Source organism: Malus domestica, chromosome 11, assembly GCF_042453785.1.
Source record: "Malus domestica chromosome 11, GDT2T_hap1".
Taxonomy (NCBI): Eukaryota; Viridiplantae; Streptophyta; class Magnoliopsida; order Rosales; family Rosaceae; genus Malus; species Malus domestica.
The window spans coordinates 27,239,144-27,311,232 of NC_091671.1; the positions used below are offsets into that span (position 1 = coordinate 27,239,144).

Sequence of the window (72,089 nt, forward strand, 5' to 3'; positions counted from 1 at the left end):
TTTGCTTTGACTGGGGTAAGGAAGAAGAAGCTTCAGGCGGTGATATCTTTTCTGCCCGAATCTCCTATAGTAAGCGGCCAGGCACAGAGAGTTATTAAGGACAAGTACTTAGAAAGAAAGAAAAAAAGAATACTTAAATAGCAGCATATCGTACCTCCAGCTCTTTATGAGATAATTCTTGAAATGCATTAGTCTGTTGATACATCTTAGCCCCTAACGGATCCCCCCTTGAAACAATAGTAGGTTTCTTGGATGCATAACATCCTAAGAGGCAAGAAGAATTGAATTGGTAAACCCTCAAACGCAAGATACAGGTGGAAGAATGAGGTAAGAATCACCTATTGAAGGCTTTCTGTTTCCGCCTGCCCGCCACAGGAACCGCGATGGTGGAAGGGTTTGAGGCAGAAGCAGCTTTTAAAGACTTAGAAGTTTGAGCTCTTGTACTTTTCCTGGTTGAGGTTGCCTGCTTGGGTTTAGGCTTTTTTCAGGCTCAGAATAAGAGGTTTCCACCAAAACTGTTTGTGTCCGCTTAGGTGCTCGGATATTGACTTCAGGCTCTCATTTAGCCTCTTAATCTCCCAATAACTTGGAAATATCCCCACCTTCTCCAGCCTCTCGCCTTTTAGCCTCAGCTGCAGCCTCCTGAATGATTAGTGCATCGGTGGATTCTTCCTCTGACCCAATGTCCGCCGCTTCAGTAGTCCCTTGGGCTGCAAGTGTTAAAAAGAAGGAAAGAATAAGCAGGCTCATAAAATTTTCATAGAATGTGAATTGAAAAAACAGAAAAGTACCTATCAGAAGAAGCTAGTTCTTTTGATAGACCATTTCCTTCCAATTCTCAAGCTCGCCCGAGCTAGGATAAGATTTGAGAGAAAGTTGGTTAAAAAAACGGTCGTGAGCCTCCCGTAAGTCCCCTCTGTACTTTTTGATCCATTAAGCCTCCCACCAAGTGAAGAAAGTACAGGTACATTCAAAATTAAGGGCCAACGGCCTTCGGGCAACTTTGCTTATAACTTCAAGGCTACATCGGGCAGCTTGAAAGATATCTTCGTGAGGGGAGGGAAGGTGATAAAAAGTACCACAATGGATAGAATCAAAAAATGGTATTGGAATGACCTGCCTGAAGCCTAGCTGCATGCTGCAAAAGTTTGGATGATAAACTTCCAACCCACGTTCATAGTGAACATTAAGGACTCCCCAAGCTATGCTCCTTAATTGAATACAACTGATAAATCTCTCCTTGCAAGAAGGGTTGGCATCTTCCCCAAATGCATCTTAAAAAGCTTGATCAGAGAACCAATGATACTTCCTAAAGACGGATACCTCACATTCTAAGTCTGCCCGAGTCCTACAGACCATGAAGAAATAGAAGCAGGCAAATGTGGAATGATCAGTGGGAGGAGCTTCGGCCAGAATTCGAGCAAAGGCCACTCCTTCCTGGAACTCCAAGTTAGCTACCCGAAATTCTGGAAAATACCATTGTAGCCATAATTGAACCATCCAGATTAGTCTATTAAGGTTGGTCTTGAATGGTTCACCCCGAGTCATCTCGAAAATGAGATGGTAAAGATGGGAAAGGAAGAACAGGCACGTGGCAACATCATCAAAATTATGAAGAGCTTCTACTAAAAGGATCCATTCAACCTTCACTCCCTTGGATTTGTTGGGGAAGACATGCTTGTTAAGCCAGTATAGAAGGAAGTAATGTGTTTTTTAGCTAAGTTTGCATTAGGAGAACCAGTGCCAACGTTCTTCTTCACAAAGGGGATGAAACCTTTGAAAGAAGTCTCATAGCTTTTGAAAGTTGCAGATTTATATTCCAATTGGATTGGGGAGGCCGAAGAACCCGAACTCTCAGCAGTCGGATGTGAAGGAAGAGCTTAGTCATGAGTAACATCCATGATTTTGCCCGAAAGTCTAAGCCCAAAGACTTTGCCATATCTAGAATCGTTGGGGACAAAGGGCCCATCCTGAAATCGAAGGTATTTGTACCCGAATTCCAGAAAAGAAGAACAGTGGTGAGTAACTCGGGTTTGGCGACTATGGTACTCTTCGAAAGCATTATCAACTCATAGATGCCATTGTTCATCCACTTCCATTTAAAATTTGGCTCGAGATCATTTATCCACTGAACCTATGCCGGGTCGTTCATCAGAGGAAAACCACAACGATATTACGACCACTTAAATGAAGAAATGCTTGACTCGGCTGTGAATGGGTTAGAGGCGAACCAATTGTCCCTAGGCATGTGGGTCTCTACTACATTTGGAACCCGAGAAGTCCATGCAGGACTCAAGGAATGCGCCCTATTTTCTTCAAAAATAAGTTCAGTACTCAGGCCTGCCCGAGGACAATGGAGGCCGTTAAGTAAGCGACGCATAACAACGATACCTTCGCCAAATTCGTATGAGGGTTGAATTTGAATGGTCTCTGAGGCCATTAGTCAGATTTAAAAGATGAATATAGAAAAGACGATGAAATAGGAAAATCTGGGAAAATTGAGGAGCCCGAATATCTGGAAAATACGAATACTTGGAAAGATTAAGATATTTAACCAAAAGGTTTGAAAGAAGAGAATTATATGAGGGAACAATTAATTAACGATTAAAATTCATGGGTTAGTGCAAAAGATCCAGTGCATAAACGGCTGCATTAAAGATGGCACAGGTTCCGAGTAAAGACGTGCAAATGTGGTTACTGAAGAAGCATCTGTTCAATCATTATTTACGCCTCGATCTGCAGGCTTAACAACAATTGAAGAGGGCACTGTTTGGGTTAAGATTTAAACCTTGGGCTCTCAGGAAGGAAAGCCCAAGAGAGTTCAATAAAGAAGGTTTTTGCCCGAAGCCCAGAATCAAGCCCATTTCATCCATTTCAAGATATTAAGGCAGCTCCCCATTAATGCACAGGCCAGTTACTTACAAAAAGTGACAACCGATGTAAGATCACCAACTCTTGGCCCAAAAGTTCTTTTGGATGGCAAACATGTAAAAAGGCTGGTGAATCACTACCCTTTAGTTGCTTTCGGGTAAGAACAAAAATAACACAGCTGGGCTAATTCGTCTATAAAATGAGGAAGAGGTTCCAGAGACAATGACACTCAACCAATCAAACAAAAAAACATACAACTTGTCTCTTAGCCAAGCAAATACCCAGAAATCCATGCTTTGTCCAGACTCTGCACCCTTTTAGCCTTAAACTCCCTTAGAAAGACATCTTTTATCTATGCTACCTTTTCCCTAAATGTTGTAGTATCGATTGCTCATGTGTAAACTTATTTCCACTCATCCCCTTTAATACTTAATCATTTTTGTAAACTGCCAAGGGAAGAGACCGTAAGACGTTTTAACCTTGCCCGACAAGGTGAAATCTTGTCCGACTCTCTTTGTTTTTGCCTTTTCATTAATAGATTTGGTATTATAATGTATCCCTCAGTAGATATGCAAGTCATTTTTTATCTCTTAATGATCCGAAGTTCCATTAACTCTCAGATCTGGTTTACTTGGTACTTTTACTATCGTGAAAGTAAATGAAGCTGATGTTCTAATTAGATCTGGACCTCCACCCTTTGAAGCATATAAGATAAACAAAAGTCCTTGATCTCAAGGAATAGAAAAGAACTTAATGTGGACTTAACCCATCCATGACAATCCTTTGATAATGAGAAGTTAAAATAACTTAGGGCATAAGTAATCGGCTTAAATACACTCATTCTACATCTGCCATATAGAGATGGCAATGGCACGCCTCATCACTTGGTTAGTTTGATTGCAAGCCTCACGGCCTACACTTAAGGCCCGACAAAGGCACCTTTCAGAACTAACTTTGTCCTCTTCTTGCAGCCCGACAAGCAAGCAAGAGCCCGACAGCCAACCAAAGTGCCAACTCCTCGGGGAGCTGTGTGCTCGAGCCATTGACCCTTCCTAGTGAAATTCCTGCCTGAACAAGAACAAATTTGGGTTAGGTTGCAGGTGGCGGATCAGGAGTAATGCAATTGTAGGGTTTAATCGTTTTTGGGAATCCAAGAGCCTAGAAAGCCCAAAGTCCCCGACTTTAATCCACATATCTTTCTCAAAAAAGATGTTCAATGACCTGAATAAACTTGTTTCTCACCGTACTTCTCGAAGTATGGCTTGTTTATAGCGGATAGTGGCTTTGTAAATAAGATAGGATGAGTGCTTAGTCAAATTTAGCACCACGAAATCGAAGTTCAGCCTCACCACACTCAAATCCAATTCGACTTATCATGGAGAATCACCATTACATCGGCAACATATTCCGGCAATGAGACACTTAGGCATGAACTCTCTTCATATGGCCATGTTGATAACAACCAAGTGATGGACATATTCAATGATGCTTTTCGTAATGCTTCGAAAAATATGGATGAAGAGCTATCCACACACCCTGATAAGTACGATAAATTGTTGATGGAAGCTCAGTGAGAATTGTACCCTTGTTGTCAAGGTTTTTTCCATCCTAACCGTCGTTGTCGAGTTGATGCACATGAAAGTAGAGTGTAATATGACCAATCAAAACTACGATATGATGATGGGAATGGTTAAACGTATGTTTCCGAAACCAAATGTGATTGCTTGTAAATCATTCTAGCTCGAAGAAGATGCTGAAAGATTTCGGGTTGGGATATGACAAGATCCATGCATGCAAAACCAATTATTTATTCTTTTGCGGTGAATTCGAGAAGTGATCCCTGTTTTTGGTACCCAAAAATCCCAGACAAGTTCCTCTCTTTCGATCAACCCATCTTAAACCTGAATACAACAATTCGTCCTACCCAATAGTCTAAAAGTAAACTTACCAACAGGAAACAAATATATGTCGGCCGGTCCACCTGCATACGGGTTTAGTAGAAGGGCTACACAAGCAGAGATAGAGAAACCTGCAATGTCGTACATCATTAGAAACATATAAAGACTATACCATCAAACTTTTGACATGAACTGCAAATAACCTCCATAACGCAAATAGTTCTACAACTGGAAATGCCATGAATTTGATTATGCAGTTTAGAAAGGAGTAAATACACAAGTTCCAGTGTTACAAAAAACAACCATAAATTAAGGGACTACAAATCTCTCGCAATTAAAGACTCTAAAAAAATCGCATGTGGTCTTCAAATGTCTTTGCATGCCAGACCTTGGCCATAGACCCATCTTCTTGAACGTGAAAACATTGTAAAAACTCTTACAAAATAAGTTTCTGGAAACGAGCATTGATATTCGTGTTGAGGCGTAAAGATTGTTTTTTGTAGGAATTCCATACCCAATATTCTGAAGGATGCATTTTAAGATTGTAAGTTGAAGCCATACTCATGCAGTAAGTGCCTGCGTCATGAACAACCAGACCAACTCCCTGAAATGGGTAACTCTAGGTCAGCAATCAAGCACTAAAAAGTCCTTAAAGGACACCTTCAGAACATAATAACTGCGAAGATCATCGTCATTTGATCTCCTAGTCATAGGATACATCAAATGATTATGGCTTTGACCCTCCATCAAATGATTATAGTTCATTATTAATTATTAAGCAGCTACCAACGATATTTTGATTATTTATTGAGCATCTACCAATAATATCTTGCTTGCAATTCTAGCAGCGGGAACAATGTTTTCCAAGTCGAATTCCTTATCGATATTGATAAGAACACCTTCTTGGGCAGCCAAAACCATGTCCTCTAATAATTTTCCATTCCCATTAAAACTGTACTTGCCCTTACACAAACAATTGTACAAGCATGAATTTAAATATTCACTCACAATTCACACCTTCTTGGATCGGGTCACATAAAATTTACCTAGTAGGTAGTTCATAGAACTAAAATTTGATGGTAACTTTCAGCAGATAAAAAACGTTTGAGTTTCATTCTAATTTTTTTATAATTTTAACCAAAATTTGACGTAAAAATACTACAATATCCTTCTTAACTAAAATAATTTATAAAACTATATCTTCTCCAAACCTTTTGAGTAGAAAAGGGAGTGGTTAAACCTAAACAGGTTAATTATATCATAATTGGTATAATGGTTAGAATAACCCTAGTTGAATAATAATTCAAATAAACCCTAATCACATTCACAGCATATATTGATGGCAACGATGAAAATTAAACACTGTAATAAGAATAGAAACATATGAAACAAGGAAGAAGAAGGTGGGTAGAGTGGGGGACCTGGTGAAGCTGATGTTTGTAAGGTTGGAGACTGAAGGCCAGCTTTGTATGTTGAGCTCTTCTCCTTCCTCTCCTTCCATTTTTTATTGTATTTTTCCAATTTTCAGAGATAAAATATATTGGTTGTTTTTTAGAGATTTTTACAGAAGCAGAGAGTGAAGTGAAGTGAAGAGAAGAGAAGAGAAAAAGGAACCTGAAAACACAAGAAGGCAAGAATCGGAAGAAGATTAGGAATCGCATATGTTGTCCAAAACTTGACTGCACAATGGATGGAGAAGATAAAGTTTTGTAATTATTTGAGTTAAGGAAGGGTATTGCAGTATTTTCCCTTCAAATTTTGGTTAGAATTATGAAAAACTATAATGGTTGGCTAAAATTCTATTTTGGCTAAAATTCTATTTTGGCTCAAATTTTAGCTATTTTTCCAAATTTCCCCTCTTGTTTTGCTTTTAAAAATTTTGTTTTGCTTTTGAAAATTTTGTTCTTGTTAAAAGAAACGGTGAGTTTCATTTAGGCCTATTCGCTAATGTTTTGCAAAACAGATTTTCATTTTGCAGACACAAAAAATGGGTGAAAATACATTTAATAGATTTTTTTTTTTTTTTTTTTTGGAAAATAAACTCAAAGACAACAAAATGCAGAAAAATATTTAGCGTAAATTTTGTAGAACATCAAATTGATGCTTCCTCTATTTTTCAAGAATAGTTTTATTAGTGGAACAGAGTCATTTGGATCTGTTTGATACAGCCCTTTTCTTACAAGTCAAACCGATCTATTTTCAATCATATGTCGTAGAACAATAGAACAATGTAAAAGAATCTCTATGAGGGTGTTTGTTTGACCTTCTTAGATGGAACTGAACTAGACTACACTAAGTGTAGTTTGATGTTTGATATGCACAAAGATTAGGTTTAATGGGATTAGATCGGACTCGCTAGGATTAAACCCCCTGGTAGGAGTTCTTAGCCAAGCACCCCAAAAACCCCCGGACTGATAAGACCTCCTGCACTCCTGTGAGATAGAACCTCGCTCATCCTACGAGAGAGTGTCGTCGGCTCCCTGCTCCCTCATCGTCGTCCTCCTCATCCTCATCTTAGCGTCCTGTTCGCCCTCATCTGCTCCTCTTGTCTAGTAAACTTCGAATCCGACATTATTTCTTCGATTTGTTTTGCAGATCATGATATTACTGGGCTTTATTTGATTTAGGTGTTTTGGGTTTGAGAAATTTTCAATAATAGACTTCTACACTTGAACAAATTAGGGTTTTGATTTTTAGGGTCAAATTGAGATTAGAATTTGGGGTTTTCACATTTTATGCCATTTTCATATTTCTTCGATTTGTAATTGATGTTGTAAAGGGATGTTGCAGTAGCATCGCAACTGAATCTAACCGTTGTTTTTAGCTTGCTGTTGGATCAAACAGTCATCCGGTTGCTGAATCCTGCAGTGTTCTCCCAGAGCATCTATCCCCCAAGTAGTCTTCTTTTGGTTGGGCAGTGTGAACCCAGTTAAGGTCTCGTCACTTGATACTGATGGCTCATGCAATTCCAGCCGTCCATATTTCATAGAACCTGAAAAATGAAGACGAACATGTACACTCCGAGGACCATGTCCCTCTTCACTTCAAAGTCATCGGCCCCAGCTCTTCAATCTTCAATTCTTCACCCAACCATCACAAACTACTTCTTTCACTCCTCAATAACAATGTGACCCCATCACTGGCTTCAGATTGAACATGAGAAGTGAGTTACATTTGTATTATTCATCTTTATGCTAAATTGCTAAATTGTGTTTGTGATGGCATTATGTTTAGTAATAACTGCAGACAGGAAAATGAAAACGGCTAAAGCTACTTTCGATGTCAGTGTTGATGGTGGAATAACCTCCTTTGATACTGCTGAAGTGTACGGCTTCAGGGTGAGAAAAGCGTCTTATAGTTCTTTCTATAAAATTTGTTGCGGTCAAAACAAATTCATCATTATCTACTCTTGCAGGCTTCTTTTGGTGCTGTAACTTCTGAAACTCTACTAGGAAGTTACATTGTAGGAATTTTTGGGGCTGCATCATTCTTGTTTCAAGTCAATAGAGTACAGCTAATTGTCATCGGTTTCTGTATTTTGAGAATATTATTAGACTACTTTGAATTTCTCACAGATTTATCAAGGTAAGGAAACAAAAGGATCCAGGAGTAGAGGTTGATGTCGCAACCAAATTCGCAGCTTTACCTTGGAGGCTGGGCCATCAAAATGACATAGCTGCCCTCAAGGATTCCCTCAATCGCCTGGAACTTTCTTCAGTGGAATTGTGTCAACTCCATTGGTATGTCCCTTATGAGCCTTTGCTTTTTGTATAAATACTTGTTTCTGCTAAGGTAACTGCAAAATCTTATCAAGTGCTTGTGTTATTTTTCAGGCCTGGAATATGGGGAAATGAAGGTTGTTCATAACTTCATATGTAACACCATTTTTTCATTGAATAAATTTGTCCATCTAATATAATTAGGAGGTTACATTATTTACATTTTGTTTCTGAAGAGGTGTATTTGGGAAATCAATTTTCAGGGTATCTCGATGGTCTTAGAGATGCTGTTGAGCAGGGCCTTGTGAAGGCTGTTGGTGTTTCCAACTATAGGGGTATAATTTGATCTTTTATCTCTTTATTGTTGGTTAAAATTAGCAGTTCAAATCATGGAAAAAAATTTCTATCATAGATGCTCCTAAACAGAACATGACGTATAAAGTTCGTTATTTCAGAAAAGCAATTGTGTGAGGCACACGCAAAACTTCAAAAGAGAGGTATCCCACTAGCATCAAATCAAGTGAATTACAGCCTCATATACAGGGCACTAGAGGAGAATGGAGTGAAGTCTACCTGTGATGAACTTGGGATCACTTTGATTGCCTATTCGCCTATTGCTCAAGGTGAAGTTGGAACCTCGTGTTTTCTTACCATATTCTCATCATCACTCGATATATTAGCTTAAGAGATATAATGTCTTCTTATTTTACAGTATTTAAGACCCCTCCGTGCGATCTTAAACATTGCCAAGTTAGGACTTGGGAGAAAGCATACTTGTTCACTTTTCTTAGTCAACCTTTTAATGTGAAATTTCGAATTTTCAAGCATTCCTTGTCAAGCAGTTCTTAACTTCAACTTTATGATCTTATTTATTTTATGTTTCATGATAGTTATGGACTTTAGTTGTGCACATAAAGACTCACCTTTCAGGCTATCACCTTCCAACTATATGCCTAAATGAAACAGTTAAGAAAATAAAATTCTGTAAATCTTGTGCATTCATGTGCCTTATCTTTTCAGCATCTTGCTTGTATTTTTTTTTTTGTTGAATTCAACTACTGATTGGTAGTTGGCAAATGGCGATCTTGCATGGTAAAGCTTTAATGTGAATTCAACTGTCGCTGGATAGTTGGCGAATGGCTGTAATACCTTACAAAAAATTCCAAACATTTGGTTTTCGGGTAAAATATTTAGTTTTTAACAAAACAAAGGGGATGTAGTTATTCTAAAACATTAAAAAAAATGTGGATTCTTGATAAAAGATGTCTGTTTGGATCTTATGTTATTACTTGAATCTTTGCACAACCCTGCTTACAACAATTACAGCCTTTAATTTCATATCTTACTAGATTGGTTACCACAGCAGTCAACTTTGTCTGTCTGATCCAGGGGTGAAAGAGATTGAGAAGATTGACATTCTACTATTTATGCAAATGCAGGTGCTCTTACAGGAAAATATACACCTAAAAATCCCCCAACTGGCCCTCGAAGACAGATTTATAGTCCTGAATTTCTTTAAAAGGTAAATCATAGTCAATACTTTGAAAGCCCGCTACACATTAAGTTCCAAATTGTTTTGCTAAAATATTGATGTTATCTGCAGCTCCAATCTCTGCTGAACTGGATCAAGGAAATAGGAGAAAGGTACAGTAAAACAAACACACAAGTTTGTTGATGCTCTTTTAACTTTAACTAGCTTTTATCTTTTCCATATTAGAAACCCTAAAGTTTTCATTTCTGTGGAAGCATGGCTGAAAATATCCCCAAAAGTACAGTATTTTAGTAGTTAATCGATTTTGGACCCTTTACGAGTATGAAACGCTTCATAGATACAGTTGCAACTTCCAGTTCATGCTGAAAGAAACTCTTTGTTTCACCGTCTTTTATACATGTAGTCCAACTCTTGGTAGTTTCATGTTTTCCGTATAAGATCATTAAGCTACATATTGATATATCAAGCAAGAATTCTGAAATGCAGAAATAGTTGTTGGGGTATTACAATGTGTAAATATAGTTTGTTCTCTTTGCTGGGTTTTAATGCGAGTCAGGTTACTGTTAACAGGTAGTCCTAAACTGGTTGATAGCCCAGGACAACGTTGTGCCAATCCCTGGAGCCAAAAATGCAAAACAGGCTACAGAATTTGCAGGTGTACTTGGATGGCGGCTCAACAGTGAAGTAGCCGAATTGCACGCTTTGGCTACAGAGATAAAACATGTTACTGGTTTCCCTGTTGAAAAATTATAAATTCTTACACGTGCACCGGGGCTGTAAATTCTTCTATACAAAAATATGTACACACTTCACATCTAATGCAAATTTGACTATCTAATTTAAGAGTGATTGCAGGCTGACCATTGATGTAGCAATTTCAAATCTATAGCCATACTATAACTAGTAAGTTCAGTCACACACTGCCATTGTGGTCTTAGAACAAGTTTATAAGTGTTTCTTCAGATGGAAACGATCTAGTCAAAGAACTAACATTAAACTAGTGATAATACTGTTTTCATTATTCTGCTTCTTAGTCTGATACTGCACCAAACGCTTCATTAAGCTATTTCAGCTTAGTTCCTAAAGCTAGTCCAGTTCGAGACAGTCTGGTGCAAAAAACGCACCCTATATGATTTCATTACGAAAGAATTACATTTGATCTAACGAAGTCGTCAATGCATAACAATCATTGTTAAACTTTTCTTAAATAGATACGGAATTATAAATCATGGGTTTCATTGTGGACTACTAATAAAATGACAAGTGCTAAGACAACCCTTCAACGGTACGGGTCAGGTTACAAGCACATAAGAATTATGAACTTGATTTTGAACTCGTTTTTACATAAATCGGTTCCAACTCAAACAATTTTGAAAACTAAAGATAAGAACTTGATGGCTTTACATCCAGCCGAGTAATAGAGTCTAAATTCACGAGTCCAAAAATCTGTATGTTCACCCCTACCTCCTACTTCGCTCCCCTACGTTAAGGTCTATTTTGTAATTTTGGAACAGGAGAAAAAATTAATAATAATTTGCTCGAAAAAGTAAGTGTGTCCAGAGATGAATACTGGATGTAAATAGAGTCACTCATGGAAAATAAGTTGCGGTCGAAGGTATTAAAGTGTCTATGCCGCATGGATTACCACAAACGTCAATTTTCTTAAACGGCCGCGCTCATTCTACCAAGGGTTGAACAATATCTAAATTTTTGTATTTTAGTGGTATTCTTCTTTATTTATAAATAAGATTTTAAGTTTAAATCTCGAGAATGAAGAGTTCCAAAAAACATATTTAAATCCAAGGGTGCATGGTAGCAAGGTTCTCTGAACTTTACCCAATATTTAGTTTTCGTCCCTAAACTATTTAGTTTCTCTCGTCCTCCACCTTAACTCTATATTGCTTTAATGATCCATCCGTCAAATTGCCTTCTTTTCTGTCAAATTTAAGAGTATAGTGGTCTTTTCATACATAAAAAATTAAATTTACTAAAAAAAATTAGAAGAGCTTGGCTCCTTAAGGTTAAGTCCCTCCTCAAAACACTTTGTGGCCTATTCACATAATTTCATATTTGTGATCGGAAATGATCATAATATAAATCACTATATAAAGATCATCTTTGTAAAAAAATCAATTAAAACTAAAATCGTATAGTCAATCCTTAAGTATTTTTTATCATAAGCACGAAGTTCCGTGAATAAGTCACGATGTATTTTAAGGTGGAGTTCTTCCTCAATCCTTGGATCCAAGTCTTTTGCTTTAAAAATTTTATTTTCTTATTTTTGGATGAAATTCCTATTTTATCTCTCAACTTAACGAAAAATACAACAAATGACATAATTCAAGGACACGAGAAACTATTAATAGAGTTATGGACAAAAATTAAACTGGTGATGTAAATCAGGAACTCTCTACAATTTAGCCCAAGTCTAGTTATCAATATTTTCAAATACCGTTATTCAGATGCCACTTCACACCCCGACCAAAGTAACGTAATAGGACTGTCTCACAGAGCAAGAAAGTACTATTAGAACGCGTAAAAAGCCAGTGTGGTAGTGGTACTGCTCTGCTGCTCCTCCAAAAACATGCATGGCCTTCATTGATGCAACATTACATTGACGTCGACCTATTGCTATTGCTCTAGGGCTATCATGATGCCTATTCCCTCGCCTGCATGTGCAACCAATTAATATTCCAGAATCTTGAGAGAGGGAGAATGGACAAATATCCCATCCACCATCTCTAAAGAGAATCTGATATCTCTCTCAGATTCCATCACTCATTTACGCGAAAGTCTCGGGATTCGCGATGCTACTTATACCTATTCCATGCTTACACCAAATTTCAAAAGAAATATTGGAAAACTAAAACCGGCTGATGGGGTTGGAGGTAAAAAGGATTTATACTTGTCTGACGTGCCAAAGCAGCCTTCATTCCCTCTCTTCCTGTCGTCTTCTCCGTTCACTCTCTCTTCAACTCCTCCTTCCCTCTTTAGTCTTTGTGATTATGAGCTCCACCCACCGTTCACTAGAAACTCACACACATATCTGCAACTCATGAAACGCACCAGATCCCACGACTCACCATTTTCAGAACCCTCACCCGACCCCGCATCAACATCTGCACGTACCCTCACCCGCACGACCATCTGCTTGGAGTACTCCTTCAAAACCGCACCGGCTCGTATCTGCATCCCTCTGATCTGACACCACCGTACCCGTACCGAATCCTACCAGTCAGATCTGTCAGAACCCGTATCGAGTCCCCTTCTGCAATTTGACTTTGCTTTGGTGTTTGATCATAACAGAGTTGCAGAAGCAGAAAATGAAGAAATATACCGACAGTAAACATTGAGAAAGAAGAGGAAATATCATTGTATTGCTTGTATTGAATGACTGAATGAGTTAGTTACAGCATGGTGCATTCTACTATTTATAGTAAACGTAGTAGCTAGATTACTGACTAAGCTAACTCTCTAACAACCAACTACACAAGATCATGACACTTGTCAATACAAGATGATGCCAACTGCTTAATACTCAATATCCCCCTCAATCGGGGAACCTAGTTTGAGATTGGTACACTGATGCAGAAACACAGGTCCATGAATGCCTTTTGTAAGAATATTGTTGATGCACAAAACCGGAAGGGTCTTGGAACAACGTAAATCCGACCGTGAATCTGCAAGAATGTAAATAACACAAGAAGTATCGTGGTTTACCCCAATGTTTGGGTTACGACGCGAAAGCGAAAGCCTATGGGGTTGCTTTTGTAACTGGATAAGAAAAATGGCCTCCCCTAATTGTGAGCGTGATGAGTCATTTTATAGAATAAGGACTCCTCACTTATTACATATTTGCCCCTTCCTTTATTACATAATTACATTTAAGTCCCTCGAGTATTTATACAAGGTCTAAATACGAAGGCCCTAAGTATGGTATAAACAGTAGTCCCCCAAGTCTTCAATCAAGAGAGTCTTTTGACTGAAGACTTGAAATTCAGTCCATGTGTGGGCCGAAGTAACTAGATGTTGTCTTGAACTGATGCCCGATATGAGGCGGTGCTCAAAGTGAAATGATGTTCATCTAGAAGTTGCACATGTTGCGAGGCTGCTTGGCTTGTGGCTTATGTTGCCTTGGTTGGCTCGGCTTGTGGCGTTGAAGGTGAGGGAGTCCCTTTTATAGAATAAGGGCTCGCTTCTCAATACATAAGTGATGGGCTAAAGTCGATGCTTGCGGCGAGGTGGTTGCTCAGCAGGCGGCGATGTTCTCTAATGATGGTAAGAGAGTCCCTTTTATAGAATAAGGGTTCGTTCCTCAATACATAAATGATGGGCTAGGAGTGATGCTCGCGGCGAGGCGATTGCTTAACAGGCGGCGATGCTCTCTAATGAAGGTGAGGGAGTCCCTTTTATAGAATAAGGGTTCGCTCCTCAATACATAAATAATGGGCTAGGAGTGATGCTCGCGGCGAGGCAATTGCTCAGCAGACGGCGGTGCTCTCTAATGAAGGTGAGGGAGTCCCTTTTATAGAATAAGGGTTCGCTCCTCAATACATAAATGATGGGCTAGGAGTGATGCTCGCGGCGAGGCAATTGCTCAGCAGACGGCGGTGCTCTCTAATGAAGGTGAAGGAGTCCCTTTTATAAAATAAGGGCTCACTCCCTCAATACATAAATAATGGGCTAAGAGTGATGCTCGCGGCGAGGCAGTTGCTCAGCAGGCGGCTGTGCTCTCTAATGAAGGTGAGGGAGTCCCTTTTATAAAATAAGGGCTCGCTCCCTCAATACATAAATAATAGGCTAAATCCCCCAAGAATTTTTCATGAGGCCCAGTTGAGGCCCAATATATGGTATATAATGTAGTCCCCCAAGTCTTTGGTCAATAGAGTATGTTGGCTGGAGACTTCAAATTGAATCCATGTATGGGCCGAAGTGGCGGTTGTTCGAAGGCGGTATTTGTATACCCTGCACTAAAGCTTTGTAGGTGAAGCTTTGGAAGTGAAGCTTTAAAGCTGGAGCTCTGTAAATGAAGCTTTTGAAGCTAGAGCTTTTGTAAATGAAGCTTTTGAAGCTATAGCTCTGTAAATGAGGCTTTTAAAGGTAGAGCTTTTGTAAATAAAGCTTTTGTAAATAAAGCTTTTGAAGCTGTAGCTCTGTAAATGAAGCTTTTGAAGCTAGAGCTTTTATAAATGAAGCTTTTAAAGCTAGAGCTCTGTAAATGAAGCTTTTGAAGCTAGAGTTTTTGTAAATGAAGCTTTTGAAGCTAGAGCTCTGTAAATGAAGCTTTTGAAGCTGATTGACATGAGTGATGCTCATGAATGTTTATGTTGATTAACATGAGTGATGCTCATGGATGTTGACATGAGTGATGCTCATAGATGTTGACATGAGTGATGTTCATGAATGTTTATGTATGATTGATATGAGTAATGCTCATGAATGTTTATGTATGATTGACATGAGTAATGCTCATGTATAATTTGAAGTACTAGGCGTACTTTTGATCACCTGGTTAGTGATAATAGTGGCAGGCTGCCAAATAATTTTAGAGTATTGGGCGTACTTTTGATCACTTGGTTGGCGATAATGGCGGCAGGGTGCCGAATAATTTTTGTAGTAATGGACGTAGTTTTGATCACTTGGTTGGTGTTATTTTGGGCTTATGGGCCTTCGCCCTCCACACAACATTCCAGCCCATTTATTTTGGGCTTGCCCTTTTTTTTTTTTTTTTTTGATTACCCTCTGATTACAGAGATGTCTATGAAAGATAAGAAAAAATAAATCACATCATACATAAACAAGAAAAGTAAATCACATCATTCTGGTGGGGTGTTTATTCCTTGCTTTTGCTTTCTCTTTTGCTGCTTTCTAGAATATTCTCCCAACGACATGATCTTTTTTCTTTTTCTTTTTTGTTCCTTTACCCTGATATCTCCACTTCTAGACACATTCACTTGCTTTTGCTTTTACCTTCCCTTTTCTGCTTTCTGAAATATTCTCCCAACGACATGATCTTTCTCTTTCCTCTTTTCCTGACCTAACAAGCTAACTGCATAACAATCATACCCAGAAGCCGGAAAGAAAGGGAGCCAGTGCTCAGTCCAGCACCAAGCAGCGTGGTAGCTTCCATGGATGAAAACGAGAGGTGGGTTTTCACTTGGTCTCTCACTATCCTCGTCTGATTGCTTTTCTGCAACTCTTTTGTGCACGATTACCTCCATGTTCAGGCCGGAGGAGAGCCAGTGGAAAAGACGGGATTTGTTCATGTTTGAGCTGGTACGGGACTCGCATTCTGTGGGCTCCATGGAGGGCAGCCCTAGGTTTTATGGTAACCCTCCTGGAAGAGAGGTTGGGATGAAGTTGGGAGATAGTGCGGAGGGAGGGGACAGTAGCCATTCACGTGAAGGGCAGAGCGAGTATATCCAACTTTTTGTACTGAGGACTTGAAAGGCAGAGCAGGCAGAGGCAGGTGAAGATCATGAAGCTCAGATCTGATTCTCTCTCTTGTTGAAATTGGGTGGCAGGATCAAATCCGGATTGGTCAAACTTGGGGCGCTCCAATCCTCTGGCGCCACCGTCCTTGGAAGTCCCAAACCTGGCCGTTACAGCCACGCGACTACGGATTGGTCAAACTTGGGGCGTTCCAATCTTCCGGCGCCACCGTCCTTGGAAGTCCCAAACCTGGCCATCGTAGCCACGCGACTACCTCCCCATCTTTCTAGGCCTTCCTCGACAGCCAAAACCTTAAAACAACTGCACGGCGGAGCTGACAGAGAAGCGAATCCGATCATCTTGGTCAAGCAAAACGACGAGGCCGTAGCTGTTCTTGTAACAGCCAAGCTCATTTCTACTAGTCTAGTATGAGTAGTCTCCGGCGGTGGTAGCTTGAGCAAATTAGTGGGTAATGTTTGTACCATACTTGACCAATCCCAAAATTATTGAGCACCGATCAACGTTATACCGTCAAGGACCCAGAAAAGTTTCCCTCCAACCAGGAGGCCAATCATAGCACAACACGTGTCGACATCAGAAGCCAATCATAGCGCGACACGTGTCAACATTGATAGGAGCATATTTATGCGACTTAGTTAGCTTGTTCTTGTGCATTTATGTCATGTTTCCTTAGTTATTTTAATGTTTAAAGTCATTTTCGTGTGTTTTCAGATTTTATGGACAAAGTAGGCAAGAAGATGCATTTTGGAGCATTTTGGAGCAAAATGGAGCTTGGAATGCATGTCACATATTTGGAACCAAGGTTTGGACGAAATTGAAGACTTAAAGAGGCTAAGAATGTGAAGAATTAGTGTACAAAGGATCATGAACTCAGCCACAAAAGGACACACATCCTTGCCATGCAATCCACATAGCATTCCCTTTGGATTCCCATGCATGCTTAGTCATCCTTGTCCCCTAAAATGTTTCTGATTTCATGCCTCACTACACTCAATTATCACACTCAATTGCTGCATACCTATTGTTCCCTTCACCCATCAGATTTCACACATACTTTCACAAACATTCCATGCACCAATTGATGCTCCATCATCCACATTTGGGATCCAATGCCATGTGCAACACATGTTGCTGCACCTTTGACTAATTTCTGAAACATTTCACCTCCCCTTTTCATTTCCATGCAATAAACACAATCATTCATGCTCCCTAGCTGAAATACCACTCCATTTTACCCTCCATACTTTGCATCATTGCTCCATTTTCATCCTTGGACCATTGCACACCACAAATTCACCCTCCTTACTGTGCATTTTCCCCACTGCCCAATCTGATTCTCTAGGGTTTTTGGGGCCTATATATACATGTTTACATCCCTTGGCAAAGGGTTCACACTCTCATATTCACCATTCATCACAGAAATTCGTCCATACTCACCCTAGGCAGCAAAACACCCCAAAAACACCATTCTAGTGCCCAGAAAATATCACAGCCACTCCACCTTCTTCCACCCTCTTTGCCGAAGTTCTCCACCACCCTTCCACCATCAAACACTCCTCTACACTCACCATAAACCTTTCTGCACCATAGAACTACCCAAAACCTGTCCACAAACCAATCTGCCACAAGCAAGGGAAATGAGGAATCTTGGATGCACTTGCTGCCAAGTTGGAGCATTCTAGGTGTTTTCTTTCTTTGGATTTTAATGTCTAATTCATGTAATCTTTGTTTTGCTTTAAGTATGATTGGCTAATTTCGTTTTGGCTAAGGGTGGATTCAAAACCATGATTATATATGTGAAATAAGTTGATTACTTTCAGTTATCGTTGTATAAGTCGTGAATACAATTTGCTTAACCTTTTGATTTAGAACTTATTCTTGTATGTTGGTTGAGAGTGCACGCTTAATTTGCATGCTTGAATTTGATGCTAGGATATAAGTTTGTTTCACCTAATCGTTATGAATTTATATTCGTAAGTAGTGAAGGTCGCTAGTCACGATCGTGTTAAGTAGATTCCTGGCAAGAGTATCATGCTTTTCATAGTTACGAATTCCTTGTTGATGCTTATGATTTCCGAAGAACGTAATGATTCTAACTTGTGTCTTTATCATGCTGTTCATATAAAGAACTTGTTGGGAATAATTTGTTTGCGATGCATATTCATCCAATTCAATGATTCTAGGGAAATCTGAAGGTTAATTTAAGCGGACCTAATTAACTTGGAGTGTCGAGATTCATAACTTATTAAATTGATAACTGAAAATTGATTTAGGTTGCATATATTTCATGTGTGGAGAAGAACCCCTTAGCCATTCCATCATCCATTGATTATTCATAACTTTGTATTACAATCTGTTTTCCTTGCAATCTGTCCATTTAGTTCATTTTCGTCCAAATCAATTCCCCATTTATTTTGAAGTCCTAGATTAGTTAGAAAGTGTGTTGGTTTATGTTTTTAAGTGTTTTGGTACAAGTTAAAACCCAAATTCGTCCAAATTGGTGCTTTGTGTTCAAAACTGCCCAGAAAGTGTTTTTAAGGCAGTTTTGAGTCTTTTAGTTGCTGTTTTGAGTTATTGGTTTATTTTAGTATTTTAAATGTGAGTTTTGCATTCTTTGAGTCTAATCTAGTGTTTTAAACTTTGTTTTTACATTTCTAAGTCAGTTTTCAAGTGTTTAGCAATCCCTCCTAATCCCCGGTTTAGAACGATCCCTACTTACATACTTTGCTACAATTGATAAAAAGAGGGTTTAATTTTGTGTGTTAACTTATTTTTCACATCAAACATCAGAAGCCAATCACAACACGACACGTGTCAATGTCAGAATGAAACTAGAAACTCTTTTCTATAAATAGAGATCATTCTCTCACAATATTTCCTAATGTCATTTGTACTAAATCATTCACTTGTACTCACAAAATGAGAGCTTGAACCTATGTACTTGTGTAAACCCTTCACAATTAATGAGAACTCCTCTACTCCGTGGACGTAGCTAATCTGGGTGAACCACGTACATCTTGTGTTTGCTTCCCTGTCTCTATCCATTTACATACTTATCCACACTAGTGACCGAAGTAATCTAGCGAAGGTCACAAACTTAACAATTTCTGTTGTACCAAAATCCTCACTGATTTTGTGCATCAACAGGTAAGATTAGAAGAACGCACAAAAACTCGGAAGAAAGAAGGAAATCAGGGAGAGAATATTTCCAAATTCTATGATATATTTGAAATGAGATTTGAGTGTTTTGATTTTTTGCGGATCCACGGTGGACAGTGGTTGTGATGAAAAAATTTTGTTTGGGTTTTTGCAGATTTTGCATATTCACGGTGGAGGTGAAAAAATGAAAGAGAACTGACACAACTTTTTGTATCGATTCCCACAGACGGCGCCAAATGTTGATGCACAAAACCGGAGGGGTATTGGAACAACGTAAATCCGACCGTGAATCTGCAAGAAGTATCGTGGTTCACCCCAATGTTTGGGCTACGTCCACACTGATAGTGTATTTATTTAAGAGGTGAGGGGAGTGAGGGAGAGAGCTTCCGAGGGTGAGAAAGCTCTTCCCATGGCCTAAGAAAAATGGCATCCCCTAATTGTGAGGGTGATGAGTCCTTTTATTGAATAAGGGCTCATCATTTATTACATATTTGCCCCTTCCTTTATTACATAATTACATTTAAGTCCCCGAGTATTTATACGAGGTCTAAATACAGAAGCCCTAAGTATGGTATAAACAAATATCAACAACCTATTCTGCAAAAGAAATATTCTCCACTTGTAAATCCCATTTTTGAACTCTCTCCTACACAAAATGAAAATCCTTTTTAAATGTTTGAACTTTGTATGAAACATTGGATTAGCACACAGAGTAATAGTAGAAACATTATCACAATGCAGAAGGCAAAAATACTTTCAAATCTTTAAGAATCAATCGAATCTAAGCAACATTTGCAGGTACATTGGATAGAGCTTTATACTCAGCCACTGTTGAACTTCTTGATACACTTCCTTGCTTTTTAGATTGCCAAGACACTGGATTTTGACCCAAAAACACCACATAGCCTGTTGTTGATCTTCTGGTATTGATATCAGATACCCAATTCACATCACTAAAAGCAACCATATCCATATTATCAGTAGATGAATAGGTAACACCACAATCAACAGTCCCTTGTAAATATCTCAAATTTTTTTTTACCAAACTAAAATGAATATTAGTAGGTTTGACATGAATTGTGTTCGGGCAGGAAATCTCGTGGGGAGGGATCCCTGGCTCGAGTACACAGCTCCTTGAGGAGTTGGCACTTTGGTTGATTGTCGAGCTCTGGCTTGCTAAGATGCTGCAAGAGGAGGACAAAGTTAGTTATGAAATGTAGTGAGTCATCAACATTTTTACATACTCTGCCATTCAAAAAGTGATTTGGGCCGAGAGTAAGTGGATTTCATTATGTTGTCACTTCTCTTGTAAGCACCTAACCTTTACATTAAATGGGGAGCCATCATATTGTCTCGATATCTTGGCTCAACTCTGGGCCTCGAGCAAGATCTCATTTATTGAGCTTTTTTGGGCTTTCATTTCTTTAAGTCCAAAGTTAAATATTAACCCAAACAAATTGACATGCATAGTTAACAACAAATGCAATGTCAAGCTTAAAGGTGAGATATTTCAATGCACCCACTAAGCTTCTAAACAAAGTTGAATCAATGAGGGGTGTACCTTCATTTTCTAATTATCTGTGTATGGGGTTTGCAAGGCTTGCAAATATTCTCACAAATGCCAATTTTCTTAAACGGCCACACTCACTCTATCAAGGGTTGAAAGGTATCTAATTTTTGTATTTTAATGGTATTCTTTTTAACTTGTAAGTGAGAAGTTTTAAGTTTGAATTTCAAAAATAAAGAGTTCATAAAAAAAATAACAGTGTTTAATTGTCAGAAAAAGAAATTTATGACAAATTTTTCTTTTTTATTTTCAAGTTGTTAAAAAAATGTAAACTGGTGAAAAATGGGTAATTGGGTAAAAAAAACAAAAGGGATAAACGGGTTAAGTGCTAGGATTTTTATCACCTGCAAAAGTAGGAATAAAAATACTTGTAAGAGTACAAGGTTGTTGTAGTATAGCAGCTCAAGTAAGGTCGTTTTTCAGAGGAATTGACTGAATAATTTATGTAAAATCAAATCTTAATTAATTATTTGAAAAAAAATTAGAAAATGTTGATTTTATGACTTAGGATAATAAATAAAAAAACAAATTAAGAAATCAACCAGAAAATAATTTAAAGAAAATCAATTTAAAGAGACACTATTTGTAAAAGCTTTAGGGTTCCACTATTACCTTAACAATCCTACGTAGTTCTTTCAATTACTTATGAATTACCCATGCATAGTTTGAAGGTTAGGTTTTCCTAAAGTATGTCATACTTGGAACCTCCAACATAAAACGTATATTTAACATGCAACCTGTTCGGACGTTCAGATCAAATATGAACATGAAAGACTCATTAAGTTTTATGAAAACCCTTTGAAAAACCATGCAACCCTTAAGATGTGGTGTTCATCCTAAGTGAAATTACAATTATTAACCACAAGAAGTCAGCACCAAATTCAAGGAACCTTCCGACCAAAATTGCATTAAATTACTTTTCTAAATATCCTAATGGTCGCGAATCACTAAGACACTTAGATAGTTTAAAACAAAGATTAATAATTCAAAACATGCATGCATAATATCATAAGTAAATTGAAAATAAACTACATATTTTTGCTAAGGCTCAAGACTTCGCCCTAACAAAAGAAATTAGTTACAAACAATCATAAAACAGAATATTATTAAGAACATGGAAAGAAAACACCTTGAAAATAAATTTCAAAAGCTCTCTAAAGTAGTGCACGTGTTCTCCTCCTTTCCTTCTCAAACCCAAATGGCTAAATATCTTTATTTATACTATTACAAAATAAAACCTAAAAGGTCTTAGAATAAAACTAGGGAACATAATAAAACAGAAAATAAAAGGTTTCCTATTTGAACTAAAATTCGGACTTCTCAGAAAATCAGACTTTTGACCAACCAAATCAACTCCGATTTGGTCCCAAAAGGTCCCTTTTAAAGCTGAAGAAGTTCCCCACAAATCCTCAAGGTAATGTTCCTTAAAATATGCCATCTTGGGCTCCAAAATACCCAAGATGTCCAAAAACGTTAAATTAGGAAAGTTGCGCACTGTGCCTTTATTTCATTGCCACAACCAAACGGCTTGGTAGAAAAATCTGAAATTTTGATAAAATTATCCTGAAAGACTCACGAACATCCTCAAATTGGAATCGCTCCAAAATTCGTCCGTTTGGTTACTTTATGATCAAGAGGAAGTTGAATGTCCTACATTAGAAATATAACTCAAAGTATCAAAATCTTATCAAAATAATCAATAAATTATTACGAAGATTAGGGTAAAATATATATAGTAAAATATTGACTCATCAAATACCCTCAAACTTAGCTTTTTGCTTGTCCTCAAGCAAAATAAAACTCAAAAACAAAAGAAAAACTAACAAACTACGAACTTAAACAAAACTTAACTAAGACAATTTTTCACTTTCAAGTTGCAATCCATAGAAAACATTAAAAATTAGAACATCTTTTCAAAGTTTCAACCAATCTCATCATAGAGTCTAAGCCATTTAGAGTCAATTAGAAAAGAATTCATGAACTTCCTTTGGTATAAGGTGAACCAACATAATTAAGGAGATTCGACTAAAACTCTTACCAATCATCTTCTTTATACTTCACACATACCAACTTCACATTTTTTTTTCTTTTTCAAATTTTCTTCTTTTTTTTCATATTTATTTTCAGTAATAGCGGTAGTTGTGCTTTGTTTGTTCCCTTAAGCTTTCAATCCAACCCATGTAATGAGTTTTATGTCAATGTCTCTCAAACCCTAAGGCTTTAGAGCACTAGGTGTAAAACACCCCTAAGGATTTACTAACTCGAGCTGAAAAGGCTACAAAACCAACTAACCACTCTACCCCACGCCAAGACTCTACTGTTTGACATGAGAATCATTGTTGATCAGGCAGGACTGGCCTGGTTACTAAGCAAAGTCTCGAGTGGAACAATTATTACTTTATTTTATAACAAAAGCGGTGTAAAACACCCCTAAGGATTTACTAACTCGAGTTGAAAAGGCTACAAAACCAACTAACCACTCTACCCCACACCAAGACTCTACCGTTTGACATGAGAATCATTGTTGATCAGGCAGGACTGGCCTGGTTACTAAGCAAAGTCTCGAGTGGAACAATTATTACTTTATTTTATAACAAAAGCTAAATTTTACTTAGAATAAAAATTAAAAATTTAACTTAGACGAAAAGCAAGTGTTTCAATCTCACTCCCCACAAACCATGTTGGTGTGAAAGTGCAAATTTTCAAAGTATAACTCATGAATTACTGTCTAAGCAATGATAAATAGAAAAGACTCATGTCCATTTGTTCTAATGTTTAAAATAATCTATAGATATTAACTTAAAAACAAAATTTTTTTTTAAACAAGACTAAAAGAATTAAACTCAAAAAATAAAAAATAAAAAATCCTGTTTCCCACCCCCAAAACTTAAATCACACATTATCCTCAAGGTGTGGAAAATAACCTAAGAAAAATAAAAATAGAAATAGAAAACAATAAAAGAAAAGGGAATGGACACACAAGGAGTCGAACTCGGGACCTGGAGCTGGAGACAAGGCGCATCGAAAAGAAAGAAAAATGTGCCAGGCGCTGGGTTTGAACTCGTGACCTCGGAGGAGCACCAGAGGCGCGCAGAAAGCCTCCGCCTACTCACGTGCAGGCGCACTCGTGCCAACTCCCAAGTGCAGCCAGATACCCATTTCAACCGTTTCTCTCAAAACTCTCCCTCTCTCTGGTCTCGAGCCCAGAGCCATGAGGGCTCTCTCTCATTTCCATATCTCAAACCCTTAGCTCACAAACCTTTAGCTGCTCACTTCAGCCCTCCATATCATCCTTCATCTCTCTTTGTCAAAAATCAGAGACCAAAACCTCCGTGGCTGCAGAATGTGAGAGATGCCAATTTCTCTGAAACCTCACACACAAAGAAATTCGCCATGCTTGCAAAAGAAGTTGCAGGCCCTTAGTCCGAACGAACGGGCAAACCGGAGATCCCAAGGGTAAAACCCTCGAACTTCTTCGTGTTAGTCTCCATGGCTTGATTGATAACAAGAAAATGAAAAATAACTCGTGCATGTATGTATTATGTAAGTGTAGTTCTGGATCCGAGTAAGGCCAAAGGAAATAGGAACGGCAAGGAGCAATGGCGCACAGGCGGAGCTACTGTATATACAGCAAAGATAGCTGCAAGAATTCAGGTCTACAAAATGGAAGGTAAACCAAGTCCCTGCACTGCATTAAAGTTCTACATGGTGTGATGTCTCTGAAAATCAAACGGATCTGTGGATGTTGTCTGTGAACATGCATTCGTCTCACTGATGCGATTTTTCTTTTGTGCTTGCATGCCGTCCATGTGATGAATGCCTAAGCAAAGCACTCGTATGATCGGCCTACCTCTGTGCTGCTTGGTCTACCCCCAAACTTGCATGTAATAAAACTGTTAATAAAATGTGAGGGAGTGATTGAGTGAAGGGGTTCCAAGCAGCATAGAGGCCTTCGAAGCAACCCCATTGTAAGCACTTTCAGAACTTCAACCTTGTTTCTGTTGCTGCACTCCGTTAATTTTTGCACTTTGATAAATGTTGATGAATGGATGATGAGTGAGCTGAATGAATGAATGGATGAGATGAGTGCTAGCAACTCAGTGGATTGTACAAATCAGAAACCTAATTAGATAAGTAAAGAAAAATAACAAGAATTAAAAATTGCATTTTTTTTCTTTCAATTTTCTGATTTTTTTTTTCTAATTTGTTGTGATTTTTTTTTTAAGAAATAAAAGCACATAAGCAAATAATCGAAAATAAAAAAGAAAAGAGTTAGAAAAATTGGGTTGCCTCCCAATTAGTGCTTTAGTTAACGTCTATAGCTAGACATAAGGGAAAGCTGATGATCACATCACTTGTTCATTCAAAGTCAACCACTCCTTAATAACATCATAGAGCAATAGTAGGTACGGAGTCAATTGATGTTTATCAACTGTGCATTTAAATTCAATGGTTGAATTCTTCTTATACATCCTTCTTTTTGAATGAATCTTTGTAAAGAAATAGGTTCCTTTCCAACGATGTTTATTTCCCCATCGAGCTGACTTCCACCTTGTATTTAACACCCATAACCTTTGCAATGGCTGAATTTCTCTATGAGGAATTTGGCTGTCACGAAAAATTTTCGTTGTCCACTTGTTAATATTGCCCTCGTTGTAAGACTCGCCTTGAATTTCCTCAAGGTTGATAAGCCTTGCAGATTTATACGTGGTGGGAACATTCCCCTCCAAAGCATCAACTCTCGTGCTTGCTTGCAGCCTTTGTGGTAAAAGTATTGGTGGCACATAAAAATGGGTAATAACAGGTTCAAGGGAAAGTTCAGGGTCATCTAGCGCTATTTCCTTCGTTGGGCATGTGTCACTGGCAGGTGGCTCTTCCGTTCTTGCGACAATTTCCTCTTGATCTTTATAGCTATACCCACAATTTCTCCACCGAAAGCTCTTGTGGCACATTAGGCTACTCAAAATACTGTTAATTACATGCCCGCATAAAATAAAGATGTTTTTCAAACTTGTAGTGTAGAACTCTGAATAGGGATTGTTCCAATGCCCTTTTGAGTTGTTTCTCATATTGATATGCTTATGGACAAACTCAGGAAAATATTCCCTTTCAGGACACTGTAAAATATCATGGGTCTTCAAACAACAAATGACACAAATTGTAGGTTTAAATCCATAAAAACCCTTTTTCTGCTAAAGAAACCCATAAAGGCAACTCTCCTACCGGAGGCTCCATTATTGAATGGCTTTCAAAATTAACAAACCACAACCTACAAAAATAAAAATAAAATCAACAAGTAAATAAAAAGATATGTACAAAAATAATTAACTAAGAATATGATAAACACAAATTATTTGAAACAATCCTGGCAACGACGCCAATTTTTTGATAGAATTTTTATCACCTGCAAAAGTAGGGATAAAATGTCACAGCACGTCCCGGAAAATTATTCTCATGGATGGGAAATGTCGAGAATACCCTTAAACGTTTCATGGGATTTAATATTAGGGTTTATTTGGTTGCCCTAGCTTAATTTTGGATAATTTGGGACTTAGACTTTTTGTTTGGTTGTAGATGTGGGTTTGGTGATGTGTTAGTGTGAGGACCACACACACACCCCCAAAACTTTCTCTCTCTCACCCTCCCCGTACTCTCTCTCTCTAGGACACACACTCTCTCTCTTTTCTTCTCTCTTGTATGCACTACACCCAAAACCCATCAAAAGTGTGAAGATCGAGGGTGTGAAGCACACCATTATGTTCGTGAGAACCATACGAGTTGAATGGTACCATTTTCAGGTAAGAACTCCTTTGAAAACTTGTGAAATCCGAACCCCGATTTGAGGTACTATTCATGCTCACATAAAATGTTGATTTTTAGGGAATTTTAAGGACATAGGAAGCTTTAGGAGGTCCTAAGGAAGTTCGGAGTGGTTCGTTGGGTGAAATTGGACGTCGGGATCGTGAGTTTCAAGCTTGGCCGGATTTTGTAGAATTTCTCCGGCGAGATTTCGTGATTTTTGGAGCTTCAAATTGGTAAGGAAATGTTCTTCAAGTTGTAAGCTTCATTTTGGTCAAATTTAGTAGGAAATGGATGAAAAATGAGTGAGATATAACGATTTGAAAAATTCTCGGTTTTCCGACGACAGCGACGGTCGCCGAAGTCTAAGGTTGAAGACGATGGAATATTTCATCAATTCTGACGGAATATTCTGACGCCGTCAGTTAAGTTTAACGGAATCTGTTAGGATTTAGCAGAATATTCCCTAACTGTCGTTACTGTTTCCGTTAGGGTTCCTTGCGCGTGACCGCGCGTCTTGCCGTGCACTTGCCGGCGCGTGGGTGGATGAAAAATTATTTTAAAAATTTGGGAACGATCCTGAGATTGTATAGGTTACTGTGGTATATTCATATACCCAATTTGAGCTATGTATGAGAAGTTATTAGCTAGTTTTGCCTATGTGCTTTAAATAATGTTTTTATAGTTAATTCGCATATAGGTGAGACTTATCCCGAGGACAAGCACGTTCAAGGGCGACTCGGGGGATACGACCCTTCGACATACCAGTGAGTGGGGTTTTGGTTTTCAATATATATTTATATACTTGATATTTTCCCAGAAATATGTGTTTAAATGAAAGTATGCCTTGAATGCCATGCATATGAATTTATATGTCGTATATGAATTGGTATATGATGCATGATATATAATTGTGGTGCTGTGGACGCTCAGGTAAATTATGTTTGGTTATGTGAATCATCAATGATGTTATATGTGATTGAATAACGTTGAGCTCATAAAACTGCACCTAGGGTGATTGTGATTTAGCCAGAGTTATGGCACATGCCTGTTTATTATGTCACCTCCCGCACCATATGCTCATATTGGATCCAATTTAGGTGCACAGTCTTGTCGTACAGACCATCTTAGATGGTTCTGACTCGTAGGTGACTAGCGATTTATCGCCCAGCTATTATGTGAGAGTAGTATTGAGTATGATTATATTACAACCATTATGGTCATACAGACCTTTTCATTTGGTTCCGACTCTTGTGCAGTATAGTGCCATATAGGTCATTGTAGTGACTCCGGTTAGTTTGACTTTTGAGCTATGAATTCAGCCGTACAGACTACCATAGAGGTTCCGGCTAACATGTTATATATATATGAAATTATTCTTACCTGAATTGCTTACTCTGTTATATCTTGGCATGACATACATATGAATATGATTATATGAAGTATGAATTGAGTTGATATTTTACATATATATTTATGTATATGCTTATATCTTAATTATGGGAAAAATTATACATGTTTTACAGTGAGGGGTTAGATATGTGGATAAATGAAATGGTTTTGTAAAACATTTGTTTTTGCCCACTCACGTTTTCTATTTTGCGCCTTTCCAGGTTTTAGGTAAGCTTGCTGTCGGTGGCCTTGAGGATTTCGGCGGTTCTGACCTATCTAAATAATTGTAGGACATCTTACGGTACTGTATAATTAGTACTTGTCCTACTGGATTGCACCTAGACTTTCTATGCTCTGATTATGAGTATTTACTTATGTATCTTACTCCTAACACTTCTTGTTTAGTAGTGCACTCTAGTAGATTTGGTTTTAATTATTCGTATATTTCTTATCTTTATTGCTTCCGCACTGTACACATGGCTACGTCACCCTCACATGACGGACAACATGCCTTGATCTCGGTCGGGGTGTGTCATAAAAACACTTAAAAATACTTGCAAGAGTACAAGGTTGTCGTAGTATAGCAACTCAAGTAATGTCGTTTTCCACAGGAATTGAATGAATAATTTATGTAAAATCAAATCTTAATTAATTATTTGAAACAAAGTTTGAAAATGTTGATTTTGTGACTTAAGATAATAAAAACGAAATTAATAAAAAAACAAATTAAGAAATCAACTAGAAAATAATTTAAAGAAAATCAAGTTAAAGAGACACTATTTGTAAAAGCACTAGGATTCCGCCGTCACCTTAACAATCATACGTAGTTCTTTCAATTACTTATGAATTACCCATGCATATTTTGATGGTTAGGTTTTCCTAAAGTATGTCCTACTTGGAACTTCCAACGTAGAACACATATTTAACATGCAACCTGTCTGGATGTTTGGATCAAATATGAACATGAAATACTCATTAAGTTTTATGAAAACCCTTTGAAAAATCATGCAACCCTTAAGACGTGGTGTTCATCGACGTGGTGTTCATCCTAAGTGAAATTATAATTATTAACCACAAGAAGACATCGCCAATTTCAAGGAACCTTCCAACCAAAATTGCATCAAATTACTTTTCTAATATCCTAATGGTTGTGAATCACTAAGACACTTAGATAGTTTAAAACGGTAATTAATAATTCAAAACATGCATGCATAATATCATAAGTAAATTGAAAAGAAACTACATATTCTTGTTAAGGCTCAAGGTTTCGCCCTAACAAAAGAAATTAGCTACGAACAATCATAAAACAGAATATTATTAAGAACATTGAAAGAAAACACCTTGAAAATAAACTTCAAAAGCTCTCTAAAGTAGTGCACGTGTTCTCCTTCTCTCCTCCTCAAACCCTAATGGCTAAATATCTTTATTTATACTACTACAAAATAAAACCCTAAAAGGTCTTAGAATAAAACTAGGAAACATAATAAAATAATAAAACAGAAAATAAAAGGTTTTCTATTTGAACTAAAATTCGGACTTCTCATAAAATCAAACTTTTGACCAACCAAATCAACTCTGATTTGGTCCAAAAATGTCTCTTTTGAAAGCTGAAGACGTCCCCTACAAATCCTGAGAAGGAATGTTCCTTAAAATATGCATTCTTGAGCTCCAAAATACCAAAAATGTCCAAAAAGGTCAAACTGGGAAAGCTGCACGTTGGGCCTTTATTTGATTACCACGGCCAAATGACTTAGTAGAAAAATATGAAACTTTGGTAAAATCATCTTGAAAGACTCACGGACATCCTCCAATTAGAATCACTCCAAAATTCGTCTGTTTGATTACTTTATGATCAAGAGGAAGTCAAATGTCCTACATTAGAAATATAATTCAAAGTATCAAAATCTTACCAAAATAAGCAATAAATTATTACTAAGATTAGGGTAAAATATATAGTAAAATATTGACTCATCATTAAGAAATAGGTAAACATGTAAACGGTTATGATTAAATGGGTACGTAATTATGGGTATGTTTAACCGTTTATAAAAGGTTATAAGTATGTGTATAACTGTTTATGTAATTACCCAACAGATAAACGATTATACATATATAAGCATAAACGATTATAAATAATAACCGTAGTTATTCTTCTACTATAACTGTTGTCCATCCCTATTACACCCCAACTAAAGTAACGTAATAGGCCACCTCACTCACAGAGCAAGGAAGTGCTATTAGAACGCGTAAAAAGCCTGTGTGGTAGTGGTACTGCTCTGCTCCTCCTCCAAAAACATGCATGGTCTTGATTGATACAACATTACATTGACGTTGACCTATGCTATTGCTCTAGGGCAATCTTGATGCCCATTCCCTCGCCTGCATGTGCAATGCAACCAATTAATATTCCAGAATCTTAAGAAAGAGAGTGCAAAAAAAAACAAAGGGACACCATTTACGTGACAGTCTCGGGATTGGCTACGCTACTTATACCTATGCCGTGCTTACACCAAATTAAAATAAATATTGGAAAATTAAAACCGGTTGACAAGGTTGGAGGTGAAAAGAAAAGAAAACTAATGAAAAGGGTTTGAAAACTTTGAGTTTTAACGATAAAGACAAAATAAATAGTAAAGTGAATAGTACCATGATTGACATTTTAGTGTAAAAATATGATTTTTCGTTAAAGTGAACAGTACCAGAAATTTTACGTTAAAGTTCTCTAAAAATAATTCATATGTGTATTGCAGGGCAAAGTAGCCTTCGAGCTAGTTTGGTATTACTATGATTTTTATAAAAAAAAAAACTATTTTTGTTGTATTGTAAAAATAAACAGTTGCAAAATAAAGTTGTTGAGTGTATGGTCATAATTCATTATAGCTTTTAAATGACTCGTTTGGATGTACTTTTATCCTTTTAAAATGACTGAAAGTGTTTTTAGAGAAAATGTTGTTGGATTCCAAAAGCACTTAAAGCGATTTCTGCAAGAAACACCAATTATGTGCTTCTTCTAGGATTTATTTGCATATTTACTAAAGATTGGTTTTAAAAACATTTTTACCAAAAGTGTTTTCAGTCATTTTAAAAGAGCATTCAAACGAGTTGAAAGACTTTTCTACCAATGAGGATCAACGGTTCAGGAACAATAAAACATGGGCGTTGCTGCTGCTCTCATTTTGGCTTTGAAATGAAAGGTCAATATTCATTCTAGTCATGGTTTTTTGAAGAAAACTATTTTGGCATCAAAATTTAAAATTATTTTGGTCGAAATGGTCACAAAAATATTTTACGACAATGTAATGTGAAATTAATTATAAAAAAGTTAATACAAACAAAAAAATGCACCTAATCAAATTATTGCATAAAAACTTCAAATTTAGGGATTCTACTATAAGGACTTACCTGTTGGAGGTACTATTCCTATAAATACCAAACTATCTAATCAAAATTTACCACAACTTCATCATCTATACACAGTTCACTCGTACTCAATTCACTCATTCTAGTAAAGTTTTTGTGAAGAAAAAAAATTAGTGTTAGAATTTGAATTTTTATTTTGTTAAAATGTTCACAAAAATATATTACAAAAATGTAATGTTAACATAAACAAAAAATGTGCACCTAATCAACTTATCACATAAAATTGTAAAAACCTCAAATTTAGGGATTCTACTATAAGGACTCTCCCATTGGAGACAGCATTCCTTTAGAAGCACAAAGATTTCCTTTAAGTTCTTAAATGAGTACTCAAATATAACGGTAGAAGTCTTTAAATAGAGACTCCCATTGGAGAAGCTATTATCCGGCTTCTAGCTAGGCTGAACATCCGTACTCTGCGCCAACTCAACTCAAGTGGGTGCGCTCAAAAGGTGTGGTGCTGTTCCACTTTCATTGCACAGTACAATATATTGAACTAAACATAGTAAATACCAATATTAAACTAAACATGGTAAATACCAAAAATATATATGACAATATTTGGGAATTTCTTATATATTCATTAATCTCCAAAGTGGAGTATATATAGGAGTTACAATTGGTATTACATATGTACTTCACCAATGTGGGACAATAAACTACTATTTACACTCTAACTAATATATAACTCGCAACACTCCCCCTCAAGTTGGTGCAAAGATGTCACGCATGCCCAACTTGTCAAGCGAGTTGGAAAACACACTATTAGACACAACCTTAGTAAGAGCATCAGCAAGTTGATCTTCAGATCTCACAAACGGAAACATAATAATTTCAGCATCTAATTTTTCCTTAATGAAATGTCGATCAATCTCCACATGTTTTGTTCGATCATGTTGCACTGGATTATGAGCAATCTCAATAGCAGCCTTGTTATCACAATAAAGTTTCATAGCACTTTTGGGGTTAAACCCAAGATCTCTTAACAATTTTTTCAACCACAACAACTCACATACACCATGCAACATACCACGAAACTCAACTTCTGCACTTGACCTGGCCACCACTTTTTGTTTCTTGCTTCTCCAAGTAACTAAATTACCACCCACAAACGTAAAGTATCCAGATGTAGATCGCCGATCAATGATAGAACCTGCCCAATCTGCATCTGTATACCTTTCGACATTCAAATGACCATTCTTGGAGAAAAACAGGCCTCTGCCAGGAGCCATCTTCAAGTACCTCAAAATACGGGTTACTGAATCCATATGAGCTTCACTAGGTGAGTGCATAAACTGACTTACCACACTAACTGCATAAACAATGTCAGGGCGAGTGTGAGACAAATAAATTAATCTCCTTATAAGCCTCTGATACTGTTCCTTATGAGTAGGAACTTGATCTGGAAATAAGCCCAGACGATGATTCTGCTCAATCAGAGTATCAACAGGTTTGCAATCTAACATACCTGTTTCATCTAATAAATCAAGAACATATTTCCGTTGAGACAGAAAAATACCATGCTTGGATCGTGCAACCTTGATTCCAAGAAAATACTTCAATTCACCCAATTCTTTCATCTCAAACTCAATAGCTAGGTACTTTTGAAGACGTTGTATCTCCTTCTGATCATCACCAGTCACTATCATGTCATCAACATAAATAATCAATGCAGTTAGCTTACCATTTTGTCGCTTTAGAAACAAAGTATGATCTGAATGACTCTGGATATACCCAAACTTCTTCATTGAACTTGTAAACCTCCCAAACCACGCTCTAAGAGATTGTTTCAAACCATACAAAGCCTTTCGTAACCTGCATACAACACCTTTTCCAGGAGATGTTCCAATACCAGGTGGGAGATCCATATACACTTCCTCCTTAAGATCACCATGAAGGAAAGCATTCTTAACATCAAACTGCAACAGAGGCCAATCCTGATTTGCTGCTAAGGACAGAAGAACACGCACAGTATTAAGTTTGGTAACAAGAGCAAATGTCTCCTGATAGTCCACCCCATAGGTTTGAGTATAACCCTTAGCAACTAATCTAGCTTTATACCGGTCAATAGAACCATCTGCTTTGTGCTTAATAGTAAACACCCATCTACATCCAACGGTTTTTTTTCCGTTTGGTAAAGGAACTAAATCCCAGGTAGAATTCTTTTCCAAAGCTTCCATCTCAACTTGCATGGCATTAACCCACTTAGGGTCAGACAAGGCATCTTGCAATTTTGTTGGAATTGATACACTAGATAGCTGACATATGTAAGATGCATATGGTTTGGATAAACGATGAGTAGACACATAATTGTTGATAGGATATTTGGCTTTGGCATGCATATCAGGCTCATATTGTACTTTAGGTTTTCCACGATTAGCTCGTAGAGGCAATTGATAAGTAGAAGAATCGTCAGAATTTACCTTATGTATGCCACCATCTTGTACCAAACTGTTAGAAGAATCATCACTGGACGAACCATCATCAGCCTGTAACTCGTTAGACATATCAGCAGCAGGCAACCAATCATTAGAAGGCAATTCGTCAGACATACTAACAGGCAACTCGCTGGGCACATCTGATCTATCGTCAGTAGAAATAGTTCCGGGAATAACAGGTGACCGATCACTATCTGTAGTCGACTGATCAGTATCACACAACATAATAGGTTCTGTTCCCAACTTTGCTTGTAACACATCATCCATACCATCTCTTCACCCAAGTTAACCAAGTACAATCATTAATAAAAGTAACAAACCAACGGAATCCATTAGAAGTAACTTTCGCTGGACCCCACACATCAAAATGTATCAAATCAAATGACAAAGTAGCTTTAGAATCACTTACAGGAAATGAAGCACGATGACTCTTAGCCATGACACATGTTTCACACTTGAACTCTGAATCACTACAAGTGCGAAACAAAGAAGGAAATAGATGTTTCATATAACTGAATGATGGATGTCCCAATCGTCGATGCCACAACCAAATTTGATGTCTGTCATCCACTTTAACACTTAAAACTTGATGATTATTTGAACCAGAAACAACAGTATCATTCATAGTCAAGATGTACAAACCTCCTATTCTTTTACCATGACCAATTATCTTCTGAGTTTGAATATCTTGAAAATAACAATACGTAGGGTAAAAGTGAGCAGAACAATATAAGGTATCAAGAAGTTTTCCTACCGACAAAAGATTGCACTTAATATCAGGAACAAGTAAAGCACGGACCAATGATAAGGTTGGAGTTAGAGAGATAGTGCATTCACCCTTCACAGGAGAAGGTGCTCCATTTGCACTAGTAACATACAGATCACGAACATAGTCACATAACTCATCAAACACTCTATGGTCACTAGTCACATGATCAGTGGCCCCAGTATCTATTATCCATTTATTTGTTCCACCAAGATGCATAACAACACTATGATTATATTGAGCCATTGAACAAAAATCACGAACAATAAAGGCACAAAAGATACGCAGCGGAATGAAAACAATTTACCAAACACTGTAGCAGAGACTATTCACGTCACTGTAGTAGAGCACTATTCATGGCACTGTAGCAATCACTGTTTTCGGCACTGTAGAGGACCACTATTCACAAAGCAGACCACTGTTCACGCATTGTACTGTAGCGCGCCACTATTCACATTTTTTTTTTTTGAAGGAAATCACGAAAAATGTGAGCACAAAATTAAAGCACACAGGTTACCAAGAGCGAACTGCTCTGATGCCATATTGAACTAAACATAGTAAATACCAATATTAAACTAAACATGGTAAATACCAAAAATATATATGACAATATTTGAGAATTTCTTATATATTCATTAATCTCCAAAGTGGAGTATATATAAGAGTTACAATTGGTATTACATATGTACTTCACCAATGTAGGACAATAAACTACTATTTACACTCTAACTAATATATAACTCGCAACACAATACACGCATGCAAGTCTTATTAGGACCATCTTCTTTCTTCGTTTCTCTCAACTTATATGCTTCTCAAAAATTATTTTTTCTTTCAAGTTTAGTCCACTTTGTTAATTATGATTTTGGTTTTGAAAAAACATTCACCTAAATTGAAATAATAAAAAGGAATATAGGGAGAGATAGTGGCAATATTGCAAACATTGACCTTAAAATCCATTGACTTTATGTTTGTGGATCCAAAATTACAATATTAATGGTAAAAAAACAGAGAAGATAGATGGTGTCTAGCGTGTCACTAGCATTCCTCTTGACTTAGACAAATCATTTTTCGAAAAATGCTATTCACAGCAAAAATATTAAGTACGAATAATTATCCAACCTTTAGGAGTGATTATAAATTGGTCCAATATTTCATAACAAAAAACACTAGCTATTTTTCTTGGTTGTTACGGTCTTCTTTTTCAATTCACTGCCTCTCGAGTTCAAATTTTTCTCAGGGAAATTTTATTTAAACCTATCTAACCTATTTCTACACTCAACTTACTCTTTGCACCCATTTAATTTTTAACTAAACTATTAATATCTTTTTAAACCCAAATTTAATACCTAATATACCTCCATAAACTCAATTCAATATGTGGATTTATTTTTACACCCATTTGATTTTTAGAAGTTTGGCGAAAAAACCACCCTGAGGGAAACCCCTCTGGGACCGACCCAGATTGGCGATCAGGGTTTATAAACCCAATGACATTTCTGTCAGAAAGCGAGAGTCTTTGAAGGCTTCGCAACGGCAAAAGGCCGCGGCCTATGTGATCGGATAGCCTTGGCAACTCTTACTAAGCCTGCAAGCAATACAAGCAATACAAGGCCTGCAAGCAATACAAGGCAATCAGATTGGGCTGAAGGCTCCTCGAGGAGTAAACTTGCCTGTCGTTCTGGTGCAGGTCAACACCTTCCACACTTTGACCCAGCTGAGGATGGAGTTAGATAGATTGAGAGACAACCTGAAGGCCTTCCTGGTTCCGAAATTCTACTCCCTATTTCATGTTAATACTGACGATAGGTTGAGTCCCTACACGCTCATCATTGAGCATTCTACCTTCTTTGAACTTGAGATAAAGGACGAGGACGTTGTTCTTGTTTGTGAGCTTCCTTTTGCAGTTCAGAGGAGTGATTAGGTGGTGACAGTACGCCATCACGAGGACAATGCAAGTGGAGGTGCCGAGGAAGTCTCTGTGGAGATAGAAGCTTGGAAGACCGTGGAGAGTTTGAAGAAGATACTGGTAAACCATCCATCAGGGTTCCAGACCCCAGAACTACATGCTCCTCCATTGCGGAAAGTTAATGAGGGAAAAAGAGACAAATTAACCAAAAAAATATAGAGAAATATGCAATTCAATAATAAATAAAAAAAGGTGAGCAGGATTTGGTACCTGGGTTCTTCTTCTTTCTCTTCTATCTGCTACAAAACGTGCAAGCATTGGGGAAGAAAAGAGACACCGGCTTCACCTTCTTCGGTTTTCTAGGGTTTTAGCTAGTAGGGTTTAATTATAATGTTTGGGTTTATTGATAAATTTAAGTTTTATTATTAATTTCATTTTGTACTTAATAGTAATTATGCAATAGGGTAAAATAGACATTAATATTCAAAATTTTAAGTTAGGTGTAAAAAGAGGTTGCATGAGTTTAAATAAAATTTCCCTTTTTCTCACTATTCTTAGTGTAGTTTAGAATAAGGATATCATTTATATTCTCCCTGGTGATTAGAGTTTTCCTTTTCAATTTACTGCCTCTCGAGTTTAAACTTTTACCCGATTTTATATCTCCCAACTTGAAATTTTCAAACTTTCTCTTTCTTGTTCTTGTTCTTAACGTCCAATTTTAATCTAAAACCTAACCCTTACGTTTCCTTCCTTTCTTTAATTCATGACTTGGTGAGCAAGACAATGACTTTCTGTTAATTTAATATTCTAGACAATTCTGTTGACCAAGCATCGGTGATGAGTCACAAGTGGAATATTCTAGGTAATTCTGCTGACCGACCTAGACCTGGCAATTTCTTACATAACTTGTTAACACGACACGTAAGCGACACGAAAATAACAGGATTCGGGTTAACACGATAACTAATCGGATCATTATCGGGTCACACAATAATAACCTGCTAATAACGGATCTTTAACAGGTTTACACGAGAATGACATGTGGGTAACCTGTTTTGACACGATAAGAAAAAAGTTATTTTGAAGATTTTAATTTTTTAAACTAGTAAAAAAAACTTAGTATAAAATACAATAGATATAATGAATATGTATATATTGTTATTAATTATTATTCTATATAAATTTAAAATTTTAAGTTTTATATATTTATTTATTTATTTTTATAGTATATTATAGGCAAAGATTGAGATTAAAAATCATAAAACACATTAAAAATAAAAATATCAAGTAATTTAAAGATATCAAACACATTAAAAAAATTATAATAATTAATTTACATGTGCAAAAAATATGAAAAAAAATATTAAAAAATATGAAAAAATATGCAAACGCTCGTAGTCACATCCTCTACGCTTTTTGAGGATGGCTATATGATCGTTTGAATTTTTAAAACTATAACAAAACTCATAATCATTAATGTATAAGTCTGAAAGATGTGAAAGCATAATAAACGTTCATAATTGCATACTCAATGCTTAGACGATGGTTACATCGTCGTTTAGATTTTGAAAACCTTCCAAATCTCATGAACAGTGTTTTTTATTTGAGTGCAAAATTAATAATAATTATTGTAGAAGTGTGAAAAATGTAATCACTCGTAATGAAAAGCTTTACAACTTTCATGAAAGGGTCAACTCCGAAATTTAGTATGTATATATTAATTTAATATTATGTTTTACAATTGTTTGGGTCAAATTATGTTTTTCATTTTCATTTTTATTGATTTAAAAAATATTTTTCATAACATGTAACGGGTCGGGTCATATTACTTGATAATATTAATGGGTTGATTTCGGGTCGGGTCATATTACCTGTTTACTTTAATGGGTATTACACGACACGATCCGTTAAGCTATCGGGTATGACACGAACACGAGAAACACGACACGAATGCTACTGACCCCTACATTTGAGTACAAGGTTTTCCAAAATAGACATTTTTTATAAGTTGAGGAAGCTAAAACGGAGAAAAAAAACCAATATTAAAGCCTAGATACAATTAAGCTACAATTTTATTCTATATATTAGCTATACATTTTTTCTTTAGGAAAAGGAAAAATATTTATACAATTAACTATATTTCGCACCTTTCATGTTGATTTTTAAAATGGGTCACGATGTTTCAATTTTCTAATATTGCCCTTTAAGGTTTGAAATGGAATCAATTTACGTTTTTTGTCTTTATTAAATTGATGACATGGTGTGCATGAACTCCGCAACTCGATTGACATGTAAACCACATTTGCATCACATCGTCTAAAAAACTCATCAATTTAATACATAATTAGACGTTCAAATATACACAAAGTGTAAATTGACACAATTTCAACATTTTTAGAAGCAATATGAGAAAATTAAAACCTCATGACCCAATTTAAAAATCACATCAAATCTTGAAGGTGTAAAATGTAACTAGCCCTACACGTTTCCATTTGGTTAATAGAATCTTTGAAGATTCCAAAATTGTCACAATTTTCCACACTTATTGATGAAGTTGTGTTTCTCCAAAAAAAAATGAATGAAGTTGTTATAATATGATGTTGACATCAAAATAAACATGGTAAAAAAGCAAAACTCCAAATCATCTTCTATTATGATATTTAGTGTATCGGTCGCATGACGGACACTAAAAAATCTCTCGAATCGAGAGCCTGAAAATCCCTATACTAAACCTTAATTATAACGAGTACAGAGTGAAAATCCCTATACTAAACCTTAATTATAACACGAGTATAGTAAGGGAGCACAAAACTAAACCATTCCAAAAGAAAAATTTTTAGTTGTGACCGGAATATAGGTAGTACACCACGTGTTTTTATGTAAGTTGTGAGAAATTTTATTTTTCAAGTTATTAACTTTTTAACACATATATCCCACAATTTATACAATGACACGTGATTTACTATCCTATATAATGGTCACATTGAAAAATCTCTCTTTCCAAAAGCATGTGTGGGGACAGCCTAGTTGACAAACAACGGTGGGAAATTGGGAATCACATATAAGACGTTATAATTTCAAAAATTTAAAAAGTCAGGGCACTATATAAACGACAAGCACCCACCCCCCACCCACAGAGGAATCAAACATTCTGGCGCACAACTCACAAACAAAACTCTCTCTGCGGTTTCGCCGACCTCCCCTTCCTTCCTCACAAACCCTAATTTTTCTTCCTTGTCCCCTCTCTGAAATCCGATTCATATCAGCTTTTCCCTTTTTCTTCTCAGCACACCCTGCTTTTTCCTCCACTCACCCGCCCGCTCTCGTCGTCTCCCACGCCGATTAAAGGTACTTTTTGCACTCAGGCCCATGTGTTTGTAATTTTGTTTGGAACTTTGAATTTCTTTGGTGTATGATTTTTTGTTCAATTCAATTTAATCTTTTATGTTCCATTTTTTTCTTTTTCCCCTGGTTTTGATTGGATAAATCATGAATTGTACTAATTTATTTTTTGTAGTTTGTAATTTTGTATTGTTATTTATCGATTTTCCTTGTGTTTGATGGATTGATTGCGCGCATATGACGTATGAATTTTGATTGTTTTTGCTTTTTTAGTTTACTTTTTTTTGTTGCTAAATTATTTGTCTTTACGCTCTGGAATGCATACATACAGAAACATATTTATGTAATGTTACTGTTTTTTTTTTGTTTTGTTTTTTTTTATTTTTTATTTTTTATTTTTTGTAATTTAGGTTTGATGGACTTAAACAATTCGAGTGGTGGAGTGGATGTTGAAGTGATGGATAATCTGAAGGAGCCTCTGTTGAAGCCTTTGGATATTGATAACAAAGATAAAAGAATTAGAACAGTGAAGTTTAAAATAGGGGATATCGAGTGTGCATCTTGTGCAACTACCATTGAATCTGTGTTGGGAAAGCTTGATGGGATCAAGAGTGCAACAGTGTCGCCCATTGAAGGCCAAGCTGCAGTCAATTATATACCAGTGCTCATTAATGTGAGTCAAGTTTAAGGACTTCTCTAAGATGCTATTTTTTTCGCCTTTCTTCAAAAAACTCATCTTTTAAAAAAATTTCAAAAGCATTTGTTAGACACGATTACTAAACCAAAGTTTTTCAGTAGTGTATTGGTATGCCTTGTGGGCACTTAGCATATGATGTTTTTTTTTATGTTAGGCAAGAAAAATTAAGGAAGCTGTAGAAGACGCTGGTTTCCCTGTTTCTGAATTTCCAGAACAAGATGTAGCAGTATGCCGACTGAGGATAAAAGGAATGGCATGCACCAGCTGCTCCGAGTCTGTTGAGTGCGCTCTTCGAATGGTCGATGGAGTGAAAAATGCAGTTGTTGGTCTAGCCCTTGAAGAAGCAAAGGTTCACTTTGATCCCAACCTCACTGATACTAGTTGCATTATTCAAGCAATTGAAGATGCTGGCTTTGGGGCTGAACTGATTAGTTCTGGGAATGATGTCAGCAAACTTCATCTAAAACTTGAAGGAATTGATTCTCCAGAGGATATGACTATTGTCCAATCCTCCGTTGAATCAGTTGGAGGAGTAAGTAATGTTGAAGTCAACTTGGCAGAGAAGAAGGTGACTATTACCTATGATTCAGACCTCACAGGTCCAAGATCTCTTATACGTTGTATTGAAGAAGCTGGCCGTGAATCCAAGGTGTACCAGGCAAGCTTGTATGTTCCTCCAAGACCAAGAGAAGCTGAGCGGAAACATGAGATTCAGATGTACAGGAACCAGTTTTTCCTTAGCTGCCTATTTTCGGTTCCTATATTTTTATTCTCAATGGTGCTTCCGATGCTTCCTCCTTATGGAAACTGGTTAGACTACAAGGTTCACAATATGCTCACAGTAGGGATGCTTTTAAGATGGATTCTTTGCACACCAGTGCAGTTCATTGTTGGCCGGAGGTATTTAATTTGTATATTTCTATTCTTCTTGTCCTTGTCATGAGTTTTGTAGCAACAACTTGTGAATCAATTACTTAAAGGAGCAAATACTAAATATTGATTTTGGATGTCCTGTCAGGTTCTATGTTGGATCATATCATGCATTGAGACGTAGATCAGCTAATATGGATGTTCTTGTTGCACTGGGCACCAATGTTGCTTATTTTTACTCTGTCTATATTGCAATAAAAGCATTTGCTTTGGATAAATTTGAAGGGCAAGATTTCTTTGAAACTAGTTCTATGTTGATATCCTTTATACTCTTGGGAAAGTACTTAGAAGTTCTGGCTAAAGGGAAGACATCTGATGCTTTGGCGAAGCTGACAGACCTTGCTCCTGATACGGCTTTTCTGTTGTCATTAGATGACGATGACAATGTTATCTCAGAGATCGAAATCAGCACTCAACTTATTCAAAAAAATGATATACTTAAGGTTGCTCCGGGGGCAAAAGTTCCTGTTGATGGGATTGTAGTTCGTGGTCACAGCTATGTGAATGAGAGTATGATCACAGGAGAGGCAACACCCATTTCTAAAAAACTTGGTGACAAGGTAGTACATCTTTGACTCTTACTTCTTGGTTCTGTAGCATCTAAAGAAAAATTCTAAGTCCATTTTTCTTTTGTTTTCATGCATAGGTAATTGGTGGCACTATGAATGAGAATGGATGCTTACTGGTGAAGGCAACTCATGTTGGTTCGGAGACTGCACTTTCCCAAATAGTTCAACTTGTTGAAGCTGCACAGCTTGCCAGAGCACCTGTTCAGAAACTAGCTGACCAGATTTCAAAGTTTTTTGTTCCAACAGTGAGTTTTTTTGTTTAATCCTCAAACTTTCCATGTTGCATTACCGCTTCGTATAAGATAAATTACTGAGTACTTTGTTTAGCTATATTTACCTGCTTTTCAAAAATTTGTAATTTCATCGGGTGAAGTTTTATTTGCTTTTTTCCCATCATACGTTTACCAAAAAGCAAATTAAAACTGAAAATTGGATATGGACAAGTATTCAAGGCACTTAGCTGCATCTGACTGTCAGCAGGAGATGCTTTTTCTTAATGAAAATGCCGTTATTAATTTAAAAGATCAGTAGCCTATATTCTAGGTGTTGCTTTTATTCTTATTGTCTTTTAAGGTTTCTCGTTATTTCATTTCCCTTAAATGTCTTTGGCTTCTGTCCTTTTCTTTTGCCCAGTTTTCTGCTTTTGAGCTTTTTATCCAATAACTTTCGAGTTTTTTTTTTCTGCCTCAAAAATCATATTTTGTTTAAAGTTGAATTTTGTTGCTTGACAAATTGGGTAATTGGTAGCTGGAGGCAAAGTACATCACGTATTATGACAATTTTTCAATTGCATGATTGATTCTTTTTTCTTTCCTACATCAGGTTGTTATTGTAGCATTTTTGACATGGCTTGGATGGTTCATCCCTGGAGAATTTGGTCTTTTCCCGGAAAACTGGATACCAAAAGGCATGGATAAATTTGAGCTGGCATTACAATTCGGTATCTCAGTATTAGTAGTTGCTTGCCCTTGTGCCTTGGGACTAGCAACCCCTACAGCAGTAATGGTTGCAACAGGGAAGGGTGCTTCGCAAGGTGTTCTTATCAAGGGTGGAAATGCACTCGAAAAGGCTCATAAGGTAAGACCACCTTATCCTGGGAAACAAATTGCTTTTCAATTCAGAATCTGGGTTTTCAACTTTTCATGCATTTGATTTTCATGTTTTTTTGCTGGTGTAGCTTCATTATCAAAAACCTGTTTGTTTTGGTATTAGGAAAAGACAATTACTGATTAGATACTATCTATATGTCTGAGGGTGCAAGTGTAGTCTGTTTTCTCGTCTTTCCTTCGTTATGAAGTTGCTCTCCTCGTATTGGTCTGGTCATTTTGTAGTATGACCTATGCTACCAACATAGTTTATGTTGATGTTCCATAATATAACAAGTTATGCACTTCATTTCTGACCAGTGAAACGCTCTGCCTCCGTTCTGTCAACGTTTAGGCTCTTGACATAAAACTAAATGCAATCTATGTCATTGGGTATGAAGGATGTTCTTTCTGTATGTATTGGGATTGAACATGCAACTATCATTTCATAGTTGGAATCTGTCTCATATGATTCTTTGGTTCTGGACGATTGGTGGCTGTATGCACCTTGTCCATGTCAGCAAGCCATACTTGCCAGGTTTTAGATCCCCGTTTCTTGTAGATAACAGCTCTCACTAAGGGAGAGTTCTCCCCAACTCCTTTTCTGATAACAAGGCTAATAATTGTTTCGTTCTTTTTGTTTTTTTTCCCTTTCTAAAATTAAAAGTTGAACAAATGGTACCTAAGTCATGAAGGTTGATACGTTTGTTACCATTTGACACTTTATTGATGTCTGGACGTTTACTGACATGCGTTTGATCCCTGCAGGTGAAAACAGTTGTCTTTGATAAAACTGGGACTCTGACAGTTGGGAAACCCGTGGTAGTCAATGCAGTGCTCTTCTCCAGTTACTCAATGGAGGAGTTCTGTGCTGTCTCTATTGCCACAGAGGTTGGTGCTTATATTTCAAATTTGTACATTAAAAGCTTCATTTGCCTAGTTGCATTTAAAATATTAGTGTTTGTAGAGTAGTTAGGATGAAATAAGTCACTGTATATGCTATTGTAAAATTGTTTTGTCAATCAATCTAACATTCCTCTATCTGAGAAATATGTAGGCAAATAGTGAACACCCAATAGCGAAATCGGTGGTGGAGCATGCTAAGAGGCTGCTAAAGACGTTTGGATCAACTGAACATGTAATGGAGGCTAAGGATTTTGAGGTGCACACAGGAGCTGGCGTTAGTGGAAGAGTTGGTGAAAAAATGGTTTTGGTTGGGAACAAGAGACTCATGCGGCATAATAATGTCCAGGTTGGTCCTGAGGTTGAGAAATATGTTTCGGAACATGAGAATCTGGCTCGAACATGTGTGTTGGTTGCCATTGATGGAAAGATTGCGGGGTCTTTTGCTGTAACTGATCCAGTGAAGCCAGAGGCTGCGCGGGTCATCTCTTATCTTCACTCGATGAACATTACCAGCATCATGGTTACTGGTGATAACTGGGCTACAGCAGCAGCCATCGCAAAGGAGGTTGGCATTAATAAGGTGTATGCTGAGACGGATCCACTGGGAAAAGCTGATAGAATCAAAGAATTGCAGGTTCGATTATGAAATAGTTACGAGGGTGGTGTGAATAAATTACAATACCCAGCTACACACGCTGTTTTATTTTTTGATGCAGATTCAAATGACTTATCTAAATTAAACTGATGTTTTAAAGAAAATTTCAAACATTATTTCTATATTAAGTTTGTTTAGCCATTTCTAACAGTTAACTGAAATTGGCTGCAGATGAAAGGAATGGCGGTGGCAATGGTGGGAGATGGAATCAATGACTCTCCAGCTTTGGTTGCAGCAGATGTTGGCATGGCAATTGGTGCTGGCACCGACGTAGCTATAGAAGCCGCTGATATAGTTCTGATGAAGAGCAACTTGGAAGATGTAGTTACAGCCATAGATCTCTCCAGAAAAACTATGTCACGAATTCGATTGAATTATGTCTGGGCCCTGGGCTACAATATCCTCGGCATGCCAGTCGCAGCTGGAGTCTTGTTCCCTTTCACTGGAATTCGACTACCACCATGGCTTGCCGGTGCATGTATGGCTGCTTCATCTCTCAGCGTGGTATGTTCTTCTCTCTTGTTGCAGTCATATAAGAAGCCCTTGCATATTCAGAGCGTCTCGAACGGCAAGTTTGCGTGACGGTGTACGTACGTCTGACTAGTTTTCAACCTCTGGTTGTTGCTTCCATTCTTCGTTATTGCAGCAATGAATTTGTACATGCGATCGTGATTAATAATTATCCGTAGAAAGTTCAACTAGAACTTTCAACTAGAACTTGGTTGTATGTAAACGCTGTAATAAACGCCGATTTAGTCCCCGAATTATTCAAAGTAAAAATTAGGTTGACTATTTTTCTTAAACACTTTAAAAGCTGTTAATTTCATCTTTACTTTTATATTCGAGGCAATTATATTATTATTTATTTGTCAATTTAAGACATACACAAGACACCCTTTAGAGGAAATATTGTCATTTTCTCATTCATAAGCTCTTAACATTACCTCTAGGTTGCGGATCTAACTGCCAATTTGCTACTTAGTACTACAGTCTAGTTCCCTGAATAAATTGCTGTTTTAGTCCCCAAATTATTCAAAGTAAAAATTAGGTCGTTAAACTATTTTTCTTAAACACTTTAAAAGCTGCCAATTTCATCTCTACTTTTATATCCGAAGCAATTATATTACTTTTTTGTCAATTTAAGTCGTACACAGACATCCTTTAGAGAAAATATCGTCATTTTCTCACCGATAAGCTCTTAACATTACCTCTAGGTTGTGGATCTAATTGTCAATTTGCTACTTAGTACTATGATCTAGTGTTATTCCTATTCCCTTATAAATGAGAGGCATGAAGATTCAATTCTCGCTAAAGGTGAATTTGAACCACATTATTGATAGTTATTGTTCACAAAAAAAAAAAAAAGAAGAAGAAGAATAAAGAGTCAATTTACCCTCCAAATGTAACTTCATACATTATTTTTTAGAAAAATCCTTAAACTCATTGAAAACTGACAAATCTATCCCCTAAAGTGTACCATGTGCAATTCACATGACTTAAATTGAAAGAAAATTAAAAAGAATAGCTTTGAATCTAAAAGTTTAGACGAGCCACTTAGTACTACGGTCTAATAGTATTCATTTTTCACTTGTAAGTGAGAGATCTTAGGTTCTTTTCTCACCAAAGATGAATTTGAACCACATTATTGCTTGCCCATTGTGAGTATAAGCCCACCCCCTCCCCCTCGTGTAGATATTTAGGGACTTAATTTTCGCACGTTCAGGGATTAAATCAACATATTCCTCTTAATTTTAATTATACTCTATTTTTAAGGAGGGTGGAGTGTGGGTTAGCTAAGTCAGCCATAATAATTAGGTATCAAATTTGTCATTCAAGTGAGTCAAACTTAAATCATCCTACCTATAGGTGGAAAGTAAAGCCACTAGACTGTAATAAACTTTTTCGTGGATTACTTAGTTCAATACAATTCCCAGAAAGAAAAAACAAGAGATATTTTAACCTATTTTTTTTTTGGGAACTTTAACGAAAAGCACCCGGTACTGTTCACTTTAACGAAAAACCACATTTTTACACTAAAAAGTCAATCCTGTTACTATTCACTTTACACTTTATTTTGTCCTTATCATTAAAACTCAAAGTTTTCAAGCCCTTTTCATTAATTTTCTTTTTTTTTTAGTAGAATTTGTAGAAGTAGGATGATTGAAGTGTACAAGTAAAAAGGCCAATTTTGACCTACAAGAAGATCGAAAAATACAAGATTGTATAAAAAAAAATTATGTGCAAAATATGGAAAGGGGTTACATCACCAAGGTGCTATTAGCTCCTCATCACTGACACTTTAGTATGCTTTCGTGTTTATATTAACTTACTGGCCATTTGATAACAATTTAGTTTGGGATGTGATATCCACACATTATTTTTTTACTTCACACACAACTCTTTAATTTTGGCCGTCCGATCGGATGAATTAAAAAAGATCAAATAACAAAAATTAACAGATGTGTGTGAGAAGTAAAAATTTCGGTTTTTTTTTCACTTTTTATTAAATTTGAAAATTGAAACCATGTTTGGTAGCTACATTTTTGAGTTTCCAAAATTTAGCCTTTAGTTTTTTGTTTTCATTTTTTTTTTTAAATGAAAGCAGTTGCAAAACAAGTTTTCATGTTTTCTAAAATGAAACTGAAAAAATAAAAATAAAAATAAAACTAAATAGTTGTCAAACGACCCTTCAGTTACCAAGAATATAAGAAATTTTAGTAGAGTTTGTGAGTGCATTGCAGAGATCACAATTCTACGTTCTTTGTTTTGATGGAGTGTGTGAACTGAAGACCACAACTCCACATTTGCGCGTCTTGTGAACAAAATGGATAGAACTCGTCCGCTAGCAGCACATGTTACCAATACCACCACCACAAGACAAAACATCATGACCGCTGATTTCTCACTTGCAACTGGGTTGGCGTTACTTACGGCGTACAGCGCCTGAAAGTCGTGCCCTTGAATCCTTCTTACATCGGTCTCACTGGTGTCATCATTCCTCCTCACCTAGGGTTTCTAACATGTAGCATACCCAGAGAAATAGGCAACTTAACAATGGTGAAGGGGATATACCTTGACTACAACAATTTCGAAGGCATACTATATGACTTAGGTTTTGTTGCTTATATATACGAGCCTCTTCTTAGTAGGGATCTTGTTTTACTTTAACAAAATTGAGATGAGAGGATTATTGTAGGGATCGTATACTTACCGTGAAAGACGCTCGTATTCTAGAGAAAAAAGAAGGCCCTAAATGGTGAGTACATGGTCCTTATAATGTTATTCCATTTTTGCCACAGTTCAATGGCATTCGTACTAAGAAGCTTCTCCTATATATATATATATATATACATGATTTTAACAATATATATATACATACGGGTTCATTTTATAGAACTTCCGAACGAGATGGGCAGTTTAGATCAGCTGGAAGAGTTGTTTGTGCAACATGAGTGGCAGTCTTCCAGACAAAATATGTGAGCATCTTTCAAGTATTCGATTATTTCATTGACTTGAAACCAACTTGACCATCTGATTCCCTCCAAACTGTGGCAATGCAAAAAGCTTCGTCAATTCTCATTAGGGCTTTCGTTTTTATTTTTTAGTTCTATTGAAGTTACAAAGTTAATGCAAACGCGCTGAAATTGCGACAGGTACAATACTGGATGAGATTAGTGATCTTCCAAAGAGACTTTGGTATTGGAGTGTAATAATCTCAATGGCGTCATCCCATCCAAACTCTTCAACAACTCCTTGATAAGAGAAGTAAGGCTTTCTTTTAATCAGCTCTTAGTCTCAGGTAGCCTCCCTGCAAACATAGGTCTTAGGGTTCCAAACCTAGAACTCCCTTATGTAGCCAGAAATAACCTCGTGGCCAGAGTACTCCCTAACCTCTCCAATGCTTCCAAGCTCACGGAGCTGGACATTGTGATGTAAAACCAAGCAATATACTACTAGATGATGATATGGTTGCACATGCTGCTGATTTTGCCATTGCAAGACCCATTGGCGATGGAGATTCGATGACGGAAACCATGACCCTAGCCACGATTGGGTATATGGCTCCAGGTGATGTAGTTTTAAAATTTTCATATGCTCTTAATTATGACTTCTAATTTTCTTTTTATCATATATAACTATGTTCACATACGAATTTTGCAGAGTTTGGGATGGAAGGAATTGTTTTGACGATAGGGGATGCGTACAATTTTGGTATTGTACAGATGGAGACATTGTGAACACGGAAAATTCCTGAAACGAAAGAGACAAGAACAACATGCACAAAATAATATTTGTGTTTGATGATTTTGAGTTACAATCTCTCTCAAATTTGATCCTCTGATTCGATCTCCGTAAGGTGTTGATTTGTGGATGTTTCGTTGATCCAAGGGCCGTCGAGGCTTGATCTTGGATGAACTGTTGGAAGTTTCTTCAAGGGGTCGTGGGCTTGATCTTTGAAGGTGGATTTGAGCGGATCTTCAAGGAGCCGTTGGGGCTTGATCTTGAGGATGAGTGTTTCTTCAAGGGCCGTTTAAGGTTTGACCTTGAATAACGGTGATGAACGGATCTTCAAGGGCTTTTGGGCTTGATCTTGAAGAACGGTTGGATGTGTGGATTTGTTGATGTTTGTTGATCCAAAGGCCGTCGGGGCTTGATCCTGGATGAACGGATGATGAACGATGGTGCTTTCTTCAAGGGCCGTCGGGGCTTGATCTTGAATTGGTGGAAGTTCTTCAAGGGCATTTGGGGCTTGATCTTGAATTGGTGATTGTTGATCCAAGGGCCGTCGGGGCTTGATCTTAGGATGAACAGTTGTGTGGATTTGTTGAACACTTTCTTCAAGGGCCGTCGAGGCTTGATCTTGAATTAGTGGAAGTTCTTCAAGGGCCGTTGGGGCTTGATCTTGAAGGAGGATTTGACGAAGAACGAAGAGGGCTTTCTTGATCCTTCGGGATTTGCTTGAATTTGGGAGGTTGGATGCTTGAAAGCTTTAGAGTTTCAAAGCTTCAAGGATTTTGGATGTGTGGGGAGTATTCTCTTCCATTTTGGGAGTAGAGAAATGTATTTGTGAATTGGTTTCCCTTCATTCTTTGATGGAGGAGCCTATTTATAGGCTTTGGGAACGAATCACCACCATCCATTTGTTTTGGTGGATGTTGTAGGTGAATTTTGGTGGATGTTGTAGGTGAAACTTGGTGGATGTTTGTAGGTGAAACTTGGTGGATGTTGTAGGTGAACTTAGTGTATGATGTAGGTGAAGTGAATGAAGGTTGTAATTTTAATACAATGGTCAACATTTATTTCACCAAAATTTCAATGTTTACAAATGTAATCTTAATGCAATGGCTAACATTTATGCCACCGAAATTTCAATGTCTACAAATGCCCCCACTTCAAGGCGCGTTGTATACATGTGCTTGTTACATGTAGGAGATGCGTTTTGAAGTCCCTTAATGTAGTTGTCAATCCAAGGGCCATCGAGGCTTGATCTTGAATTGGGCTGGAGATTTCTTCAAGGGCCGTTGAGGGTTGTTCTTGGACTTTGTTTGAAATTTCTTCAAGGGCCGTCGAGGCTTGATCTTGAAGGTTGAAATTGGACCACAAGGAGCTTTATGTGGTAGATGATCTTTGGCTTTGGTAGTGGATGAATCGGCACGTATTTGTTTTTGCGCTTTGTTGACTTTCCACAGCTTTGATCTTGAACTGGGTTGGAGGATTTTTTTGGATTCCTCCAATTGTTGATTTTCCACAGCTTATTCTTGAACTGGATTTGATTCAAATATGGTGGACGCTTGATCTTGAATCGAACTTGTGATTTCCTCAAGGGCCGTCGAGGCTTGATCTTGAATTTGGCCGGAAACTTCTTCAAGGGCCGTTGATGCTTGATTCTTGAAGGTTGACTCGAACACATGGCAAGCAGGCACGAGGTGAAGGTGACGACTTGTTGCTTTGTTCAATCTTTCTAATTCACACCTGAGCAGTTTGGTCAACGGTATGATCTTCAAGATTGATGGGCTCTTCTTCCAGTTGGTGACTTGATCTTTAAGGACTTGATTCAAGGGTGGTGAAACGGCACATGCAGCCCACAATGCCTAGCAAGTCGACCCAAGAATTTGAGGGTCAAAATGAGTCCTCCACCCAGAGTGATTGCAAACCTGATGATATGAGATACTTTTGATTTTGAAGAAGTAGCAGATGAATCGACACGTGCTTTGTTGTGCTTGTCTCCACATGCTTCAATGTATCATTTTCCCTTGTCTTATCTATTCTTCTGGTAGAATGTAGCATCTTCTCGAGTTCTTCAGCTCAGACTCCTTCTGTTGAGCTGACTGTGCAGGTTGCATTCTTCTCTACTTGTTTCTTCAGGCAGATGTGGCAGCTTCTTGAGTTCCTCAGCTCGGACTCCTTCTGCTGAGCTGACTGTGAAGACTGCATTCTTCTCTGCTTGTTTCTTCTGCACGTTGTCTCCACATGCTGCAATGTATCATTTTCACTTGCCTTATCTGTTATCCAGGAAAATGTGGCATCCGAGTTTGAGTGGAGGTTCCGGCATATTGTTTTCTTTATCCTTGTCTTTGTAGGTAAGAACAAGGACAAAGGAAAGGACAGGGAGAACGCATGATATGAGATACTCTTGCTTTCTACCCTGGTGATATGAGATACTTTTGCTTTGGTGTCATTTGTTTGCAGAGGTACCCCAAGGAATAAGAAACACTGAGTGACTCGAGAGGCTTCGTTGGGAAGGCATTCTCGGAGATGAAGAAAGGTTCTCGGAGATGAAGAAAGGTTATGTATGACTGCCTTGCTATTGAGGGTGAAGGTGGACAATTATAGGAAATTCTTTAGTACCTGTAGAGGTACTATTCTTTTACTCGTGTCGGCAACCAATGCGTGATTGATCAGTATGGCTTCACGTGCTTTCTTCTTTATCAGAAATCTTCGACAAATTGTCTGTAATTTTTGTCAAGCTGAGTGTGCATGTGACATGTGTTGACGAGGCTGAAAAAGACTGGCGCCTCTTCGATATCTGGGATCGGCGCTTCGACAAATTACCCGTGATTTCCGCAAAGCTGAGTTTGCGCGTGACGGGTGCTGACGAGGCTGAAAAAGACTGGCGCCTCTTCGATATTTGGGATTGGCGCTTTAACAAATTGCCCGTGATTTCCGCAAAGCTGAGTTTGCGCGTGACGGGTGCTAACGCGTCTGGAAAAGCAAGATGCTTCTCCGATTTCTGAGCTTGCCTCTTTGATTTTTGAATTGGCCTTTTCGAATTCTGAGCTCGCCTCTTCGATCTTTGAAATCCCGTCGAGTGTTGATCTTTATAGAGGCACGCAGTTCGTTTCAAAGCACACTTGAATTTTCGCTTGTAGAAACTCCCTTCTTGCACTTCTAAGATCTTGATTTGTCCGACCTCTTCTTTCTTCAACACCTTTGAAAATGTCTGGACCCTCCGACCGTCGTTTTGATTTGAACCTTGGTGAAGAGGTAGTCCCGTCTTCTCCAGATAACATATGGCGCCCATCCTTCATATCCCCTACTGGTCCTCTTACCGTTGGGGATTCGGTGGTGAAGAATGATATGACCGCTGCGGTGGTGGCCCGAAACCTTGTCACTCCCAGAGATAACAGACTACTTTCCAAACGGTCTGATGAGTTGGCTGTTAAGGATTCTCTGGCTCTCAGTGTGCAGTGTGCAGGTTCTGTGTCTAATATGGCCCAACGCCTATTTGCTCGAACCCGTCAAGTTGAATCATTGGCGGCTGAAGTGATGAGTCTCAAACAGGAGATTATAAGGCTCAAGCAGGAGAATAAACAGTTGCATAAGCTCGCACATAGCTATGCGACAAACATGAAGAGGAAGATTAACCAGATGCAAGAATCTGATGGTCAGATTTTACTTGATCATCAGAGGTTTGTGGGTTTGTTCTAGCAGCATTTGCCTTCGTCTTCTGGGGCCGTACCGCGTAATGAAGCTCCAAATGATCAACCTTTGGCTCCTCTTCTTCCTGGAGTTCCGCCGAGTGGTGTGGCTTCAAACAGTCAACCTCCGGCGCCTCTCATTCCTGGAGCTCTGCCGAGTGGTGAGGCGGCACCTGATCGTCCTTGAAGATCCCCTCTTGTAAATTTGATTTGATTTTTTTTTTTTTTTTTTTTGTAAATACATAATAACATATGTATTTATTTATTTATTCTTTTGTAATAAAATTGACTTTCTTTAATAAAACTTATATATATATATATTTTTTTTTTTTGATATGACTGAACTCGAAATTGAATGTTCGAGCCGCCTACGTACCCTTCCAAAGAAGAGATCAAGCCATAACGTAGTTCAAATGAGTGATGAATTTAACAGTAATTTTGATGATGATTTTGCCGTACACAGTTTATGCTCTTGCGGGCCAGGAGCTTTGGTGTTGCCTTTTATGCTCGTGCAGACCAGGAGCGTTGATGTCGCCTTTTATGCTCGTGCAGACTAGGAGCTTTGTGTCATGCAGTTTAGACTCGTGCGGGCAAGGAGCTTTGGTTCGTGCAGTTTAGACTCGTGCGAACAAGGAGCATTGGTTCGTGCAGTTTAGGCTCGTGCGAACAAGGAGCATTGGTGTTGCCTTTTATGCTCGTGCAGACCAGGAGCTTTGTGCCATGCAGTTTAGACTCGTGCGGGCGAGGAGAATTTGTGAATTTTGTCAAGCAATTTTGGAGAGGCGTTCCTCACAATCTTCATAGCAAGGAGCCTTGACCGAGTGATTGAAGAAGTCTTTGGGAAAGAAATCGCGCATCGTGATGGGGATGGATGATCTATGTGTCGAAATTTCATCATCTTCAACACGTTCACATTGCTTTGAATGTTGACAAGAGCTGCTTTGCCCCCTTTCCGATTGGCGGACTTGTGGAGGAGACGTATGCTTCTTGTGCAATTTCTTAGGAGTGACTTGAGTCCATCCTTCAACTTTGCTTGTCTTGGAGGATGCCCCCTGAGGTTGAGGTAAAAATTTTGAGTCGGAAGAGCCAGAAGTGATGGTGGTATAGTTTGACTTCACCACATCGTCAAGATCTAGCTCGATGATTCCTTTCTGAGCCAGCTTCATGATGAGATCTTTCAGCACGAAGCACTTTTCTGTCGGATGACTGATGAAGCGGTGGAATTTACAGTACCTTGGACTGTCGGTGCGATTCATCTCTTCTGGCCGTCTGCACTCAGGCAAGCCGATCACCTTCTTTTCCAGCAAGTCTTCTAACATGGCAACCATATCAGAGTCGGGGAATGGATAAGTTTTCTCCTCAAGCTCTTTCAAAGTGCGTCTACGCATCTTTTGATCACGAAAAGCTTCAGCTTGAATCGCCTTGCCTCGTGTAGGGATTTTGACGGGAGATGTGTTGACTGTCATTGCTTCCTTGATGGATTTCCACGTAGCCTTCTCCACCTTTGTCTCAAGAATTTTGTCATTCTTGTAGTCGGCGATCGGTTCCTTCTTCCCATGATGGGCGATGCTCAACTCCATGTCATGGGCGCGGGTGGCCAATTCCTCGAAGGTCCGTGGTTTAATTCCTTGAAGGATGTATTGCAAACCCCATTGCATGCCTTGGATGCACATCTCGATTGAAGAGGTATCCGATAGCCTGTCTTTACAGTCGAGGCTTAGAGTGCGCCATCTGTTGATGTAGTCAATAACTGGCTCGTCCTTCCACTGCTTTGTGCTCGTTAGCTCTAGCATGCTCACAGTGCGGCGGGTGCTGTAGAAGCGGTTGAGGAATTCCCTTTCCAACTGTTCCCAGCTGTTGATGGACTCAGACTCTAGGTCCGTGTACCACTCAAAGGCGTTTCCTTTCAGCGAGCGCACAAACTGCTTGGCGAGGTAGTCTCCCTCCGTCCCCGCATTGTTGCAAGTTTCGACAAAATGTGCAACGTGCTGCTTTGGGTTTCCTTTTCCATCAAACTGCATGAACTTTGGTGGTTGATATCCCCTCGGCATCTTTAGGGCATCAATCTTCTTTGAATAAGGCTTTGAGTACAACCCGGAGGTATTTGAGCTCCCTTCGTACTGTGCCTTGACAGTGCTGGCAATCATCTCTTGCAACTGCTGGATAGAAAGAGATCCCATGAGTGCCGCTTCTTGGTCTGGCTCCGGCTTCACATCGATTCTCTCCACCGTAGGCTCATCTTCTGGGTTAGGGTTCTCGCCGTCCTGTGGCTCCAGTCGACTGACGAGTGCAGCAATTTGCAAGTCTTTTTCTTCCACAGTTCGGGTTAGCCTTGCGATTGCTTCATTCATTTGAGCCAGTTGTTCTTCGATGGAGGTAACGTCGATGGTCATGACTTGTGCAACCAATAGACGTGACTTTCCTTTAGACATCCAAGATGCTGACGAAGAACGTCGTTGGTTGTTTTGGGATGTCATCTTGTGTGCCTCAGCAGCATGCTTCGGTGCCCCCAGCGAGGTCAGGTTGATGACAGACTCACACCTTTGATGCTCCCTTTGCTCTTTTAGCGGCACCAACTTTGAAGTGGCATGTTGAGGAGCGGTTGTGGCGCCAATGGATTGTCCATTTGCGGCAGAAGTGCTTAGGATCCTTCCCTCAGTGATTGCGAGAACGGCTTGTCCCTTGCTTGATGCCATTGACTTTGAGGTGTGTTTGAATTCCTTGAACGGAGAAAGAGATGAGAGGTAGAGATTGTCCCACTGGGCGTGCCAATTTGTGAACACGGAAAATTCCTGAAACGAAAGAGACAAGAACAACGTGCACAAAATAGTATTTGTGTTTGATGATTTTGGGTTACAATCTTTCTCAAATTTGATCCTCTGATTCGATCTCCGTAAGGTGTTGATTTATGGATGTTTCGTTGATCCAAGGGCCGTCAAGGCTTGATCTTGGATGAACTATTGGAAGTTTCTTCAAGGGGCCGTGGGCTTGATCTTTGAAGGTGGATTTGAGCGGATCTTCAAGGAGCCGTTGGGGCTTGATCTTGAGGATGAGTGTTTCTTCAAGGGCCGTTTAAGGTTTGATCTTGAATAACGGTGATGAACGGATCTTCAAGGGCTTTTGGGCTTGATCTTGAAGAACGGTTGGATGTGTGGATTTGTTGATGTTTGTTGATCCAAGGGCCGTCGAGGCTTGATCCTGGATGAACGGATGATGAACGATGGTGCTTTCTTCAAGGGCCGTCGGGGCTTGATCTTGAATTGGTGGAAGTTCTTCAAGGGCCTTTGGGGCTTGATCTTGAATTGGTGATTGTTGATCCAAGGGCCGTCGGGGCTTGATCTTAGGATGAACAGTTGTGTGGATTTGTTGAACACTTTCTTCAAGGGCCGTCGATGCTTGATCTTGAATTGGTGGAAGTTCTTCAAGGGCCGTTGGGGCTTGATCTTGAAGGAGGATTTGACAAAGAACGAAGAGGGCTTTCTTGATCCTTCGGGATTTGTTTGAATTTGGGAGGTTGGATGCTTGAAAGCTTTAGAGTTTCAAAGCTTCAAGGATTTTGGATGTGTGGGGAGTATTCTCTTCCATTTTGGGAGTAGAGAAATGTATTTGTGAATTGGTTTCCCTTCATTCTTTGATGGAGGAGCCTATTTATAGGCTTTGGGAACGAATCACCACCATCCATTTGTTTTGGTGGATGTTGTAGGTGAATTTTGGTGGATGTTGTAGGTGAAACTTGGTGGATGTTTGTAGGTGAAACTTGGTGGATGTTGTAGGTGAACTTAGTGTATGATGTAGGTGAAGTGAATGAAGGTTGTAATTTTAATACAATGGTCAACATTTATTTCACCAAAATTTCAATGTTTATAAATGTAATCTTAATGCAATGGCTAACATTTATGCCACCGAAATTTCAATGTCTACAGACATTCACACAAAAGAAGCCAACAGATGAGATGTTTGTTGGGGTAATGAATTTAAAGCAACGGATTGCAGATTCATTGTTTCCAAATACTGCAAACTGCAATAGACGAAGTTGTGGATGCCGATATCCTTGGGATGGAGGAAGATCGCGATTTCACGAGCATGAGGGATTGCTTTTCATCCGTTATGAGATTAGCTTTAGTTTGTTCTTCCATAAGGGAGGATTAACATGCAAGATGTTGTGGTCACACTCAAAAAATATCAAGGACTGTGGATGAGTGAATTCTTAAAGCTGGTTTGGCATTGCTGAAATTATTTTAAAATCGGTTTTTTTATTAAAAAAAAGGGGGCTAAAATTGAGTTTGGTAAATGAAAAAAGCGTTTTTTTTTTTTTGTCTAAATCATGAGTTCAAAACAGCAGAAAACAAAAGCAACTCTACCCCTGCTTGTAAAAACAAGGTTTTTTTTTTTTTTTTTTTTCACAGAGCACAACAACCCCGAACTAGTCCTTAGGTCTTTGTTCATCTCTTTACCTTCGGATTCACTTTCTTATTGTTGTTTTTGATCTGCAAAGACTGCATTAATTTCTAAGTGACGAATGTGACAACGTTCCTAAAATCGAAAAGGTGTACCTGGAATTGTCAAGGAAATAAGACCAGTTGTACCAAAATTGCAATTCCAATTATTCTTCCCATCTTTTGGTAGCAAAGCATTCAGTTTCTACTGCCAACCAAATCCGTTTAAAAAATTTACACTTACAGGTCAAGAACACCGGCCATGGGAATACAAAGTTATTTCAGTCAATATATCAGGAAGTTACAAACTTCTACACGTGCCCTTGACAAAAAATTCTAGGGCATTGAGACTGTTACTTTACCAATTCTAGGCCCTTGACAAAAAATTCTAGGGCATTGATATTTTCAGTAAAATTTACTGGTTAAGTTGGGTTTTTCAAGTGCTTCACCAATTTGTGCTCATCTTTCTAACGAAAGGAACAAAGTTATTCCAATTTTCGGCCCTAAAGATCTTATCATTCATTCTGAAATACGTAAATGATCTTACAGGTTCAGCCTGGGAATGGTAACAGTTAGCATGTATTTGCCATAAACCAACCTGCAAGAGAGAAGCAGACGCGTGAATGCGCATGACAGAATGGGCACAAAAAGAAAAATTGGTTAACCATTAAACGCTATCAGAAGACATTTTTCTATCTAGTTATAAGACATTTGCAATATCCAATATATTTCCAATAGAAATAAATGGTAGCTGAAATTTGCTTTTGTTCTTGAGCAAAGGATGAATTTACCCTGTCAAATCGTTCATGGGTATTTCTCCCGATCAAATGTATCCTTTTCTTTGAAACAGTCCATATCTGGTGTAAACAGAATCATGTTAGACTAATATTCGATAAACATTTAACAGAAGAAACCAATTGACTGATATAGAATTAAGATAGCAGCAAGCCACCGCTACCACCACCTACTTCCGTAAATGGACAGACCAATCTACAGTAAGATACTGATATACAGTATGGTGATACAATATCAATTGTATTCCAAATTTAAACAAAACATAAGATGATTATTGGTGAACTAGTCATATGTTTCATTTTTATTATCCGCACAAAACAACCAAATTAAAACTAAAGATTTACCTCATAATGAACTATAAAATACTAAAAGAAACATCAAAAACTGATCAATAATGCCCAATATCTGTAATACTAAAAATGCTCATATGGCCCGTTCCAAGTCCATGTTGAACCTGCAGACCCTAGAAAACCTGTCGTGCCAAGCACAGATGTATGGGCTAGTCCTACCTAACTTTAAAGCTTGAATTATACAAAATAAAATCTCTAAAGTAAAGAAAAAGTACCAACAAGGCAACAAGCTAAGGAAGTATTATTAATCAACAGGCCCCGTACCTGCTGGAGTAATCCTTCTGGGCTGCAAAGATAGGATGCCGGATTATCACCATCTGTCATTTCTAAGCAGCTGCAATAAGATATTTAGTATGTGAGCATGGTAGATTAGATATATTTGAAATCAAGTGAATGTCTAAGAAAACCTAATTATCAGGTTGGACAGAACAAAATTCCAGTCAGAACCTTAAAACTTAGAATCTTACGAAACATGCAAAGCAGCTCCATGACGAGACAAAATTGAAGCAACAGGATCATAACCATCTCTAAGAGCAGTGTTGTAGTATCCAGCTGTAAGTTCAGCAGGGTGTGATACTGTCTGGTACCACCAATATATTCCACCAATTTTAGCCGCCAATAGAATATTAGTTTGCTTGTTTTCTTGATATTTCTTCAGAATGTTGGCTGCCTTTGCAAGAATATCATCTGCATGACGGAGCAACCTACCACTGTACCATTCCTACAACGAGTCAAGCCATTGTTAGATCTCCTAAGATCCACATTATTTTCCAATAAGTTTAATCATGTTATGCATAATTATAATATTGTAGCATGATAAAGAACCATAATATAATTTCCCACTTCTACATCTATAACTGTCCTTCATTTATTTACCAATACATCCTATGATGATATTTTTTTTCCTCTAAAAGACGCTATACTTTTTTCATTCGTAATGAAACTGCATTTAACTTCGTGCAGTTTTTTAAAAACCTATTCCCTTGTCATGGCTTCATATTAAATCTTTAAAACATATCTACTTTTTAATCATGTTGTGTATGAGTATTTAAGAAAATAGTTACAAGAAAAGTTCCAGAAATGATTGAAAAGATATATTGCAGGACCATTGTTTACAGTGAAGTCTTGCATGGCTAAAGAAACACCATCCAATTAAGCGTTTGCATTTTATTCTATGTGGTAGTTTGGTAGTTCGCTAGTTCTAGGATGAAATGTGCATGAACAGAATGATAAAAATATTTATGTCGTGCATTTTCTTTGGAAAAAAATAAAGCGAGCTACTTCCATCAGTTTCATACAAGGAAAAAACACCCATAATCAGAAAGAAAGCTTTCCTCTCCCTCTTCAAAGAAAGGAACTTCAGATGGGAGACTGTTGTAGCAGCCAGCATTTTGTGGTCCCCTCTCTCCCCACTGAGGCTTTCCTTCCTTGCGTGCAGCCATCTTTAGGTCATCCATCCTAAAAGGAACAAGATTGTAAATAGTAAAAATTCAGTTGCTCAAATTTTCGTCACAGGAATGAAAGGTTTTTCAACATACATGTACTTGTCATAGCATTGGAATTCACCGATTCCAGGAAACTTCCATCTACCATCACCAAAAGGATGTGCAGGATATCTGTGTGAGCAATGTAACAATGTTGCATAAGAAATCATTGGACTGGCTTCATACTCAAGGTTCTAGTGTAACTGTAACATACCTAAGTTCACCAGAAGGACCAAGGCCAACACTAATTTCTTCTATCACAGTTCCGATAAAAGATTCAAATTTCTTAGCAAAATTTGACATGAAATCTTCATAACATTGGAGGGCAGTCCGGCCACAAAAGAGAGGAACATGATCAACTCCGAGTGTAAGATAATCATCATTGGAATACCCATTTTGATCGCGATAATATATATGCTTATTCTGATCACCGATCTGGGAGGAAAAAAGAAGGGGTTCAACTTCTTTATCTAAATTCAGGATTCAAACTGATATGCATGTAATTAGACCAAACTATAGTTTTTATTTCGCATCCCTTTGCATTGATAAGCCTTTCATGCGCATCAAAGCTAAAATCAAGTATGCTAATGGGGAACACAGTACCATAGCACGTTGCAGAGCAGGAAACTGAAGACACGTTGATATTGTCTCTAGTCATCCAAATCGGTTGTGTTTCTTATTTTGTCACAACAGAAAGTATGACCGGGTAATTTAAACGTTCCAATACAGCCATGTGCATTTTACCAGACTAATAACTTGAACAATCTAAGAAAACTACTAGGCCAAACAGTCAAATGGGATTTCAAAATAGCATAGAAAACAAACCTCTACGATCCATAGCGGAAGACTTACACCTCCTTTTCTGCTAGAAGAAGAGTTAACATTTGAATGAAAAGACAAGGCAACATGCAACTTCAAACCTGACTCAGAAATCAGTTTGAAAAGCTCTTCGTATAGAGACCAATCATATGCAAGAGGAGAGAAACGCTCTACGATTCCCCACCAAACCTCAACTGCAATTCCGTGGACGCCTGCCAACTTGAGTGCTTTAAGAGCTACAGTTAAGGCCTTGATTCTGAAACAACAATAAATCGAGCAACATATAAAGAGTTTCTGTCTCACCAATAGAACAAATTTAGAAACAAATTGAAACACACATATAATCCCTACATAACTTGAATTGGGCTGCAACCTTCTAGCTAATCATGTTCCGTCCTTTAAAAGAGTATAAAAATTAATTCAAGAATGAGAATGCACCATAACCTCATCAACAGAAAGTCATAATAAAACTTACTTCCTAATCCTTGGACGCCCCGAACCATCAATGCAGAAAGCATCAACAGGCATCATCACATATATGGGAATTCTCTTATCTCGGGATGATGGCAATATCGAGGACCTCGGATTCTCACGTGCATCCATACTACAAGCAATAAATCATCTAATTATACACATTTATACAATCCAATTTGAACATTCAAAAGCAACAAACCAGCTCGAATCGATAAATTAAGCTTTCGGTTCTAAATTTCGTCGTTTTGAATTTATCAGAAACCAAACCGAACCTGCCCAAGTATTCAGTAAACCCTACACTACACAAGCTCAAAGGTTTTAATTTTCTTATTGATTTTCCTGCGTTTTCTCGGGAACCAAACAGACCGTGCAACTGAAAAGAAAACGGAAAAACCCCATAATTGTGTGAGAAAAACCTGAGAATGCTGTTTCCGGCGACAGATGGGCTGCAGCGAGTGAAGATGCCGTTTTTAAAGACGGGAACGGCTGAAACGTTCCGGAGGTGGTTTCGGCGGTTGGGCTTGTCATCGAAGCTGACTTCTCTGAAGCAGAAGAAGCTCCTCCTGGCTGCCGTGCATTTGCACACCACTCGCCCATTGTCCGCCATTGCCATCGATCACAGAGAATCTCAGAGAGATAGCAAATTCTAATGTTTCTAATTTATTTGCAGCTGAAATGTAAGATCGACTGGTAGTATGGTGTGATCGGTTTCGTGTTGTGGGCCTATCTGCACGAACGGCTGAGATTACTTGATCTTAGGGTGCGCGTGGGAAGGATCCGTAGAGGATCTGGTCCTTTTTCTTTGTGGCCCAAATGTAAGATACTGTATTTAGCCTTTCATATATATTTTTTTTATTTTTTATTTTTCAATTGTGTGACGAGCATTGAGAGTGAGTGGTCAAAATTTAATAAAAGTTATCTTTGTATTTTTTTATTATTTAATTTGAGATATTACACTCTTCGGTTTGGTTTGAGATTTAGAAGTTTGAAAATGTGTTTGAAATTGCATTCTCATGTTTGGGATCAACTTCACCATACATGGGATGGAATAAATTGGTCGCATTTTCCCACGTTTTAAACACGGAAATGAAGACTTGTTCTCGTCTCTTTAGAATAAGCAGGTGTTTCATTTTAATTTAGAAACTAGACATCTGGATTTTTAGATATTAAACTCGTTATTTCTATTATGACGTTATTTCTAGTCCTCATCAAAATAACAATCAGCGAAAGAGAAGAAACAAAACATAATAAAGAAAGCGTTGCCTTCTTACAACTTAAGCTAATATCAACCTGTTTGGTTTCTTAAAAGAGCAAAACAACTCTAAGACTTGGAATTTGATAACCTTTCTTGTATCCTTACCTGTTGATAGCAACAAAAATCCTGACAAGTCTCTCTCTCTCTCTCTCGTTGGACGCAAAGATATGCATAATATTCTCGATGATAAGCCTAACGCCTTGGTGTTTTAGCACGCTAGAGTACAACTTCCTTCCTCATCGGCTGCCTAATCTAACATGCATTATTCTCGATGTGTTGTTGGAGTTAAGCCCCTGTACAAAACCAGACCATTTCTGGGGCCTTGATGTTGGCTGCCAAGGACAAAAAAGGTGGAGTAGGCGTATGCAAAGTTTATTGAAAACGAAATCGAAATTACCAAATCCAATTATCATATTATGGAGAGGTACATGTGAAAGCAAAGGAATGGATAGAAAAGGTAGGGCACAAGTATCTCCTACTGACGAAATTCTGGAGACTTACATCCCCGGGGCTGCATGCACCTCCCACACAAACGACTTAAGTTGAAACAACTCTTCTACATTTCCAACTGATTTCTTGGTGCAACTTACTTGAGAAACACAGCTTCCTTGTATATCAAACACCCGGTCTTCAACGTTCTGTTTGATAGGCAAATCGTCTCGAAGAATAACAGCGGTGTGCATTGCAAAGCAAACAAAATCTTGAAGAAAAACAAATTTAACATCAGTGTGCAAAATAAACACACAAAATATGATTAAATTATAAATCATTCAATAGAATGATACATACAGAGTATATAAATCACCAGTAGAGGGCCAAAAACAAAATAATAATAATAATAATTCTTAATTCTAATAAATATAACTAATCTTGAGGAGCAGGAAACCAAGTGTGTTGATTTAGAGTGCCAAAGCAACCCAGATAGACAACCCGCTCAAAACCACCCGAGCCGCATTCAAACCCGAAGCCGACGAATCATCGCTTGATGGACCCTGCGCAGCACTATCCGGTGACAGACTCGCCGGCGCCGGGATCGGTGGGCTACCGCTTGATGGGAACATTCCCGGGGACTCTGCCGGTGTTGCTGAACTCGAAGGAATGCCTACTGGTAACGAGGGGGTCGCTGCAATCTCAGGACCCTCTGCAACTGGCGCAGCCCCCACTGGACTTTCCTTCGGAGCGCTCACCGGAGTTTTGGCCGGAGAGGCAACGGTGGGCGGAGGGGACGCCGGAGATTGAACCGGAGAAGACACACTCTTGGACGGGCTCTTCGCTGGAGAAACCGGTGCGGGAGGAGACGGCGGAGAGATGGTGGGTGGGGTCGACGGCGGAGAGGTGGTGGGTGGGGTCGACGGCGGAGAGGTGGTGGGTGGGGTCGACGCTGGAGAGACGGTGGGTGGGGTCGAAGCCGGAGAAGTTGGCGGAGAGGTTTTGGGAGAAGGCGAAGGAGGCGACTGAGTCGGAGAGGATGCCGGAGGAGTTGCAGGAGAAGTGGTCGGAGAAGAAGCCGGAGAGGGTTGCGGTGGCGGGTTTGTGGAGGGTGTAGAGGGTTTGGGGGAAGGAGCAGGCGCATTGCCTGCATGTACCACATTGAAATGCGGGACGATGCAGAGGAGAAGAAGAGAGAGTAGAACAAATTTGTTATGCATCTTTGGAAATCTCTGATGAAACTTCAAACTGAAAGTTGCTGTGAATGATGATTCAGTTCTGACTGCTGAGAGATTGATGAGGAAGGAGATGAATTTATAGGGAAGAGTTATTTCCGAAAATAATTAGAATTTAAGACGTTGGGAGTAGAAGCGTCGGAAGTTTGTTCGGGGGACAACTCAGAAAATGTGACCGTTGGGAAGGGTGGGATGGGGTGCCACTGGCTATAATCGGTAAAGTAGCCGTTACTTGGCACGGCATCACAGGCTTGTCCGGTTGGTTTGTCGTGGAATAACTGTTAAGAAATGCGGTCCTCCGCTGGGATGTAACTTTGTTGAATAAATAGTTAATGTTGGTCTAGTTTCGTTGGAGAGGTAACTTTTTTCCACTCATGACTAATGGGACTTCGATTATCTTTATCTTTTTGTGCACATGGTTTGTTGCTCGAATCTCTTTTCTCGCTGTCCTTTGTTTTGTATAAGAATAAAATAAAAGAGGTTTTAACAAAACATTTTTGGTATTGTTTATTTTTAACAAAAAATCACATTTTACTTTTAACTGGCACTATTCACTATACATTTAAAAATGACTTTTCGTTAAAAGATAAGTTTTTTTTAAACTTTTCGTTAGTTTTCCTTAAATAAAATATTCTAATCTAACTCAATACATTATGTCAAGGTATTAAAGGTATTTCGAGTAGGTTCTTTATCGAGAAAATAATACATATTGCGAATTGTTTTTACGATGAAACCTTAGCTTTCTTCAAAATAATCATTTGGTAAACATGTCTCCTATTAGGCAGTTGGACGAGGATACGAAAGCTTTGCTTACTATACAACCACTAAACTTTCGTGTACCCATACTTGCCGCCAAGCAAACGGTGTTTTTTATTATCTTGCTCGCTTTGCTCTTGGTATTGGCAACCCTAGTCTTTGGTTTATGGATCCTCCTGACTTTATTTTAGATTTACCTGTCGAGGATTGTAGTCTCTTAAGCTGGCTAAGTTCCTAACTCTCTATTTCGTTGCATTTTCTTCAACGAATCTTATTGTTTCTAGTAAAAAAAAATGGAGGGAAAAACATGATTTTCTTAGGTTCTATACAACACATTGTATTTGTTTGTTTGTATGTAATTATAACAATTTGAATTTGAATACAGTTTTATTAATTGATGATTGGAGCAACAAAAAAAGCCGAATTGTGGATGGGTAGAAAATTTCGTAGAGTGAGTTTGTAAACAATAGGTGTTGTAAATGTAATATATGACATTTAATTTTTTTTGTTTGTTACCCCTCAAAGTAGGGTGACACGCTCTATTAACCCGAATAGTTTAGATCATTTGAAATGAGGTGTCAAATTAAAATGTTAAATTTTATTTTTATGACTTATGTGCAAAATAACCTTTTATAAAGGCTATTTTTTTCAACCGAGATGTCAAATTAAAATTCTTTTTGGTTATTTATAAAATCAAGTGGGTTAGAATTTAACAATAAAATAATCAAAAAGGGAAGAAAAAATAAAATAAAATAAAAAATGGGATAATTTGATTGCGGTCCCTAATCCTTAACATTATTTGATTAAAACCTTAATAGTATTCAAAGTTTGATCAAGGTCCCTTGACTTTGTACACCTCATTATATTACTATTAATATTTATATTTTTATAGTTTTGACATTAATTGTTTGATATTTTATGAGATTTATAATCCTATAAATTTAAAATCCCTCTTTATAATACTATTAGAAACGGTTACAATAAAAAAATTCAAACATTTTAATTGAATAAATGGATAAAAACTATGTAAAAATAAGAAATAATAAATGGCAAAAGAATGTATCCATAGTGTTAAAAAAATTGGTACATTTCACATATAACAAAGTGGTACATTAATAAAGAAGAATGGGTACATTATAAATAAATTAGGGTACAAATAAAAAATTAAAAATTATGAGTACAAATGAATTTTTAAAAAGGGAAAATTAGGTTTACATCATTCTTTTTGTTACTCCATTTATTAAAATCCTATTTATTTTCAATTTTTGATCAAGGTCCTTGGGTATTAACAACATCATTAATTATTTGAATAATAAAATATTTTTATTTTTAAATATATCCCTTTATTGTTAAAAATGTTACAATTAGTATATTTATATTTATATTTATGGTTAAATTTTTTATCATATATTTTTATTTTTTAGTTACCAATTTTTAATTTGCAAATATTTTTTAATTTGTACCAATTTTCTTTTCATTTTTAATTTGTACCCATATATTAGTTTCTTTTTGTGCCCATATTTTTTAAAGTTTTATTTGTGTTTGTACCCATGTGTATACCATTACGTGACATTGTATATTTAATCAATGATAGAAAAATTACATATGGTATATTTATGTTTTATGCCTAAACTTTGTATCATAAATTTATATTTTTAGTTTGTACCCACTTTTAATTTGCAACATTTTTTTTTAAATTTGTAGTATTTTCTTTTTAGTTTTATTTTGTACCCATTTATTAATTTCTTTTAGCATCTATATTTTTAAAAATTCATTTGTACTCATAATTTTTAATTTTTTATTTGTACCCTAATTTATTTATAATGTATCCATTCTTCTTTATTAATGTACCACTTTGTTATATGTGAAATGTACCAATTTTTTTAACACTATGGATACATTCTTTTGCCATTTATTATTTCTTATTTTTACATAGTTTTTATCCATTTATTCAATTAAAATGTTTGAATTTTTTTATTGTAACCGTTTCTAATAGTATTATAATGAGGGATTTTAAATTTATAGGATTATAAATCTCATAAAATATCAAACAATTAATGTCAAAACTATAAAAATATAAATATTAATAGTAATATAATGAGGTGTACAAAGTCAAGGGACCTTGATCAAACTTTGAATACTATTAAGGTTTTAATCAAATAATTTTAAGGATTAGGGACCGCAATCAAATTATCCCATAAAAAATTATATGTGGGCCCAACATTAAAATAAAACAAAAATATATATGTTTAACGTTGCCTTCAAATTTGACAGCAAAATGGAGAATTCAAATTTGACATCACCTTTAAAGATTCTCTCAGGAGATGTACAATTTTAAACCTAAAATTTACGTTTTGTTCTCTACTCAGTATGTCAAATTCAAACTATTATTCTTACATTATTTACTTTTCATATTTGTAATAAAGAGTAAACCGCCGATTTGCCTCCTGAACATTCAATTAACTTTCAATTTCCCCCCTAAACTTTTTAATTGAAAAATTAAGGACTTAAACTAATTTTTTTTGCTGATTTCCCTACTGATAGTTTTTTATTTATTTATTTTTATTTTTTTTATAGATTTCATCTAAATTAATGTGAACTCTTATCATGTGCACACCATATGACTCTCCTCTGAGGACAAAAACATCACTTCCCTAGACATTCAGACACAAAAGCTATAGAATCACACAGATTTGCATAGATTTACTTTTTAGAAATCTAAGGTTTTCAATTATTTTAAAGAATGAACCGACTAAACTATCCTCATAAGTTGTGCACATGCATCCATTTAACAAAAATTTGGATGGAATAAATAAAAAATTAACAGCTAAGGGCAAATTGGCCAAAAAAATTAATTTAAGTCCTTAATTTTCCAATTAAAAAGTTTAGGGGGAAATCGAAAGTTAAGTGAAAGTTTAGACGGCAATCCACATCGTGCCACATAAGAATTGTCATTTTAGTAAAATTTTGAGAAACGATGCCAGAGATATTCGTCATCGAAACGTACCGTACTACTTCCTTTCTATAAGCCATGTCCTAAAAGGTCTTCACAATTTTCTCAATGCTCATTTCACTCTTACAGTGGGAAATTAACTCATGCGTCAATTGTAATGTTTGTCTGTGGAAGTGATCGGAAAGGTGGCTAATTGAAGATGTTTTGTTTACCCAGAGGTGATAAGGTTAAAACAACTATGAGTTTACTGTCGTAATACAAAACTTTCTCCTAAGTTTCCATGATTTAATTTCTTCGGCTTAGATGGTCATTGTTAATAAATCTATCAATCGCAATGCTAATTAACGCACATATGATATTTTGATATTGTTTGTTACCCTGAAATTATGAATCGGTGTTATGGCATAAAGGTATCACTCCCAGATACTAGTACCTATGTCCGGTATCAAAAATCATACCGCCTGAATACTAGTTGACAGTTCTTGGATATCAGACAGTATCGTCAATTAGTAGCGCCACCGTAGGCTGATTACAGGTTAGAGCCCGCTCGGGTAGATGGTTTCAAATGATTGGTAAGGAACTGGTCCTGTGAGGTGGTTTCATTAATTCTAGAGAAAATACTTACTGCTTCGGGGATTTCTACTGACCATAGGTATAACAACTCGTACACCTATGCCTATGCTCATCGAAATGACGAGTACATCACCGAAAAAAATTCGAGAAACTAGTATTGGTTGGAATATTCTAAGGCCGGAAAAAGGAATTTGCTAATAACCTACTTCAGAACAGGTTTAATGAGATTCAATCTTCTTTCTGAAGATCTAGAATTATAACTAGCGCGTTTGAGAAGATTAGTGCTATCGGTAACCAAAAGTGACTATCCCTTAGATGTTCTTCCGTTGAGTGATGCCACTTTAGCACAGATTGTCACTTCAGACATTTCTGGAATCTCAACGAAAGTAAACTTCATAGGAATTTTGATAGATGGTATGCTAATGGATATTGCCAAGAAACTAAAACTATTCTTGGTTTCTTAAATCAAAAGGGTTGGTAAAGATGACGAGATAATAGTAGTGGGATTTGTTGTTGCACAAAACCGGAAGGTCTTAGAACAACGTAAATCTGACCGTGAATCTGCAAAAAGTAAAGAACACAACATGTATCGTGGTTCATCCTAATGTTTGGGCTACGTCCACACTAATGTTGATTGTATTTCTCTGTAACTGTATGTATGGATTACAAGTGTGAGGGGGAGTCCCCCAAAGAAAGAGAGAGTTTGAGAGCGCTTTGCTCTGAATGTGAGAGGATGAGGAGTCCCTTTTATAGACTAAGAGCTCATCACTTATTACATATTTGCCCCTTCATTTAGTACATAATTACACTTGAGTCCCCTGAGTATTTATACGAGGTCTACATACGAAGGCCCTAAGTATGGTACAAACAGTAGTCCCCCAAGTCTTCAGTCAAGAGAGTCTTTTGGCTGGAGACTTGAAATTCAGTCTATGTGTGGGCCGAAATAACTAGATGTCGTCTAGAACTGATACTCAATATGAGGCGGTGCCCAATCTGAAATAATGCTCAACTAGAAGTAGCACATGTTGCGAGGCTGCTCTGCTTGTGGCTTATGTTGCCTTGGTTGGCTCAGCTTGTGGTGTTAAAGGTAAGGGAGTCCCTTTTATAGAATAAGGGCTCACTCATCAATACATAAATGATGGGTTAAGAGTGATGCTCTAATGAAGGTGAGGGAGTCCCTTTTATAAAATAAGGGTTCGCTCCTCAATACATGAATAATGGGTGCTCTCTAATGATAGTGAGGGAGTCCCTTTTATAAAATAAGGGTTTGCTCCTTAATACATGAATAATGGGTGCTCTCTAATGAAATTGAGGGAGTCCCTTTTATAGAATAAGGGTTCGCTCCTTAGTACATAAATAATAGGCTAGAGTCCCCCAAGTATTTTTCATGAGGCCCAGTTGTGGAAGCCCAATATATGGTACATAGTGTAGTCCCCCAAGTCTTCTGTCAATGGAGGCTGTTGGCTGGAGACTTCAAATTCAATCCATGTATGGGCCGAAGTGGCGAGGTGGTCTTTGTATACCATGCAATGAAGCTTTGTAAGTGAAGCTTTTAAAGTGAAGCTTTGAAGCTGGAGATCTGTAAATAAAGCTTTTGAAGCTGGAGCTCTCGAAGCTGGAGCTCTGTAAATGAAGCTTTCGAAGCTGATTGACATGAGTGATGCTCATGAATGTTTATGTTGATTGACATGAGTGATACTCATGGATGTTGACATGAGTGATGCTCATGAATGTTGACATGAGTGATGCTCATGAATGTTGACATGAATGATGATCATGAATGTTTATGTATGATTAACATGAATGATGCTCATGAATGTTTATGTATGATTGACATAAGTGATGCTCAAGTATAATTTTGGAGTACTGGACGTACTTTTAATCACCTGGTTGGTGATAATAGCGACAGGCTGCCGAATAATTTTGGAGTACTGGGCGTATTTTTGATCACTTGGTTGGTGATAATAGCGGTAAACTGCCGAATAATTTTGGAGTACTGGACGTACTTTTGATTATTGGTTGGTGATAATAGCGGGTGAACCTTAAGTGGTGGGATGGAGGTTGGAGTTTGAAGCCATAGGACCTGGCTTTTTTAGGCATATGGGCTTTTACCCTCCACATAACATTCCAGCCCACTACTTTGGGCTTGTCGACATTTTGCCCTTTTTTTTGGCATGCTGCCTTCTTTACACATCAGTATAACTGTACAATAATTGCTCCAGTTTGCAGAAGATAACTTAATAAAATATTCATCAATGACAATGGGTATGGGCTGTAAAGATAAGAGTCTTATCTTTGTGGTTGTTTTCCATAAGTGCGAATGGATGATTGAGTGTGGCAGATGAGAGACATGGGCATGGTGGGAATGATGCTCAATGTCTTATCTTTGAAGATTTGCATGCCTACTTTACAGCAAATACATCCATAGCTTTTTCATACCGTCCACATGATGAAAGTTGGTGGGCATCTTCTGCGCTGTCATCGTGCCAAGTTGACTCCCTTAATCAACAAAGAACTTGGGCTATTGTGCATTAATTGCTCATTTTCCTGTAATTTTTTCAGAAAAGTGGGAACATGCATGATGAAAGTTGGTGGGCATCTTCTGCGCTGTCATCGTGCCAAGTTGACTCCCTTAATCAACAAAGAGCTTGGGCTGCTGTGCATTAATTTACATCAGGGAAGGGCGTCAGCTCTTCAAACGAGGGCATATAGAATGGACTCTCAGATTCTAAGGCGCCAAGAGATCTAGATGCACAAAAATCTCAAACCTTAAATGTATGGATCCTCTTCTGTCATCGAAACGCTTGCTACCAACCACGAACCAGCCCCCTGAAAACTCTTAAGAGAAAACCCAGCCAACTCCGATGAGGCCGAGATTGTGGAAAAGCGGGAAGGAGCAGAGAGGCGGAATCTGAGATCCGGGTCTAGGCTGAGTTCGAACTGGGCCTTATCATTCTAGATGGTCATGCCGACGACTGGAAAGATACCGATGGGTTCGAGTTTTCCCTCTTCCCTACTCTTGACCCAGATGCTGAAAACGAGCACAAAGGTGGAAAGATGACTATTAAGGCTTTGCTTGATGGCTGTGATGCATTTTTCATGGTTCAAGTTGATAGGGATTTTGAGCTGCTCTCTATTATCTGAATATGCTGACATCAGGTATTTTCCCAAGCTTATTATCCCTTAGCACCAATTCCTGGAAACCGGAGAGAGTGTCTTAGCCGGAGATCGGTTCGATGGCGGCGTCTTCGATGAGGTTCTGATGGAGAAAGATCTTTTTTAGGTTGGAGAAGGTCGCAATCTGAGGGTCTAAACCTGTGAGGCGGTTCGTCGTCAGGTCTAACTCTGTTAGACTCGACGGTAACTCGACCGAGTTGAGGTCGTGGAGCTGGAAGCTGGTGAGATCGAGGACTGTCGAGGACGGATCGTCGTCCGCCGTCTGATCATCGTGATCTACAGGATTCTGACTCGGCGGTGGCGCTTCAGTCTGGTCGGCCATTAAATGAACGGTATACGCTAGCATGCGTGTTGCATTTTTTTTTCAGTA

At 37.8% G+C, this 72,089-nt stretch overlaps 2 protein-coding genes, 1 long non-coding RNA gene and 1 pseudogene across 4 annotated transcripts; 2 read left to right on the top strand and 2 right to left on the bottom strand.

Moving 5' to 3' along the window:
• Positions 1 to 4,989: 4,989 nt before the first annotated feature.
• LOC103418316 (uncharacterized) lies at positions 4,990 to 6,443 on the bottom strand. The gene is made up of 2 exons (XR_011572589.1): positions 6,191 to 6,443; positions 4,990 to 5,373 (listed from the first exon to the last, which is right to left on the bottom strand). It is a non-coding gene; the product is annotated as an uncharacterized lncRNA (long non-coding RNA).
• Positions 6,444 to 7,925: 1,482 nt separating this feature from the next.
• Positions 7,926 to 10,733, top strand: LOC103418333 (uncharacterized oxidoreductase At1g06690, chloroplastic-like; annotated as a pseudogene).
• A 29,254-nt stretch (positions 10,734 to 39,987) lies between these two features.
• LOC103436047 (copper-transporting ATPase HMA4-like) lies at positions 39,988 to 45,869 on the top strand. Its single transcript, XM_029088835.2, has 9 exons — positions 39,988 to 40,228; positions 40,633 to 40,895; positions 41,074 to 41,819; positions 41,938 to 42,409; positions 42,496 to 42,663; positions 43,241 to 43,495; positions 44,272 to 44,394; positions 44,561 to 45,043; positions 45,236 to 45,869. Exons 2-9 carry the CDS (start codon positions 40,638 to 40,640, stop codon positions 45,644 to 45,646), a joined length of 2,916 nt encoding a protein of 971 aa, XP_028944668.2. The 5' UTR covers positions 39,988 to 40,228; positions 40,633 to 40,637; the 3' UTR covers positions 45,647 to 45,869.
• Positions 45,870 to 57,563: 11,694 nt separating this feature from the next.
• On the bottom strand, positions 57,564 to 62,145 carry LOC103430089 (inactive beta-amylase 4, chloroplastic-like). Of its 2 annotated transcripts, none has more exons than XR_528707.4 (10): positions 61,758 to 62,037; positions 61,343 to 61,471; positions 60,874 to 61,123; positions 60,263 to 60,483; positions 60,103 to 60,180; positions 59,863 to 60,022; positions 59,012 to 59,285; positions 58,829 to 58,898; positions 58,211 to 58,276; positions 57,564 to 58,017 (listed from the first exon to the last, which is right to left on the bottom strand). XR_528707.4 is itself a non-coding variant. In XM_008368221.4 (10 exons), exons 1-10 carry the CDS (start codon positions 61,952 to 61,954, stop codon positions 57,865 to 57,867), a joined length of 1,578 nt encoding a protein of 525 aa, XP_008366443.1. In that variant the 5' UTR covers positions 61,955 to 62,145; the 3' UTR covers positions 57,564 to 57,864. The 2 variants fall into 2 exon arrangements, 1 of the variants encoding a protein (XP_008366443.1); XM_008368221.4 differs by having other exon boundaries at positions 59,032 to 59,285; positions 61,758 to 62,145.
• Between the last annotated feature and the right edge of the window lie 9,944 nt (positions 62,146 to 72,089).

Bases quoted from the DNA above. Each gene is read 5' to 3' on its own strand.
- LOC103430089 (XM_008368221.4), bottom strand. From the start codon at position 61,954: ATGGCAATGGCGGACAATGGGCGAGTGGTGTGCAAATGCACGGCAGCC. The intron at 61,124-61,342 runs GTAAGTTTTATT...TTGTTGTTTCAG, and splicing joins GGGCGTCCAAGGATTAGGAA to AATCAAGGCCTTAACTGTAG. The intron at 60,023-60,102 runs GTATGTTGAAAA...TGTTCCTTTTAG, and splicing joins CAATGCTATGACAAGTACAT to GATGGATGACCTAAAGATGG.
- LOC103436047 (XM_029088835.2), top strand. From the start codon at position 40,638: ATGGACTTAAACAATTCGAGTGGTGGAGTGGATGTTGAAGTGATGGAT. The intron at 40,896-41,073 runs GTGAGTCAAGTT...TTTTTATGTTAG, and splicing joins ATATACCAGTGCTCATTAAT to GCAAGAAAAATTAAGGAAGC. The intron at 42,410-42,495 runs GTAGTACATCTT...TTTCATGCATAG, and splicing joins CTAAAAAACTTGGTGACAAG to GTAATTGGTGGCACTATGAA.